The 52,381-nt window shown below is 38.4% G+C and overlaps 1 protein-coding gene across 1 annotated transcript; it reads right to left on the bottom strand.

Annotated features, from left to right (window-relative positions):
• Nucleotides 1–20,191: 20,191 nt before the first annotated feature.
• Nucleotides 20,192–31,964, bottom strand: ZFAND5 (zinc finger AN1-type containing 5). The gene is made up of 6 exons (XM_019736661.3): nt 30,788–31,964; nt 26,420–26,579; nt 25,884–25,995; nt 25,148–25,251; nt 22,570–22,695; nt 20,192–21,843 (listed from the first exon to the last, which is right to left on the bottom strand). Exons 2-6 carry the CDS (start codon nt 26,568–26,570, stop codon nt 21,695–21,697), a joined length of 642 nt encoding a protein of 213 aa, XP_019592220.1. The 5' UTR covers nt 26,571–26,579; nt 30,788–31,964; the 3' UTR covers nt 20,192–21,694.
• Between the last annotated feature and the right edge of the window lie 20,417 nt (nt 31,965–52,381).

Genomic DNA, 52,381 nt, shown 5'->3' with positions numbered 1-52,381 from the left:
AGGGAATCTGGATTCCATGGAATATACAGAGGGTGCCAAAAAAATGTATACAGGGGCAGCCAGATGGCTCAGTTGGTTAGAGCGTGAGCTCTGAACAACAGGGTTGCCGGTTCGATTCTCACATGGACCAGTGAGCTGCACCCTCCACAACTAGATTGAAGACAACAAGCTGCTGCTGAGCTTCCAGAGGGACGGCCAGATGGTTCAGTTGGTTAGAGCGTGAGCTCTCAACAAGGTTGCCAGTTCAATTCCTGCATGGGACGGTGGGCTGTGCCCCCTGCAACTAAGATTGGAAATGGCGACTGGACTTGGAGTTGAGTTGCACCCTCCACTACTAGATTGAAGGACAATGACTTGGAGCTGATGTGCCCTGAAAAAACACACTGTTCCCCAAAATTCCCAGTAAAATTTTTTAAAAAAGGATACACTTTTAAGAAAGGAAAAATCTCTATTAAAATTGTAATATTCAATATATACCGATAACAAAAGATGAATACAAGTCATGTTTGACTTCTGCAATTATAGGAGGTGCTCAAAGTGGTTACCATCAACGTCCAGACTTCTGATTATGGCAAACTATTGCTTGAGCAATGTTGACCGAAGTGTCCACTTGTATACATTTTTTGGCACCCCCGGTTTATATTTTCCATCATTACCATTATGCAAAGCCACATGAAGGAGAACCGGTGTCACTATTATTCAAAGCCAAATAAAAGCTCATTCTCCTCTATTTGGTCTTTTACAACTCTTCTCCCACCTCATCCCAGCCCCCAAATTCAAATGTGAGGGCTTTTACCTTAGTGCATTGTGATTTAGTCCAGACATCAACCCAGGTTAAGCGTTTTTCTGCGTTCAAAATTCCTTTCACTCTGAACTAACCACTCTGAGCTAACAATCTGCCTCTGTTCATACTTGGAAACATCTTAACTCTCATTCTCCTTAAATGATTGATGATAAACAACAAATGAAAAAACAAAAACAAAACAGCGTTTTGCCCCATGGATAATTTGTCTTTTGGCTTCTTTGTCATTTATTGATTAAGGCTGGAAGCTACTACTCTCTGCTTTGCTCCAACACCTAGTACAAGTACTCTCACTCATTAAATCACAACCCTCTTTGGCTGAACTTGTTCAAAGAATGAAGCAGATGCTTCATCTGGATATAAACCTGTGATTTCTTAGCCAGTGTAAGATTTTAAAAGTTTTTTAGTCACTTGTATAGTGCCTGTTTATCAATGTTAAAAAATTAATTTTAGTGTTGTATTTTATTTAGTCTTTTTCATCTGTAAAAATATCAACAAATTGCCCTAAAGGACAGCTTTTTTGGATTTGTTTACTGGATAAGCCTTAATAGCCCTGTTCTCTTATTTATTGCCAGGGCTCAAACACAGTCAAGTTATCATGAAATACAAGGAGCAAGACACTCACAGAAGCATAAATAAAACAAAACGAAGAGGGCATCCTCAACTTAGTATTTTCCAAGGTGGGTTAGCTTAAAAGGAAAGGCATGTTCTCTATCTTGAAGATCAGAAAGGAGAAGCTTTTTCTACTTGGTTGAATGCGAGGAAATATGAAGCTACCGATTTTACAAGAGAAAGGTCTCTTTCAAGCCTCTCTGAGGATTAACTTCATGACAAAATAAAAGATTATCCTCTGCCATCTGTCACTGAAACCCAGTCTCCATTCTATATCCAAGCCTCAGAGCAGAGAGAACACAAAGGAAATTGAGAGACATAAATGTACTAGGAGCTGTTTCACAACAAGTATATTTCTCATTTGTCTTCATCAGAAGGCTATCAAGATGGGAACATTTAATAGATCTCTCACTGACGGCTGATGGAAGATTCGTGATCAAGGGTTGGAGATATTTGGAAGAGGAATACATTCTGCTGTGGGGACTGATGAGAAAATGAGGAGGAGAGAGAACTCTAGGTCCTGAAATGGAGATTGATTAAACTAAAAGCCCAAGAAGCTGCTGTGGAGGGAGAACAATGGATTCCGCCTCTTTGTGGAGGGAGCATCTGCATCTATCCAGGGAAAGACAGGCGGTTCTGTTCAGAGAAATGTGTAGTAGGCAAGTAGTGTTCTTGAGCAAGCCAATTGTGAGAGGCTTCTCACGTGTTAGGGGCTCAGCGCTGTCTGAGGAGAGAGAACATTTGTCAGTGAAACAGTGTGAGGAAGTCACAGCCCTAACGAAGAAACAGCATATTCAATATAATGATTCCTGTGTTTCTGTTTCCCAGTTCACTTGGTGGGTATGTTTTTTTCTAGACTCGATGAATCCAGGCACTCCTACAGAATTGCAGTGGAGAAATGGGGACTAGGAAGATTTTTGCTTTTTCAGTTCATGGACTACTTATAAGGTCGATGAAGCTATCGATTCCACTCACATGCATTTACCACTCCCTCCCCTCCTCACAAGCCTCATTCAAAGTTTACGGATTCATTACAGAAACAAAGGTGCAGACATTGTCAGATCACATAGTTGAATTGGAACTGACTCATAGTTAAGCATGAAGCAAAATGAAAGACCCCTTGTTGGTGGCCAATGCAAGGAAGTATAAACAGCCTGTGGCCAGGAAAAAGGCCTTGTGGTGACGCAAGACCAGTAAATGCTCACACAAAAGGAGGAGAGGCTGGCTGGACTTTCTCCTCCACAAGGAGGGTGGACTCCATTATTCTTCCCCCACAGTGGCTTGTTGGGCTTTAGCTTACTCAGTCTCCATTTCAGGACCTAGAGTTCTTCTCCTCCTCATTTTCCCATCAGTCCCCACAGCAGAACACATTCTTTTTCCAAGTACCGTGGTACCTCGGTTTTCTAATGTAATCCGTTCCGGAAGACTGTTGGAGTTCTGAAATTTTCAAAAACAGAGGCATGGTTTCCCCATAGAAAGTGATGCAAAATGGACTAATCCATTCCAGACCTTTAAAATCAACCCTTAAAACAACAAATTTAGCATGAATTTTACTATCTAATGATACCCTATATCCATGAAATTTACGGCATTCGTAAACCGAAATGTTCATCAATGGAGATGTTCGAAAACCGAGGTACTACTGTATCTCCAACCTGTGATCACTCATCTTCCATCCGCTGTCAGTGAGAGATGAGTCTCTATCTATCTTCCTCCGAATTCTAACTCTGTGCTCCTATTTAAGAGGAAATGAGTCTCTGAAAAAGAGTCTTTCTTTCTCCTCTTCTGGAATCCCCAGATGTTACAGAAGGAAAGGACCTGAATACCATCTAAAGCAGACCATTCATTTTACAGGTGAGGAAAACTGAGGATCCCAGAAATAAAGAGACTTTTCTGTGGTCACAGAGCTGCTTCACAACAGACCCAGAAGCAGCCTGTGATTTTCCTGAGGCCCAGTTCACTTCTGACTGGGGACAAAGATTCTCTCCTTGACCAAACTGACTCAGGTTCCTCTAAACTCTTTTCTCAACTATGCCTTGACTTTTGGGCTTCCGTGTTCACCTCTGCATTTCCCAATTTCAGCAAGAAGTCCTGCTAAGTCAGTTTAGCCAGAAACCTGTACTCTTGATATCTGATTGCTCTCTGTACCTGATCAATCTGATCAATCCCTCGCCCTCCACCTTCCCCCAGATGAAGTCTGATCACCCTGGCCTAACTTCAGCAGGAATCTTGCTAAGTTGGTTTAGCCAGAATCCTCCCTTACCTCTAATGTCTCCTCTTAGTCATTTTCTATCCACTGACTCCCACCCTGCTTCTTGGCTATAAATTCCCACTTTTCCTTGTATTTCAAGTTAAGCCGATGGCAATGGTCCCTATACCTAACGTGATGGTTCTGAATAAAGTGTCCCTTAACATTCTTTAATAAGTGTCATGAATAATTTTCTCTTTGACACTTGTCTGGAGAGCCATTTATTTTCTAATCATCATGGAGGAAAAATAAAGATTCTTCACTCTGTTCATACAGTTACGGGGTGGCGGGGGGGGAGGAAGAGAACTAAAATCCTTAAATAAAAATGAAGAATTTTAGATTTCTAACAAAAATGTATCTTATTGACTGTGGGTTTCTTTTAAATAAAATCCTCTCTTATTTGTAGAGGATGGCCAGACATGGTACATAAACCTTCAGAGGGTTCACCCCTGCCCCCACTCCCATGATCCACATTATTCTCATCGCCACCCCCAGTTGCCCTCTGAAATTCCCAATTCTCTGGTAACATTACTTTTGAATGCTAGGGACATGCAAAATAATTTTTTTATATTTCTGTACACATTTAGCAAAAAATTAAAACCAAAATTATTAAAAACTCATCAATTTATTTAAATAGAAAAAAGACAAACCTGAATTATAAAATATTTTGAAAAATTAAGTTGACTTTATAGTAACAAATGAGTTTACTAGATTAAAAAAAAAAGATGATGAGGGGGCTGGATAAGAAGGAACTTTGTTTAGCATAGGTGTTATTTTGTATTTTTCCAAAGAAATTTGAAAAATTTGATTGCAGATGGAGCGGTCTTTGAAACCTTTGCTACATTGTCATGCTTAGCAATCACAAACCATTCTCACCTGCCCCAACTCCGGACGTAGACTAGGATGATTTACTGAGCCCTAAAGAAGTACTTTGTGGGCAGAATATGAAAATGAGGTTTTATTTTTATCAGCAATTTATTGAAGCATTTGAAAGTTAAAATATACATAAAATAATCATTTGCTAAATGCATCAACCCCTTGGGGGCTCTAATTAACAGTTGTGCTGCTCTAGATGCAGAAAGCTTTCAATTCGTTGTCACTTTCAAAATTCTTGTCTAAGTTGTCATCAAACTGAAGGTCTGACTCATTTTTAGCTTATTTCAGCAGGCTGTTCAGATCTGTCTCTTATAATTGTTTTTCTTACTCCTCTAGCCATTTTGGTTAAAATTCCTCTGTCTGCACAGCCCACCAAACCTCCTTCCCCAGTTGTTGCACCTGTCCCAACTCGATTTGCTAAGATGTCCAGTTGTAAACTCTCCTTCTGCATTCTGATCAGGCTAGTATAAAATGGCTGTTGCTCTCCATCAGGTGAGAGTGGGGCAGCTGAAGCCTTTCCCTTCTTTTAAGAATATTTTATGAATTGATGAGGTTTCTTCTAGATGATTTTTTTCTGTATATTGCTGAGTTTTTCATGAATAAAATATCTCATAACTGGTGGACAGTGCAGGATGCTTTGCTAACTTTATTCACTAGTTTCCGAAGCCTGGAATGCATTGTCACTATCTTTTCCTCTAACATAAACGTGTTCTACTATTTAACAACAGAGTGTGACACACAGGAGGCAATCATGTTTTTTGCTTTTGTTGTTGTTGTTGCTTATTTTTCTCTTTCTTTTAAGTAGTTAAAAAACCTTAGATATCAAATAATGAGTTTTCATTACAAGTAGTATGACGGCTGAAAAAAAATACGTATACTGATTTTTGAAGGAGATCGATTCCTGATCTAAAGAAAAGCAAATATGATAAACCAGGCACTGTGAAAAATGCTGGAAATATAAAGATGACTATGACACAGTCAGACTGTATTCCAGGGGCTTTCAATACACATAACTCTGTGTATTGAGATGATATAAACTTGCATGATCCATAGCTTGCATTAGCGAGCTAGGGCATGAGGCAGTAGCACAGTACAACTTCATTCATTATTCTCTTGACACTGTGGTATGGCCAGGTAGCCCGCCTCCATCTGACAACTATGCCACTGGAAAATGTGGTCCCAAAGTCATCCTAGCAGGGAAAGGGGAGGAAGGAGGCTCAAGCAGGATGTTTTTAAGGGCCAAACTTAGAAGTGGTTCTACCCACAGTTCATTGGTCAGACTCTGACACACGGCTAAGTGCCAGGAACATGGGGAAAAACTGACCTGTGTGCCAGGGACGAGTAAGTGGGTAGTGAGCATGCAGCATTTTTTGTTTGTTTGTTTGTTTGTTGTTGTTTTTTGCCACAGAGATCATTTTAGCCAGAGATCATTTCCCTCTGAATCTTTCAAAATACATATCAACATTGAAAATACATGCCAATATTTCTCACAACCACAAGGAAATAAATGTTTTTAGAATCGTCGTTTTTGAAAGATGATTATCTCTTTCAGAATCATTATTTCTGAAAGAGAGCTATTGATTTCTTTATTGAATCTGTCATGTCAAGGAAATGGTATTCCATCAACATAATTTTTATCTGTGGCAAGATGGTAAGTAAAGTCTCGTTAACTAATATTAATGTAAAAACATCTAGATCATAGTCAATATATTTGTTCTGTCTGAATCATATTATAATAGTTAAAGCAAGACTCCTTTGGTATATATTCCAGTCTTCATTATATCTTTTACTTGGTGGGTTGAATTGTGTCGCCCCAAGATACATTCAAGTCCTAATGCCTGGTACCTGTGAATGTGATCTTATTTGGAAACAGGGTCTTTGCAGATGTAATCAAGTCAAGATTAAGCCATACTGGATTAGGATGGGCTCTAAATCTAATGACTATTGTCTTTATGAGAGAAACGAGAGGGAAATTTGGATACAAAAACACACAGACACACAGGATGAAGGGCACGTGGAGTCAGAGGCAGAGATTAGATTGACACAGCTACAAACCAAGAGAAGTCATGGATTTCTGGTAATTACCAGAAACTAGGAGAGAGGCCTGGAATGGGCTGTTCCTCTCAGTGCTTCCAGAAGGAACCAATCCTGCTGACAGTTTGATTTTAGACATCTAGCCTTAAGAACTACAAGAGAATACATTTCTGTTGTTTTAAGGCCCTGACTTGGAGGTTAATTTGTTATGGAAGCCCTAGGAGATTTGTACACTTGATTTACAAAAGAAATCTGGTCTTTGAGAGGTACCATCTTTAGTCTCCTATTATGTACAAGGCATTATTAGTTGTTAGTGATACAAAGGTACAAGAAGCTTGCAAATTAGTGGAGGTGACAGTCATGTAAATAGATATATTTGAATTCAACTGTGGGAAAACATTTTTGTCCTTTAGAATCTCAAACTCAAAAACAGAACATATGCATAATGTCAAAAATTATGTTTTATATTGTGACTTCTTATTCTTCCTCTACTAGTGAAAATATCCAGTTCATTTCAACAAGTACCTAGGCTTAATAATGGTCTTTCAAGACATTAAGTACATTACTGATATTATACAACACTATAGTACAGGAAATGTTCCATTTGTTTTTTCCTGAAGTCTTAAAGAAAAGATCATTGATGTTTTAGTGTTTAAGATCTTTATATTTTATAATGTTGCTATATGCAAAAAAGTACAACGGTCCATAATTCTTGGAAATCATTTAAAAAATATTTTTATTAAAATATAGCTAACATACAATATTATATTAGTTTCATGTGTACACCATAGTTATTCAATATTTATATACCTAAAGAAGTGATCACCATGATAAGTCCAGCAACCATCTGAAACTGTACTATGCTATCACAATATTATTGACTGTATTCCCTATGCTGTATATTACATCCCATGACATATTTGTTTTATACTTGAAAATTTGAACCTCTTATTCCCTTCACCTCCTCACCCCCAATTTTTAAATTTTTCAATTACAGTTGACATTCAATATTATTTTATATTAATTTCAGCTGTACAGCATAGTGGTTAGACATTTAGATAATTTAAGAAGTGATTCCCCCTGTCTAGTCTAGTACCCACCTGGCACTATATGTAGTTATTACCATATCATTGACTATATTCCCTGTGCTTTACTTTACATCCCCATGATTATTTTGTAACTACTAATTTGTACTTCTTAATCCCTTCACCTTTTTCACCCTGCTCCCCAACCCCCTTCCATCTATCACCCTGATAAATCTAGTACCCATCTGACTCCATGCGTAGTTATTACAATATTATTGACTACATTCCTTATGCTATGCCCTACATTCCTATGACTACTTTGTAACAACCAACTTGTACTTCTTAATTCCTTACCCTTTTTCACCTATCTCCCCCCCCCCCATCCCTCGCATCTGGCAACCATCAAAATGTTCTCTGCATCTAGGAGTTTGTTTCTGTTTTATTTTGTTCTTTAGATTCCACATATAAATGAAATCACACTGCATCTGTCTTTCTCTGTCTGACATACTTTATTCATCACAACACCCTCCAGGTCCATCCAATCCACTACACATGGCAAGAACTCATTCCCTTCCATGGCTGAGCAATATTCCATTGTATATATGTACCACCTATTCTTTATCCATTTATCCATTGATGGACACTCAGGCTGCCTCCACATCTTGGCCATTGTAAACAATGCTGCAATGAGCATATGGATGCACATGTCCCCTCAAAGTAGCATTTTGGGTTTCTTCAGATAAATAAATACCCAGGAGTGGGACTACTGGGTCCTTCTTTGTCTCACTACAGCCTCTGTTTTAAAGTCTATTTTATCTGGTATATGTATTGCTATGCCAGCTTTTATTTTTTGTTTCCATTTCCATGAAATATATATTTCCATCCCTTTACTTTCAATCTGTGTGTGTCTTTTGGTGTGAAGTGAGTCTCTTGTAGGTAGCATATAAAAGGGTCTTGTTTTCTTATCCATTCAGCCACCCTATGTGTTGATTGGAGCTTTTAATCCGTTTACACTTAAAGTGATTGTTGATAGATATGTAGTTATTGCCATTTTATTATTCATAAATTTGATTTTTTCTTTTTCTTCTTCTAAAGAAGTCCCTCTAACATTCCTTGTAACACTGCTTTGGTGGTGATGAACTCCTTTAGCATTTTCTTGTCTGGGAATCTCTTTATCTCTCTTTCAATTTTAAATGACAGCTTTGCTGGTAGAGCGATCTTGGTTGTAGGTCCTTGCTTTTCATCACTTTGAATATTTCCTGCCAATCCCTTCTTGCCTGCCAAGTTTCTATTGAGAAATCAGCTGACAGTCTTATAGGATCTCCCTTGTAGGTAGCTAACTGCTTTTCTCTTGCTGCTTTTAAGATTCTCTCTTTGTCTTTAACCTTTGGCATTTTAATTATGATGTGTCTTGGTGTGGGCCTCTTTGGGTTCATCCTGTTTGGGACTCTGCACTTCCTGGGCTTGTATGTCCATTTCCTTTACCAGGTTAGGGAAGTTTTCCATGATTATTTCCTCAAATAGGTCTTCAAGTCACTGGTCTTTCTCTTCTCCTTCTGATACCCCTGTGATGCGAATGTTGGTATGTTTGATGTTGTTTCAGAGACCCCTTAAACTATTTTCTTTTTTTTTTTTTTGGATTTTTTTTTACCTGTTCAGTTTGGGTGTTTTCTGATACCTTATCTTCTAAATTGCTGACTCTATTCTCTGCTTCATCTAACCTACTGTTAATTCTTCCTAATGTATTCTTCATTTCAGTTATTATATTCTTTATTTCTCACTGGTTCTGTTTTATGCTTTATATCTCCATTTTTATGTATCCTATATTTTTGTTGAAGTTCCACCTGAGATCACTGAGCATCCTTATATCCAGTGTTTGAAACTCTGCATCTTATAGATTGCTTGTCTCCATTTTGTTTAATTCATTTTCTGGAGCTTTGTTCTGTTCACTTGGGACATGTTTGTCTCCCCATTTTGACTGCCTCCCTGTCCTTGTTTCTATTTCTTAGGTAGGGCTGTTATGCCTCCCAGTCTTAGTAGTGTCCTTATGTGGTAGGTGTCCTGTGGAGCCCAGTGGTGCAGTCGCCCTGGTCACCTGAGCTGGGTACTCCTTGTGTGGGTTGTGTGTGCCCTCCTGTTGTAGTTAAGTCTTGGTTGCTGTTTGCACATCAATAGGAGGGATTTACCTGTGGGCCTATTGGTTGTGAGGACTGGGCATGACTGCAGTGGATGAGTGTGCAGGGGCTGACCCTATGGAGCAGGATTCACTTTAGCAGGGCTCTGATGCCTGTTGTTTGCCCTTTGGGTGTGTCTTCCTTGGAGATGGCTGGGGAATGCTCCAGCTCCCTATGAAGCTGACCACTGGGCGTGCCAGCCCTGGGGCCTCATGGGAGGGTCCCTGCCACAGGCCAAGTTGAGTCACAGTCTGTGCCCTGCCCAGGTCCACCTTGCATGAACTGCAAAGAAATCTGCAGATGGCCACCACCATGCTGGGCTTGCAGGTGACTTGAGAGGCCAAGCTGCAAACCAAGGCTGGCAACAACATTTGCTGGGGTTAGGGCTGCTCAGCCAGAGATACAGGACATGTCAAAGCAAGATGCTGCTTGTTTGGGTTTTGTGAACCTTTGAGAGATTTTAGGAAAGTCTGAAACATTAGCCAAAATAGACCATTTGTATGGAAAAGCCACTGGAAGAGGCTTGGGTGTGCCCAAAAATTGGTTGGGGTGGGGTTCTCAGGGAATCATCAAGGTGGGGCAGATGAACAGTGTTAGCCAGGTTTATGGAGACTCAGATATGGTGGCCACTTGCATTTGCATGTCAGGAGCCAGAGGTCTCAACAAAGAAACAATGGATTCTGCCAGCACTTCTGTCTAGGAGAAAGCTTCCCCTCCAGCCCTTGCTCTGGAGCCACACAACTTAGTTCCTCCCTGTATGTCCCTGGAGCCTTTTTAGCTGCTGCTCCAGTGCTGGAGCTCAGAGTGAGTGAGTTTGTCAGTGAAGAATCCCTGTGTGGGCCCTTTAAGAGTAGTGCCTGGAACTGCAGTTGCTCTCATCTCACTCAGTCACAATCTCCACTGGTTTTCACAGCCAGAAGTTATGGGGACTTATCTCCCAGGCACTAGAACCTTGGGCTGGGAGCATGGTGTGAGGCTGGGACATCTTGCTCCTCTGAGAAAGGGGGACCTCCACAGTTGAGATATCCCTTCCAATATTTAATGGTCACACACGAGTGTAGGACCAGCCTGTTCCATGTCTCTGCCCCTCCTCCCAGGTTCAAGTTGGCTTCTTCTGTATGTCCTTAGTTGTAGGACTTTGGTTCAGCTAGACTTCAGATGATTCTCAATGATGGTTGTTCTGTAGTTTAGTTGTAACTAAATTTTGATGTGGTCATGAGAAGAGGCAAGCACAGCATTTACCTACTCCGCCATCTTGACCAGAAATGGAAATCATTTCATATCAGGAAAACAAGGGCAGTTGAAAAACAATTCTTCATGATGGATGTGGTTTTTCATGGCAAAAAAAAACACAAACTTTTTTTGTGTTTGACATGAAATGTCTAACTTGGAATACTAGCAATTAGAAGCCATTTCACGAGGAACATGAGTGTCAGCAAAGCGCTGTGTATGTGCTGGGAAATAATCATATAAATAATAGTACTGATAATCATCTCACTGCTTTTGGAATTATCGTTTTTGTTCCATCTGCTAAATGTGAGACCAGATTAGTGTAAGTTCATTACAGAAGAACAATTATATTATAACTGGGTCCTGACTCCATGATGGTATAACCCATGGGTTTGTAAGGTTTTCTTATCAACCCAACTTTGCAAAAGAAATAATTTACTGCTGGTTTAAAAATCTTAGGATTCTCATAATGGACTAAATAAAATGAACTTAATGCATCTCATTGGCTCAATTTTGGTAGTACAGGTAGAAAATGCCACAAATTTTTCATCTTCAAATATTTACGTACTGTGGTGCATTTCCCTAAGAGAGAAAAGGTAAAAATTTTAACAAGTTGGGCCTGGTTTGGCACATAAAGTCAATTCCATTCATGGGAGTGTGGGAAGACAGTTACAGATAACTTACAAGAGGTTATACTGAAGTTCATTTGTAGCCCACGTAACTCAGGTCACCATGGAGGTGCTATAAACCTAAATTATAAGATGACCCAGCCCACAGCAGCTACTCATGTCAAAAGGTACCAAAAGGACAAAACTGCATTGAGCCAATAGGTTACTATCTGCTGGCAGCTACATCAACTTCCCAATAGAGCATCCCCTCCTCCCCAAAGAAGGTCCCTAAAGTCATTCCACTTCTCATCTCAAAGAGAACTCTGTTGCCCTATCGTATATGGTCATTCACCCTACTCTGTCTGCACCTGCCACTATGTGGACTATTTCCCGAAGTCGGCTGCTCTCTGCAGGAGGGTCCTCATGGATCCTTCTAAACACTTTGCTGAGATATGCATTTCCCCTAGACCCCCTAACTCCACCCATCTTGGGCTATAGTTGATGACCTGTTCTTGCAACACAGGTAATCTGGCTTAGATAAGTATTAATCTGAGAGGCTTCACTACTAGAGTTCATCTCAATGCTTATAGCCCTTACCTTTCCACAGCAGGGAGATGAACCATCCTGCTTTATGCAATAATCAGTGAGAGCTGGACATTAATGTCTCCTCCACTCCTTTCCAGCTCAAGTCTTTCTTAACTCTACCAAGATGGCTTCAGTCCCAGATGGGGGGCAGAGTGAAGGTGAAATGGCAAAAAACGTGTGCAAATAGTTTTAAGCACCATCATCAACTCTGTGCCAAACACTGGGCTCACCTCTTTGGAGGTTCTTTCACTTAACTGGAACAAGAATCCTGTAAAGTTGTCTTGTTAGGCCCACTTCCCAGTTCAGGTAACAGAGGCGTTAAATATCTTGCTCCAAACAACATCTCTACTAAGAACTGAAGCAAAGACTTGAGCCCAGGTCTATCCAATTTCAAGGTCTCTGATCTTTTCTACTATATTCCTCTTTGAGACACAGTTTCTCAAGGATGCCCAGCTCTTCACCTAAGGTCACTTCTGCCTCACTCTCGCCTTTGGAGCCCTTCCTCTGTTCCTGGGAAGATCATGAAGCTCACTTCTCTGAATGACTCTGTCCCATCTCTCTTGGGACCAAAAAGCCATCCCAATAATTATGTATTCCTTAAAATACACTCATGTGGCCCTGGATTGCATTTAGAGAAATGAGGGCATGACCATGGTGTTAACCACATATTCACACCTACCTTCTGATTTTGTACTTACATTTAAATAAATGGGTGTCTCCTGTTCTGAAAACACTTTTGAACAAGATCCTGAAGTTATGCCAGGGAGCCCTGACAGTGGGTACGCTGTGAGCTGTTTAATTTCATCATCCTGGGTTCTTGCTCCCCTTTTCTAGGCAACTCACACAAGGAAGAGGGAAAATGACCCTTTATTTGCATTGCCTTTCCTTAACCCTTCTCTAGAGCTGGGCAAGTAAAACTACAGCTTTAAATAGCTTACTTTCCAGGCTGATAAATAAAAGGGTATCAATGTACAAGTAAAATGGGTGGAGTACCCAGGTAGAGAAGTTGTAGAAAAATGAGTAGCAAATGCCATCAAAGAATTTGAAAGTGAGATTGGTAGATAGGCTCCAAAACTTAAAGTAACAATATTTATTGTTGAGTTTCACTGAAATTCAAAGAACAAGGTGATTAAGAGATTACTTTTTGGGAATACTTTCTAGGTGAAATGTCTGAGCTACAGACTGAGGAACCATGGGATTAAAACTAAAATGGATTTTCTCCTATATCAGCATTTTGCAAAATACTCTTATGTAGTATTAGAAACCATGGATAAAAAATAAATACAAGAGTTCTAACAAGAGACCACATATACCAGCTCTTCTAAATGGGGATAATAGACACAGAAAGCTACACAGAAAGAGGCACTGGATTGTGCATGATCACCTTTTTATACTGTACGTAGTTTGTGGGAAAGGAGACATAAACATTGTTTTCCAAATCTGGTTAATAGAATCACTTAAGAGAGAGCTGTCAAAAATACAGATTCTCTGATATTGAGTCAGTAGAAATGAATTAAGACCAAGTATGTGTTGTCTGTTTTGTCTTAATTCTCCAGTTGATTTTGGTGATTCACGGGTTTGGGATTGACCCTACTGAAAGATTTAGGCTACCTTGCTCCTCTTAGGCATGATTTAGGCAAATCTCATCCATTTTCAGTGTCTGGATCAATGAATCAGGAGGGATTATAAGCATTTGAAGAGTTGCAAAGATTGATTCTAAGACATCCCTCCAGCAATAGCATGCTGGGATGCAGAAGAAAAAAAAGTGTACACCAAAGAGGGATCACTCAGTAATTTAAGCTGTTGTCCCGAATTGACTCAGAGTGAATGTCAACTTCTCTACCATTTAGCCTTGGAAATTACAGTATAGAGGTGGTTTAGTTTCTCTCCATCACACAGAATAGTACCCTGAGAATTCTGGCAGGGCTATGAGAGGACATCTGGACTTACAAGGTTTGAGACAACTACTATATAAAACTCTTGAAACACATTTCTTGGCTTGCAAGCACATGTACCACGCAAAGCACCCATGTCTTGGGACTCTTCGTCTGGGTTTGAGAGGAGGAGTAGAAGGTACTAGGGAAAAGCAAACTGAAATAGCAAGGCAAGATTACTGTTAGAAGGACAGGACTACGTCTGCGACCTATCGATTCATTTCCTCCTTCAGTCCATGGAGCCACTGCTGCTGCCTCTAACAAGAGGAGGAAGGTACTACTTTTCTTCTAATATTACCTCAGAGGCAGCAGCTGAATAACGCAGATTCGTATTCCTCGCTTATACAACAGCTAGCTCCCTCTTAAAATACTCAATATCTCCCCAGGAAGGCCGTTTAGATCTTGCCTCTTGAGTCATGGATTAATTTGAAAATGCTACCAAGAAACAGACACCAAATGTTGCATGCAATTTCAGGGACTCATAGATCCCAGCTTTAAGGACTAGGCTTGCAGAGAGAAACTAGTGATGGGATTTTGTTTCCATTCCAGCAAATGAATTTTAGTTGATTGCAAAATGACTGATTCCTACACTATACAGATCAGAATCTGGCCTCTTAAACATCTTGGAAGGTAGCCTTTTCCAGGGGTTATCAGCCACGTTAGTAACGTTAAAACACCTAACCTGTGTCAAGCACTCACAATGTGCTTGCAACTACTGTGCTACATGCAACATCATTTTAACCCTTGAAGTCTGCATAGGTGAAGGCACTCAGGTACTCAAGATTTTAAGTAACTTTTCCACAGTTTTTGAGTCACAAGCCCAAACTGACTTTGAAGCTAGTATCTAACTGCCATCTACTCCACTGCTTTCCCACTCTGGAATGAAAAATTTCCTTACTGCTTACATGTGACAAATTGTGTAAGGTGTATTGTTCCTGGGAGATGAGGCTGGCTTCAAGTAATGATACATATCTGATAATATCGACATTAATTCTGACCACCCAACCTTATACAACTCAAATTTCTGTTCTAGAATCAACGTGGCTAATTGACTAATTCAGGTCATTCTTACGCATTGTACTAGCTCATGATCTTGGAAACTGAAACCACATATGCTTTACTTATCCTGCTCACAGCATGCCTAGGCCCCAGGCAGCTGTGTCACATGCAAGTGTTTGCTTCTCTCAGTTCTCAGCGGAGGATGACAGCCTCTCAGATGCAAACCATGAGAATCCAATTGTAACTTTAAAAGGTCCATTTCCCGTGGTTTCTACTATGTATCATACACCTAGCTCATTTTAAAAATCACCCACTGATCCTGTTTTACTAATGCATGCCACTGAACATTTGAAATGCTATAATTCAATACTATCATGTTCAGTCCAAGTTGGGTCTTCTCTGTAATGGCTGTACATCATTGGGGAGATTTGTCACTAGTTAGCTGGGATAATTGTCTAGGGTCCTTAAAGATGCTTAAGAGTCTAGAAAATTCTTGGTCCCAATTTACCAAGTAAAAACTGCTACCCTTAATTCAGTTTAAAAGCCCGTTTCTTTTCATTGAAGATCCAAATAAGCATGCTTATTACTTGAATGCTAAAGGGTCATGTCTGAAGATGAATGCATGCTATTTTGATACCTACAGATTGCACTTTCTTCCAACAGGTATTCCTTTATTAAATCTCTAAAGTCTCATTATATTTGTCATCTGATGTAATGTAGCCATTGAAAAAACTGATTATTCTATCCCAGATATGCAAAACGATCTAATTTTCATACCAACCAAATAAGCCACAGAATAGGTAAAAATGCAACTTGTTTAAACATAGGTAATTTTAGCAGGCATTTTTAACAGAGATGATAAAAGCTAGAGGGTGGGGTTGCAGGTTAACCATTCATATTAAAGTATTATAATTTATACAGAATTACTTTTACAATAGCAATTAGTGCAAGACATTAGAAGCCAAATATGCTTAGTACGTGGGTGATATTTCTAAGCATATGGTGTATGTCTAGGGGAAAGGTTACTAAAGAAGCATTACCCTAGTAAGGTACTACTTTTCTTAGGGTGGACATAACATCAACACCAGAAATGTTTTCTTTGAAGAGATGCTTTAAAAATAGTGTATCAATTCTTGAGGTTCTATAAATGAGCAGATGTAGTGCCACACAACAGAAAATCGAATCATATTTGTCTGCTTGGTATTCTAATTTGCATGCTTGTGAATACATTTTTAGTGATGGGGGAGGGCATAAGCACATTACATAGCAAGGATCAGATACCATCTTTTAATTTGCAATGGATTATACACGCAGGATCAGAAAAATTTACTGACACTAGTATTTAAATTGAGCTCATATAGGATAGTTCATATGTATTTTTTTTCTGCCTGATTCTTGAGCTCTAAAGGTAGGTGTTTAAGGCTATTTTCTGAACAATTCCTGCACTCAGCAAACATTTAACAATGTGTTAAAAGATTTTCTGTTAACTTCTGAATAGAGCGATAGATTATTCTAATTCCTGAACAACCTTAGTTATGTTATCAATCATTTCAGATAGATATAATCTAAGGTTCTATGGTGATAGTTTCAATCAAAATTCAAACTCAACAAAATACAAAAATATATTTATCAACTAAAAAAACCTGTAACATCTGTCATCTTGCTGTTGACTTAGGTATCACATGTGAAATATGACTTAGCAACATCAGTACCTATACTAAAAAGGAAAGTAGTCCTTAGTTGCAGACAAAATGGAGTCCTATTTATGCCACAAAATGGTATTCCTTTTACTTCTAGGACTAGAACAGAAACACACTCTGGGAGAAAACACAAAACAGTGCCCTTTGCTTCTATATGAATTAAAAACCAGTGTCTGTGTGTGCAAATAGCTAAAGTATTAAATGGCACTTTTGTATTAGTTGTCTGTTTTTAAAGCAGATTGTACAAGAAACTACTTTTCATAAACTGCCTGCTGCTTCACCCACGGAAAACCTTCTATGTAGTTTAAGGCTACATAACCTAATTGCTAATCAACCAGCAACCACACCCATCATTCTTTCCAAACTGTAACCTAATATTTATGGACAAAAATCACTATTAACTTTGTAGTAAAACAATTACACAAACTAGAGTCAAATTTCAAACATTTACATGATGTGGAGAGATAAAATAACCTTTCCGAGTCATGGTGCTTACTTAAAATTTATGTGTTTTTGGAGCAGAGGTTATGGGACAGGATGGGAGAGGTTTTGCTTCTCAATGTGTACCAATAATTTTTTGAACCCTGTGAATATTACCACCAACTCAGAAATTTACAACAGTAATATGCTTAACATGTTGCTTTTACATTACTTAGACATTTGCTCATTTTCAGTTACTTGAGAAGAACTTCATTTAACAGACAGGTACAAAGAAAGTCTTACTGAAAATAATGATTCTAATCAATTTAAACTGAAAAATCTTGAGTTACAGATCTTTACCTTTTCACTGTACAACTTAATGTAACCAACCTCATTCATTCTCAAATAATTCTTTCCAAGTTTTGGAAATCATTACTCTAGGACATTAAAATTAATAGCTCAATAGAATGAAGAGACATCACAGACTGGGAGAAAATATCTGCAAAACAAATATGATAAAAGATTATTGTCCAAAGATATAGAAAGCACTCTTAAAATTCAAATAACAAATCCGATTAAAAAATGGGCCAGACTTTTCTAGACACTTCACCAAAGATACACAGATGGCAAATAGGAGTATGAAAAGATGGTCCACATTATGTCATCAGGGGAATATAAATTAACACAAGATACCATTGCACACGTTAGAATGTCCCAAATCCAGAACACTGACAACAAATGCTGGTGAAGATGAGGAGAAATAGGAACTCTCATACATAGCTGGTAGGAATTATTAGTGCAAAATGGTACAGCCATTTGGAAGTTTGGCAGTGTTACAAAACTAAACAGATTCTTACCACACAATCAAGCCATCACCCTTGGTATTTACCCTAAGAGCTGCACATTTATGTCCACACAAAACCTACACACTAATGTTTATAGCAATTTTATTCACAACTGCCGAATCTTGGAAGCAACCAAGATGTCCTTCAGTAGGTGAACAATTAAACTCTGGCACATCCAATGGACTCTCGAGCACTAAAAGAGAAATGAGCTATTAAACCATAAAGACATGGAAGAAACTTGAGAATAAGTACTAAGACTCCAGCCTTTAACAGCTACATATCGTGATTCCAACTATATGACATTGTGGAATAGACAAAATTATGGACAATAAAGAGCTGTGGTTGCCAGGAGTCAGGGTGAAGCTGTGGTGTAGGCAGAGCAGATTTTTAAGACAGTGAAAATACTGTATGGTACCTTACTGATGGATACATCACACATTTGTCCAAACCTATAGAATGTGTAACACCAACACTGAAATCTAAAAAGTGGACTTTGGCAGATGATTATGAGTCAATGTAGGTTCATCATTTTTAACGAAAGTACCCCCTTGTGAGGGATGTTGCTAGTAAGGGAGGCTCTATCTCTGTGGGGAGGGAGGGCATATGAGCAATCTGTCCTTTCCTCTCATTTTTGCTGTGAATCTAAAACTGCTCTAGTCTAATAAATTTAATAGGGAATACTTACCATGAGCCAGGCACTGTTACATCCTTTTACAGAAGCCTAGTTCCAGGGTGCATTACCCTCTTAACCACTATGCCACGCTGCTCAACAGTTCTTTCCTTTACAAGTTAATTCACACTGTGGGAAGCCCACCTCATGCTAAAACCTGAGGCTCATTTTACAGATTAAAGCCCATTGTAGAATAGATAAAAGGAGTAGCCCAAAGTCACACAGTGAATTCGTATCACTGTGTCCTGGCAAAACATTTTTGGAGGGTGTGCAAGGATATCTATAAGGACAAACATGGTATATTCTTAAAATGCTTAGTGTATTTCAATGCACATTCCAAAGTTAAAGCCCATTTTTAGTCTTGCCAGAGACACATTCAAGTTTGAATGCAAAAGTCTAGGTAGAATTGAATCTTCCTGCTTCCTTTCTCCCTAGTTGATGCTCCTGACAAATTAAATCCTTTCCAAATCTGTTCTCAATGTTTCGTATAGTAAGTGATTACAGAGATATTACAAGCCCATGTTCTCAAAGACATTTACAGACCAATGATCTCCAAGGGCCCATCATCTTCCCATCTGTCTTCTTTATCCCCCACACACCACTGATTTCAAAACCTTAAGATTTAAAATTTATCAAGCAAATGTTTTGACAGAAGCAGCACCTTGAGAAGGGAAGTAAGTCTTATTCTTGAATAAAAATTAAGTTTACTTTCTCAATACTATAATTATCAATTGTGAAGATATTCTTCAATTTCCTTCGTATTTCAGGAGATACTGTCCATATCTCATCATATGGACTTTTACACATACATATTTTCCCCATTTGAAGCAAAAGCAGCAATATCCAAAGACCTGGGACATATGACAGTGAACTAGTGTTAAGTATTTCCATTTCAAACTCTATCACTTGAGAAGCCATAGTTGTGTTCTTGGCTTCAGCTACCCTCTGGGCAAAGTCAGAACGTCACTGTTATTCCTTACTATTTATTCCACATGGCACCTGCCAAGACCAAGCCCGGGCACCCATCTCTACACAACACACAAAAAAACAAAACTATGCCTGTTTTTGTACACAAATTGTCATGCCTAAAGTATCATCTAGACAGCAAAGAAGAAAAAAGGCAGATAAGCCATAATTGTTCAAATTTCATTTCTTTCTCTTAAGTGCTAAGATTGTCTCGATCCTAAAAGTGTCTATTCATTTATTCAAAAACAAATTACCTAGTATGTACCTTACTTGAAGATGTTTCACGAAACTCACCTCATGGTTCTCACTTGAACACACTTCAGGGATGGCAATGGAAAAAAAAATTACAAAATAGCCATGCAGCCTACATATGCAACTAGAAAGTTTTCTTTGTATCCATTTTCTAATTATCCCCCTGTAGGATTTCTAACTATGGTTTAAAAACCCAATGAACAAGTGGAAGTTTCCCTCTGTACATGGCTTTTATTATTTACATAATACAATATAGCATCAATGCTGGATAGCATGATTATGTGCAATACATAAATATGAACTATCTGTACACATCTGCAGATCTAACTCCGAACTAAGGTACATAAAATTGAAAGCAAAACTGTGAATGCTTTAATAAAAGTAAAAACTAGGACTGAACACTGCAATAAATCAGAAGTAGTGCCTCGTGTACATACTTATTTACAGATGAAAACAGGCATTACCACAACACTAATCTAACTATACTCATTTATATATAAAAAACACAAGTTTCATACAGCACAGAAAACCTTCCATTATAACACAGAAGTGATATTACCAGACAAGCATCAGTGAAGTATACTGCCTCTTCTAGTTGTTATTGTACAATGCTGTAGATAATGCAGCCCATGCAATACACCCAAGAACACTAGAGTCCTACATCCAAGTACAATTAATGATAAAGCAGCCCTCTGCAAGTGGTGCTGGATACCACTAAGAAGTCTACTGCAGCCATGTTGATTATGATTTTCCATGCAGAAGGGTAGTTACATTAAGAACTGAAGTCTTTTAAAAAAAAAAAGCTTTAAACATTCTTTCTTCAACCAAAACATTCAAAAGATGCACATGAAAAATTAACTGTTCAGATACCTTTGCAACTTAAAATTCAGATGCATGTTATTCAATAGAGCCGCTGTATGTGAAAACCAAACGTAGAGTTTTAATTTCTTCTTGTAAACAAATTAATCCTAGTGCAGTTCTGTGCTACACAACATTTTTAGCAATGAGAGTAATGCAGACGTCTTCTGGTGCAGGCCAGCACAATAAGCTTCAATGGTAGCTCAAGACCCTGTTGCTTGATGGTTTTACTCTTATGATAACCAGTTGCGATGTTTACCTTTCATAGAATGTCTTATTTGACAGATTTTAGGAGAGCAATGAGCCAGGCTTACATATGGCACCAAATACTGGTTTCACGGAAAGGTCTGATCCTCTTTATAGCCTTCTTCCTGCTTCCAAAGAACATGTTGTGGAAATTAACAGGGTGAAGTTTAACTATGGTAGAAGTAGACTGCCAGTCCTTTTCTGGTGTACCATTTTTTAAAAAAATACAGGCACATAACACTAGCCAAAGATTATACCTTGATTACATTCCCAAAAGGCAGATATGCTGCAAACATGCAGAGATTTCATGTATTTTGTTTGGCACGTGGGAACTAAATTTTGTCCCATTTATCTGTATAACTCAATTTCCTGTGCAGATTTTCATCCAATTTTATTCAAGGGAGGGCATATACATTTTGTAGGGCTGTATCTATCCAATTCTGCCTGTAACAAACACCCAAACATCCTAAAATATCAATTATAAGACAGACAAGTATAAAGTAAAACTCTGGAGAACATCAAAGGAAAATGGCCATGCATCTGCTCTTTAATGTTTTCCTACGATATATTAAAATAAAAACAAAGTTTCAGTCTCTTCACAAGTAGTAATTTATATTCTCTGGATTTTTTCAGCCACAACAACTGGATTCTCTTTTCTGATTTTTGCTGCAGCTTCTGCTTTGTAATCATATGGACAGTTGTGCTTGTCAGAGTAACGGTGAAGTCCACAAAACAAATTTCCACATCGGCAGTCAAACCCTGCACACACGAGAGGAAGTAGAGTCACTTGGGAACTTGTAGTAGTTAAAACGGAAAAAAAAAAAAGCTTTAGTCACTATAGAAAAGGAACCAGACTTTCATGGCTCTTTGCAACATGAGATAAGAGTCTATCACTTTAAATTGTGAAAGAGCTTTTAAACATCCTCTGACATGTGAGAAATTCAAATAACTGTCCTTCCGTAAACTGCTGCAGATATAATACAGGGCAGAAACTCCAGGCTCTGGAATCAGACTGATCTAGAGTCAAATCCTACTCCTACCATGTTAACTGGGTAATGTTTCCTCAAGTGAAACCCAGGGAAACACAACCGTAAAGTTCTGAGATTTAAAGGAAACAAAAGGTATCTAGATTATTTTGTGCCTGGCTCAAAGTAGGTGCTTACTGTTCAGGTTCAGCTACCTTTTCCCCAGGAGAACAAAGGAAAGAATCAAAAGGGATGAATTTTTATCAGTCCAATAAAGGAAAGGAATTCACAAGGCCTGAAGTTAATAAAGGGTTTCATGTGATTAGGGAGACAAACGGAAATCAAATTCAGCTTCTTCCCCCTATCCCCCTTTCTAGTCCACACTAGAAATAGAAACTTTCTTTTCCTGAAAATCGGGCATGTTTTATGTTTAAGACCCACCAGCCCCTTAGGGAGTAACCAGGAGATCCTTGTTGAACCCTAGCCATAAAACATACATGTATAATGTGTTCTGAAATACCTGTAAGGCCAACTTTCTTTCTGCACATGAAACATCTGTTCTTCTTTGGTTTAGGTAACTCAGGAGCTTTTTCTTCACTTTGAGAAGTACTGGGCTGAGAAACTGAGGGACTGGGCTGAGTGACAACTGAAAAACAAGGGTAAAAATTAGAAATTTGTCAAAGTTTGCTGGCTGACAATTATCTAAGTAAAAAAAAATTTTTTTTTAAGAACAGTAAGAGTCTTTGTGAAAATGTTTAAGAAGCCTTTCTTAAAAACATGTACTTTAAATAGAATCTTATACTTTAATATCAGCACTTTCAAGTCTGAGAATTTCTTGCCAATTATTACCATTCGCTCCTCTAAGTTTTATAAAATGATCACTGTACTCAAATTCCTTTGAACTCATTCTTAACAGATTGTACTGAGAAACAAGATCCTAATTCTAAGTTTTTACAGAGATGTTCATATGCTCAGTTTTTCCATATTGCAAGTACCTAAATGTTAACGTCTTAATTAGGAGGGCTGTTCAAATTCATTACTACTCAGCAAATAAAGTTGCCAACTTATAAGGTACTTGACTATATAAAAAGAAATCATTTTCGTTTTACACTGACAGAAAAGACTGTTTAGATAAAACCGGCAGATTTTGACAAGTAAAACCCAAATCATTAATCACTAGTTTCAGATCCTAAAAAATTCACAATAATTATTTTGCCATTTTAAAAAGTACTTTATATTGTCTTACATAGAAAATCTAAAAGATTTTTTTAAACAGTGTCTTTTCAAAGATTAGCAAATATCTTTAGGACAATGTAAGTACTTGGGAAGTTTTGATTTTAAACTACTAAGGATTCTAAAGGCAAAACAAGAATTTTTAAAGCACAGCTTTCATTTACTTTGTGATACTTATCTAAAATGGGTATGGAATTCAGAGATATGATTTACATTAAAAAGTCTGTTTCACCTCCTTAGGACTTAAAAGTTTTAGTTCACACAAGACAGCAACAAAATTTATCACTATGAAGGTAAAATTACAGACTACTGGATTAAAACCTATGTTACTACTAGTTATTTAAAAACGAAACACCAAATTTAATTGTTTTTATAAAATTCAGCTATACCAGAAGCACTATAAACTGAGTTTTAATATTAATCCACATCCCAAGAACAGCAAACTAATGTATGCAATGCTAAAATTACTGCCTAAATAGGCCAGCAATATTCACATAAACCCAAACTTTAAAAGCAAGCCAATTTACTCTTAAAATTCTCCCCAAATTTATAACTCATTTGCATTAGTAATATATCCAGACTAACAGAATATTCCACCTATTACTTATGCTAAAAATCTACTATGACAACCTCAATATAATTTTTTCCTGATGGTATGAGGGTAAAGAATAATCTTTGGGAATAGCTGAGGAGCGGGGAGGGGTGACAGCCATTTCCTCGGCCACACCTGAAAACCCAACAGTGGTTCTTAAGAAGGGGTTAAGAAAAGAAAAACGATACAGAAAAGGCAAAGAAGCAGTGAACTACAGAATGCCTACTAAGAAATAATAAATGTGAGGACTAGCTACAGATCTAACCCAAAAGGTACTGTTCCAAGGTCAGAGTAACTTTGTGTAAAAAACAAAGAATAGAACAAAAGTCTCACATACATACATACTAATTTGGTCAGTTTTTTTCAGAAGGATGAACTCATTTCAAAATACCAAAAATGGATTCACCTGCCCAACTTAAAAATTTTCACCTAAACTTCACAAGTTAGGATTGATATAGTTCACCTATGCTTGGCTCTAAGATGTTAGCAAAAGCAAGCCTCCAAAGCAGATGACACTTATTTCCTCACAATAAAGTTTCATATTGTGTTCTATTCAGGAAATAATGAATTGATAAAAAATAAACGATATGCACCACAGAGTACATGGCTCCTTGTTGTAGGCCTAGCACAGGTCATTCAAACAAGTCCATTTTCTGGCACATTAGAGCACCTCTGGTTGCACTGCGTAAGTTAAGCAAAGATTCAAAGTCACTATCTAATGAAAACCAAAAATATCTTCCCATATTGAGTTTTAAGCTCCCACAAAATATGGGTTCCTACAGTTCAACTTGAAAGTTTATTTTAATGTTCAATATGTTCTGTTGCTTGAATATTTTCTGCAATATTGACAACATCAAGACTGAACAGTTACTGCTTTTGATTATAAAATGGTTCTTCATAGCTTTGAAATTTAATCTATAGAATTTCTAGGTTTGTGAACGATAGCTTCTCTAATGATTTAGACACGTTTAACATATGATGGTAAACCTTTTAAGTTCATTGAATTCTTAACACTTCCAGCCTCCAACTTATAAACTTTGTTGATTTGTAGGTGTGGCGTATTGGGGGGCTGGGGAGGGGAGAAAAGAAAGGAGAGAGTAAAGAGTGACTATTTTACACTCTTTAAAGATAGTGGTTCTTTCTTGGCCTGCATTTTATAGCTCTCTCTCTCTCTCTCTCTCTGGTCCTTCAATGGGAAGGAAAGAATCCCCCCACCAACCCTTTCTCATACTACCAAGTCCAGAACTGAACTAGTATGAAACAAAAAGCATACCTGGCTCTGACACCTCTGTTTTCGGGGTAGTTATTTTGTCCTCTCTTGAAATGCTCATTTCTGTCATTTGCTGAGTTACAGGCAAGGCAGCCACAGGCACATTTCTATTTGAGTTCAAGCAAACATTTTTAAAGATGTTAAGGGTACTTCTTTGTGAGATAAGTTGTCAGTTCAACTTTATATATTATTTCCAACATGATGAAATGGAGCTAAATAATCTAAAATTTTAAAAAGATATTGGATGCCCAGCACAAATGGTTGAGAATGAAGAAAGCAATGTAATAAATGGCTCATCAATTCAAGGCTGCATATCTGTATAGGTCACTTTTTTTATAGCCAACTAGGATTTTTAAGCTGTGCCTGTAATTTGTTTAAGGGCAAAAGGGGTCAGTTTTGCCAAAATGCCTGTGTGGCATTACAGTACAGTCTGTGGAGCCGCTCTCTTTACAATCCCTAAACCTCAATTATAAGTAAATAAAAGCACAGCATTCTCAACACAGCATCTTTGAGGGTGTTATGGAGCGCATTACGGTATGTATCTTTACTCAATGACCTACAAGATCACATATGAAGATACTGAAATCCCTGACTGTGCAACTCATACAAAACCAAGGGCATCTGATATATTAATATCCTTATTATATAGTAACATTCATAATTATAATTGTATAGATAGCACAGATATTTTTATTTCCTTCTTGTGTTATCATAAAAACCCTGAAATGCTCAATCTTACCTTGATTTTTCAGATGTGCTGCCAGCAGCACCTTCACAGTTGTTTAAACTAGCTTCTGCTCTTTGTACAGATGCAGAATCTGAGGTAGGACTGTTGGAACCACTAGTTGTCCCTATTTAAAAAAAGGATTTGTGAGAAACAAAGCAATACTACACTTAGTATCAAGACCAGTAAGTAACAAATACTTGCATTTAACTAGGTTAGTGATCTAAGCACTTGCACTGTGCTGCAGAATCCTATACTTAAGCGAGTATCCAAACAAAAATATGCATTAAAAAGTCATATCCAGTGAATATAAGTATGAAACAAAACCTCAAAAAGTAAAATGAAAAAGCTAAAAGATGTTTGTAGATAGTCATTCATTTCTGATGTAGTTATGCCAAGTACTTGGGCTGTTGCTTTAATTTCAAGCTTTTCTCAGGTCTTCTCTCCTTGGGCTTTCAGCATTGATTCTCTCAGTCTTAGCCCCCAATTCTTGGCTCTATGTTTTCTGTTCACCAGTTCTTCAAACCGGTTTTTCCTCGGAAACAACTTACCCATTGGGCTCATTCTGCCACTATTCTGCTGCCTCTGAAGATGTTCTTTATAGCAAACAGAACACATTCCATTTGTTCTAGGATTTCCATAAAAGCCACATCCTGTACTACACAGCATGGGCCCTGGGGTCTGGTTAGTCTCCTGAGCCATATTTTTCTGCTATAAAAAAAAACAAAAAACAAAATTTTAGAAACTAACATGCAACCAAAATAAAACCACTAAATTAGTATGATGGTCACCAGCATACCTTTGTTACTCTAAACACCAAGTCTGTTTCTAAACAAAGGCCCATTATGAATATTTCGTTGCCTTTATAAAACAAAGGCGATGAAAGGAATTGTGTTTTAGCTTGACAAAACATTCTTTAGGACAAAAAATTCTACCATTAAACACTAAAATGTATTATTGCACCTGTCACTATTGTTTTAATTTCTGAACAGGTCACTCTGCCTGATATCAGAATTATGTTTAAATAAATTTGGGCAATTGATATCTTTAAAGTCACTTTCTGCTCTCCTGCACATTAGTTACAAATATATTAAACGGAACTTGCAAATGGAAAAAAACCCTACAATAATCATAATTAGTGACTCTGGAGCTCTATTAGTGGTTCTTTTAACTGGATGTATATTTGATGTAGCTCTAAAACTTTCTTAAAACTAATACCCGAACATACTTGGGTCCCACTAGTAATTCAACAATTCTGTTATGGGGCAGAGCATCTGTGCTTTTAAAACGTTGCAACACCTTTATAGCCCACTGAAGAGAGAGGGCTGGTATAGATCATCTAGCCTTTCCTATTACCTTGGTACCAACAAGTGAAGCTCTTTAAGAATTCAGGGGTCAGCTGCTTAAGCTTTTATGTTCTACATTTGAGGGGTGAAATCTGGGTCTGAGAACTTTCAAGTCAGTGTCTAGAAACCTGTAAAGCAAAAATTATCAGCCATAGATTTCTCACCCAAAGGCTCTCTCTATTAAACTTTTAACAAGCGCTTCTCTTCCTCATACCAGAAAATGAAACCATTTTAAGCTCTATTTCAATACAAGAAAGCAAAGCAATATAAATCCACAACCTTTAGTAATGGTTAATATTTAATGCTAGGCTACCAGAAAGAACTTCATACAGCAAGAATACTCTTCCTTTTCCAGAGCCTTGTTAAAATTAGCACAAACATAGTAATAGGTTGCTAAATTTCTAAATTTTCCTCTGAGTTAAGAGAAAATACACATTTAAGAAAAATGTGAGGGTTTCCATGTCATCTTAAAATATGTATGAATGTACAAAAGCATATTTGAGAGTATTTTATCAAAATATCATTTGCTCTAACTTGTGGTCACTGTCATTTAAATGTACCTTAATTTTGATAATGGAGGTCAGTTACGATTTATTAAGTTGTTAACATTTCAAGTAAGTGCAGGAAAAGTACTTCAAGCTAGAGCTTGTCATCTTCTGGAATTTTATATAGCCTTTTCCAGCTACCACACATAGAATACACTCTTTAGTGAGTTATTAAAAACAATGTTGTAGCAAATATTAGCAATTTTTATTAATAAAATTATAAAAAGGATGGAAGAAGACTAATCAATTTTGACCTGGCCAGAATCCTGACAATTATTCCCCAGTTAAATGACAGTAATCTTTACTTTTGTTAGCAAAAAAGGCACCATTTTCAAGCTTGAACATATTTCAAGCTTATCGAGCTTGTATGGAGTGACCAAGATCCACAACCTTAAACAGTACTAATTTAGCTGACACTGTCTCTTTAAATAGTAAGTGGAATTTAGCTGACTCATTTTAGAGCAGAGTAGTGTAAACATTTCAAAATCACTTATAAAGTTTATTAATAAACACTTTCAGCTGGGTTTTTAAAAATTTGAGCATACGTGCAAAAAGTGCTTCAAATAATACATTATGTATTTATTTGCATACCCACAAAGCAAAGTATGTAAATCTTTACCCTGAACAAAAAGTTGGGCCATTCCCTGATTGAACCCTGCTTAAGAATTATGCTAGCTCACACTTTCTATACCAACTTCCAGTGTCATTTGACAGTAACTTTAAAAGCAAATGAGCCAACCAACATTATTAACATTAACCTAATTCTTAAAATCTTGTTTTATGTAAATTAAATGGGCGAGTTCTTTCTCTTCCAATGATTCACCCACTTCGACATGCACAGTACTCCTTCCTTCTTCAGAAAACACATCTACCTTCAAATCACTATCAACAGCCTTCAACTGAGACACCAGGCCTTTATTCTTTTACATCGCTACTCATCTTGCAGATTGCCTTGCACCCTAGAAAGCCAGCTTTTAAATGCCATTACATGTGCACAGCTTGCCTTAATATTTCTCAGAAGCTTAGATCACATGGGCCAGGGCTTCAGCCTGTCACAAGGCTGCAATGTGACAGGCTGAGCTGGATGGAGGCTCTCACATAAAGCCTAGTCAACAGGGGCCTCTGAAATCAGCTTCTATTTATATCCCAGAGCTTGCCAACTCCTACACAACCACAAGAACGAAGGATGCGGCCTTCATGCATTTAATATATGAAGAAAATAAGACAGAAAGATGCCATTAAAGCTGTTACAGTTTTTTCAAATGTAGGGAGGGTTAGAGAACAATCTCAAATTCAATCTAGAAGATGCAAGCTTCATTAATTACTCATAAAGGCAAAATGGTCAGGGCTGTTTATAAAAACCAAGCACAGTAGAGAGCATCAAGACAGGAAGAATCCTCATGTTTAGTGGCAATTTTTTTTTTTTTTGGGGGGGGGGTACGGGTGGGAGTTGCCCGTAGGTACTGTGGTTCTTTACTACTTGGCAGTATTTTGGAAACATGCAGTACCATTACTATTCAGCACTTTTAAAGTTGATAGAAACTTGAGCATTCAAGTGCCAGCTCTATCAGGTATAGGTGAAATGTTTATTTTTATAGTTTTGGTTTCCTAATTCATAGCTTAAAAAACAAAATGAAACAAAAAACAAAACCCTGGGCATGCACTGAAAAATTCTCCAGCCTCAAATATAATAAAAAAAGGCTTTTTACGCCTATGGGATTTAGTTATTCCAGGTGTACACAATGTTTAAAGATATTTAGAATGCCCACTCACCTGGAGTTGATACCCGAGTTCTAGCCTCTAATCTACCTCTAACTAAACGAGTGACCTTGGGTAAGTCCTTACTCTCCATATCTCAGTTCCCCCTGCCAAATGGAGATTAGTGTGATTTTTCAAAAGCTCCTTTCCAGGCTTAATAACAGGCCTGATGGAAAATAGGGAAAAACAAAACAACAAATCCCTCTTGGTGTACCTTTAAGAAAAAACTTAAAAGATAAAATTGCAATTATTTTTACTAATTCAAATTGTTCTGAAATCCTACTTTTTAGAAATGAGTAAAATGAAAATCATTTAGTTTTTTTTAAAGCCTGTAAATTACCTGAAAACCAGGTTTAGAAAGAGGGGCTCTGTAACCTATATACTAGTTTACACTAGTGTGTCCTTAGACCAGATTCTCAGGACGTATTCAATCAATAAAGATAACCCGGGCCTTTCCCCCAAACAGCTCCAAGGAATGAGCTGAAAGAGGGCAAAGAATTTCACGTTCATCAGCCTAAATGCACGAAACAAAGGGCAAGGTGTTCCATTTCTTTTATGAAAGAGATCTTGGGCAAGAAAAGCAGCGACATTGGGAAAACTAAAACATGACGACAGAGAAGCACCCCTCACCCACGTCCCAGGTAATTTTAGAACAAGTCCGGGTCCCACTGGTCCCCCAATCCTATTCTCGTGCCCCGCGCCAAGCACAGGCCTCACTCTGGAAAGCCCAACAGGGCCTTCTCCAAAAACCACTGAGTCATGCATAACAGCAGATCCGCAGGACAGGCCAGCCCCTCACTCTGCCGTCCCTGCGTCGACCCCCGGCCCTGAACGGCTTCCGGAGGAGGAGGTGGGAGAGCTGGGGGGTGCGGCAGGCGGGGGCCGGGGGTGCGGCCGCCGCCACCGCCTCTTTGTCTCTATGGGTTGAGCTGCCCACGCCGGGCACCGCCGCCGAGGGCGGGCGGGACCAACGCGAGGCAGACCCGGGGCCCGAAGCCCGGAGGCCGCACGAGGGGTATTGTTTCCCTGACTGTGCTTGAGCGAGTGAGCCGGGGCGCAGGGAGCCGGGCCTCGGGCCACGACGACAGGATGACGCCTCCGTCTTTGTGCTTCCTGAGCTGGCGGGCTGGCTCCCCTCCCCCGGACGCTGCCATCCGCGGCCCGCTCGGGCTTCGCCTAAGTTCCCTGCCGATCAGGTCCCCCCCCCCATTCCCACCCCCCGACCCAGCACGAGCAGTCAGGCACCCGCCCCCAGCTTCCCACCACTTACCGTGCGTGGGCTGGAGTGCAGAAGTCAGGCTTGCGCGCGACGCCGGCGCGGTGGGACCGAGCCGAGGCCTGGGGATGAGCTAGCCCGACGCCCTGGAGTCGCCGCCGCGGGCGGGAAGCAGGTAGGAGCCTCGGGCGAGGGTGGTGCTACCTCCGCCGCCGCGGGGTACTTCTTTGTTCCTGCAGCAGCACCAAGCGTGGCCTGGACACGCCGGAGCTCGGGAAGTGGGAGGAGGGAAGCGAGGGGGGGCAGAGGAGGAGGCGGAGGGAGGACCGGAGGCCGCGGAGGCTAACGCTGCTTGGGGCGCTTGCCGTCGTCGCCTCACGTCTCCGCCGGCGGCGGGTAAGGCCGAGTCCGAGGGCAAATGGGGCGCGCGCAGCGAGGGCTGGGCGCCGCGAGGACCCGCTGATGGCGCTCTCCGTCGCTTCTGCCACCGCTGATGAGGCTGCGTGGCTCCCAGGAACAAGCGAGCTCCTAATAGAAAAGCAGACAGGTCCGCGGTCCGCCGACTGACGCTTCCTCTCCGCTCGGCGCCTGGACAGTGAAGGAGGAGAGGGGGCGGGGTCTGTGCGTCAGCGAAAACCCCTACGGCGGCGGTGGGGAGCGCGGTGACGTCCCCTGCCCGACGCCCCGCCCCCGCCCCCAGTCACCAGGTCCGAGAGGCGGGGCGGAGTGTGACCGCGCTGCCATCTCACGGAGCCGAGTCACTGGCCCGGCTCCGGCCCTAGGGTGGAGCTGGAAAGAGCGAGTCTTGCGGAGGATGCGTTTCTATTTTTAACCTGATTGTGGGCCCTCGGCCTCCCTCCTTCCGATTTTCTCACTCATGCTCGCTTTTCGCCATCTGAGTTCTCACGCTTTGTCTGGAGCCCTTTCATCCTTACTCTTCTAACCACCCCGTTCCCACCTCTCAAGAATGACAAGGATTCGCCTCGAGTAGAAGAAAAAGAACTTCCTTATAGCTTCTGGGTGTTTTAGTCTGCTCATGAGGCCTCCCCCTTCCCCGCCCCCCACCCCACTCCCTTCCACCCCGTTTCGGTTCCAAAGTCTAGCCTGAGCATTGCCCTGAAGCCACCCGGAAGGAGCTGGGCAGGCGGCGCTCGCTCAAGGTCACGGGTGGTGATGCAGTCTGGAAACTCGGCTCTAGCTGCTAGTCCCTCGGCCCTGGCGTCGCTGTTCTGAACAAACTGTTTTTTTGGCCAGCCTGTAAAATCCCTAGAAATTGACTATTCCAGCAAAGCGTCGTAAACTGGGAAAGCACCAAATGTTCTACTCAAGAAATGGAGTTAAGGGACAAACAAGCTAGACCTGAGGCGGATATCAGAAAGGAGACGTTGCAGGAGGAAGTTCAACAGAGGGAAGGTATTACTATGTAGGCAGGCAATTCAGAAATGAAGCACAGGGCTCGACTAGTTTGTAATAGTTAACTCGAAACACTGAATCTTTTCAAAGCACCCCGCAAAAAACAACAACAACAAAAAAAAACACCCACTTCCAGCTGACCTCTCCACGTGATTTTAGTTTAACTCAAACGAACAAAATTACTAAGAAAGGAATTACGAAATTTTCTAGTAAACAATGGCCTAATGAATAAATGGAAATGATATTTAGGGCTTATATTAGCCACCATTAAGAATGGAGTGAGAGGTCCCTTCCGTGTTTCCCAAACTTGCTGATCAGAAAAATCACCTGTGATAATTTAAACGCTCCCTAGGCCTCTCCCTTGAAGATGGTTTTTGTATGGGGGTGGAGCTCAGGAACTTGTATTTTAAGTAATGCTTTATAATTTTGTGTATTTGAGAGACCCTGTCCTCATTCCCTGTGCTAAAATTTCCAAATCAAACAGTTCCCTGCCACAGTAAGCAGAATACTTAGAACATAACTGACCATTTAGGGTTATTGCTGTGGTCAATTAATGTATTAGAAATGGTAAGTAGTTTCATTTCTAGGTCCTAGGACCATTGGGATTTATTTCCTTAAATGAGTAGACAAATAGTAAAAACAAAGTAGCTACCTTTGCAGACCATTTTTGGTGCTAAGTATTTTCCATTTAGGGTCTCATTTAATCCTCATAGCAATTCACTGAGATAGGTACTATTATATCCATTTTTACAAATACGGGAATAACGACTAAGGAAGATAAATTACTTGCTTGAGGACTGAAGGACAGGAAAGCTATGGAAGTGATTCTTTCTGAGGACAAAAATAACTTGGAGATTTTCCCCCACAGAATTTTAAAAAGTTATACAAGATAATTCCTGAAGAAGCATAATTGAAAAAAAAAGAAAACAAAAACTAAGTAACAAGGCAAGCTGATTATTTAATAATGTACTGCATAAAATATGTTATGTAGCACCTTCTGATAATTTATCTTCTCTACCAACCATTTATAATTTCCTCAATGAGACGGTTACAACCAAGAATGTGGTTGGCAGTGAACCTGGTTTTAGAAAGATTCCAGTCCAGCAACTACCCTAATCATTCTCCAAGGATAGGCCCCAGACCAGCAACATCAGCATCACCTCGGCACCTGTTAGAAATACAAATTCTCAGTTCCCCACACCAGACATATGGAATCACAAACTCTGGAGGTTGGTCAAGCTATCCCTGTTTTAATAAGTCTTCCATGTGATTCTGATGCATGCTTATGTTTGAGAACCACTGACTTACCCTTACCATGCCATAAGGCAATCTCTCTCTCAGATGCTCACACCGTGTAAAGTGAAAAGGTTGGGGGCGGCCAGTTAGCTCAGCTGTTAAGAGCGCGGTGCTCTTAACAACAAGGTTGCAGGTCCAATCCCTGTATGGGCTACTATGAGCGGCACTCTCCACAACTAGATTGAAACAACTACTTGACTTGGAGCTGATGGGTCCTGGGAGAAAACACTTTAAAAAAAAGGTGAAAAGGTTAAAAAAAATTTTCTCATATTAATGGTTAACAGATTATGGGATAAGCTTCTATGGAGTTTTTTGTTTTTGTTTTTGTTTTGCTTTTTGGTGTTCTAAATTTTCAGTTGGACTCTAAAGACAAACTATAAAACACAAAATAATAATAGGATGCTTTTAATATAATATGCAAAAGGACTGTCATTCTATGATCATCTGAGAAGGTCGAAACCAACCTCTGTAAAAAAAAAATAACAGGGAAAGTGGGGTGTACTTAAATGTGGTGTTCTCAATTAATTGTTCAAAAACACTGTAGAATTTCATCATGTGGGTGAAAAAAGAGTTCTATGGAAAGTAAAACCACAGGGTGATCTGATCTTAAATTCCTAATGGGGCAGGTTATAGTGGGTAGTCACGTGCCAGGCATGTAACTTTTTAAATAAAAGGTTTATCTTTGCCTTAAAAAAGCTGTCCATTGTTTTTCTGCATCTAGGTTAACACACCTTTGAAATAAGGGTAACCACCCTCAAAAAAGCACGTAATCTTGTTAACTACTCTATTGTCCAATCCCCGTTTTGCTTTCCCCACCTTCATATAATCTTATGTTCCTTCCTAAATTCAAATGTGTAAAAGAAACTGCAAAAGTGTAATTTTCTGAAGCATTTGAAATCTTATATTCCAGATATTGTTGTCAGTTTGGCTCAAATAAAATCTTATAAAATTTTTTTACAGGTTTGGATGTTCTTAGATCGACAATTCCCTGGGACATACCAAGTAGTTGATATTGATCCATTCCTCAGTACTCCTTGAAAATAATAACTCATTATTATTATTATTATTATTATTTTCCATAAAAGTGTTTTGCACACTTAATTACATTCTAGGGACCCACTGAACTGGGTGTTAAAATATACATTGGTGGGAAAAATTGATCTTACCCTTATTCTCATGGATCTTACTGTCGTGTTGGGGAGAAAGACATTAATATTATTGTACAAATATATAATTGTGAACTGGTAAATATTTGCAAGAAAGGTACAGAATGCTATGGAAACATGTAACTAATGCTAATGGATACTGAAAACTCACCCAGGTCTGAGTTCCATGACCAGTCATCCCCAAGGCCAGTGGAACCAGGCTTGTTTCTTTAAAGCAGTGAACTGTAGTAAACTGGCATGTCTTTTGAGAAAGGTGGAACAGTTTATATTCTGTTTAAGAATTCAGGCAAAGTCATTACAGGTTCACTTACATTTTTCTTTGTAATCTAGGGATGGGCCAAAAAGGGGGCTAAGGGTTGGAGAAGAACAAATAGAGTTAAATTTCTTAGAAAGTAGAAACTGACATCCTTGAAAAATAGCAATAAAAGTTATTAGTCCACTGTAAAATATAAAAGACCTGGAGTTATTTTAACTTAGCATTTAACTTTCCATTATGGAGACAAGACTTGCTGCTATGGCATTATTGTAATCCCCTGTCATGGGTAACTTCATTTTCTCCAAGTGCTTGAGTAGATCTATGTGAAGCACAAAGTCTTTACTGGGGTTTAAAAAACTAGTGGGTGTCATGTGTTGTTCACATACTGCCCTTCCTCCGTTTCCTTCTTCAGTGTCTTCCCCCAGATCAAGGTAAAGAGACTCAACTGTATTTTTTTTTTTTTTTTTTTTTTAAGGAGGGCACAGCTATCAGTGGCCCAGGCGAGGATTGAACCCGCAACCGTGGTGTTATTAGCACCATGCTCTAACCAACTGAGCTAACCAGCCATCGCTCAACTGTATTTTTATTATTTTCAAAATGACTGACTGAAAGGATTACACTATTGTATTTAAAGCAAATCGTAATTAAAAAATTAAAAAATAACATACCATTATTTATTTTTTCTTTTTAATAATTAAATAATAATTAAACTATAAGGGAATCCAATAATAGGTTGTTTATAGTCCCAGATCAAAAAGTGGTTGGCTGAATTATTTTTCCCCAAAGAATTAATAAAGGAAGTAGCAATTTAATTACTGTGTAAACCTTATGGTAATTCTAAAGCCATACTTGTTTTCAATGAAAACAATTTGGTTAAAGAGTCTTCAAATAAAATGGCATGGATATTTCACCTGATTAGAGAAGACTTTCAGACAAAATCCAGATACTGTCAATATAGCCATAAGCAATTTTTAAGACTATTTAAATGAACAAAAACCTTTATTATTTTATGTAAATCAAATACTTATAAAGTGAAGGAAATTGGTGAATTAATATGTATATATGTTTTGCTGTCGATATTACCTTTTAAGACACAAGGTACTATGTGTTCAAGAACTTTAAGAAATCTTTGTGACTGAACAAACCAGGTGTAAATGTTAAGTATGTATTTTCTGAATCCCAGTGGTTAGCTCTGGGATTGACTCGAAAACACCACTTTGTAGTATATCATTATTTGGGTGCATGGTGGTGAGCAGGCCAGAAAGAATAAGGAACGAGGTCTGTGATTCGGCAAGAGCCCAGCAACTGAAGTCCAATGCTCTCTTGCGCGGATAGGAGGATGGATGGTCCAAACCAGTCTCCCCCAGTTTTCCCAATATCAGAGAAGAGGAGATAATTGCTTTGTTAGCTGCTGCAGGTGGAGACCTGGAGATCACCTGGTGCAGTGATCCTAATAGAGAGAGGTGCTGATACGCCAGGTGCATCTGGCTTCTCTTCTAGTATAGTTCCCTTCAAAAAGACTTCCCTTTCCCCACTCTTTTCTGGCTAAGAGGTTAAGAAGCAGCCTTCAAAAAGGAGAGGATGCAATAAAGGATTCCTGAAATGGGAGTTACATTCTACTAAACGACTCCTTCAGCCCTGGCAATTGTAAGACCCCATGATTTCTTTGAGTGCTTATCTGCATGAGTAAAGTTTTGCTTAATTAATGTTTTAAAAAGTTTCATTCTTTCGTTAATTACTTCACCTTATAGTTATGGTCGAGTTTTTAAAGAGAGTACAAAGCTAGAAATGCATAACAAATTTGCTTTAAAAACTAAAACCAACAGGAATGCAGAGACACAAGGGTTAAAGGAACTATGGAAGTTTCATGCAAATAATACTTAGTATTTATTTTGTGGTTTGTGCTTTTATATGCCTTATTTCTGATCTTTAAAATAGTTCTTTGAAGTAGTGATGGTTATGCTCTTTGACAGAAATAGAGCTGAAGTACAAGGAGGTAAATAATATACCTAAAATTATACAGCTGGTATTGAAGAGTGAAATCAAACCCAGGTCAGTCTGACTCTGAAACTTGAGTTCTTTCCAAAGTAGCAAGTGCCTTTCCTAAACTAGTTATAATTAGAAAATTTTGGACTTGGAATGAAACCTAGAGGATCTCCTGCAGCTCTCCACCCGGCACAGAAGTCTTCTAGACAACATCCCCATTCTGTGCTAATACCACTAATATGGTGAAAGGATGTGCTCATAAGTTAACCCATTCCTACTTCCCTAAAGTCGTGATTCAAGATTTCATCCAGATTATTACCATTATCTAGTTTGCAAAGACCTCAGAAAAATGTAACTTTAGTGTTGTCCCATTTAACTGTATTCCATGACTAGTAAGATGCCATTGATTAAAAATAGCTAACGAATTTTATTTTTTAAGAACTCATTGCTAAATCATGTTCAACAGTGTGTCTATTTGTTTTGACTTGTGCTTAGGTATAATTTGGTAGACTCTTTGCTATGGTCAACTCTCATTATCAGTTTGTGAATTATATGTCACACACCTTATCTGTAGTAATCTGGATACTTTGCAAATTTGTTGTTCTATTTTGGAGGAATGTTGGGAATGAGGGAGAAGGCAGTGAGAGAAAGACAATAACAAAATAATTTGGGGGTGGAATTCTTTTCTAGAGCTGTTTTATTATGCTATTTAAAAAATTATAAAATAATAATATATGAATATATTCTTTGTATAAATTTCACATAGCATTTAACTTCAACATAGAAGTGAGTCTCCTGTTCAAGTCATCCCAAACCCATTCTCCTCTTCCCAAACATAATCCTTAGGTACTTATGTGTCTATCCCTTCAAACCTTGTTTTTTGTTTTTGTTTTTCATTCATGTACTTATACATAATAGAGGCATCTTTGTGATTTGTTTGTTTACATACATGAAATTATGCTATGTGTATTCTGCAACAGTATGCCTTGGGGATCTTTCCATGTCAGTGCATAAAAAGCTACCTATTCATTTTAGCAAACTGCAGCGTATGGGAATAACATAGTTGTTAATCATTATCCTACTGGTGGATATTTGATAAAAATTGTTAAGAGCAGTTACTTACTCTGAAAATGCAGTCTACTCATATCAATTATTTTCATTTTAAAAACATTTCTTCATATGGGCTTTGACCACGCTCAAATGTCAGTTCTTGTGAGTAGAATTATTTTTTAAGACAGATAAATCTTACTGATTTAACTGACCATCATCTTTTCTTTCTTTCTTTCTTTCTTTCTTTCTTTCTTTCTTTCTTTCTTTCTTTCTTTCTTTCTTTCTTTCTTTCTTTCTTTCTCTTTCTTTCTTTCTTTCTTTCTTTCTTTCTTTCTTTCTTTCTTTCTTTCTTTTCTCTCTCTCCTTTCCTCCTTCCCTCCCCTCTTTCCTTCCCTTCTCCTTTTAACTTAGTAAAATTAAATTAATTGGGGTGACATTGGTTAATAACATATGTTTCAAGTGTACAATTCTATAATACATCATCTGTATATTGCATTGTGTGCTCATCACCCATAGTCTAGTCTCCCTCTGTCACCATATGTTTGACCCCCTTAACCCTCTTTTTATCTTTTGAAAAGATAATACCTATGTGCAAGGTTCGCTAGGAGAGAATCAACTACAGTGTGAAGTGCATCATTTCTCCCCCATCCATAAGCTAATGATTACAATAGGTAACATTTGTTAGATCCTGATTAAGTGCCAGGCTGTGTTGTAAACACTTTACACATGTTAATATTAACTTAATTCTCACAGAAGAATTAGGAAGGAGGCACAATTATTATCCCCATTTTGCTAGTGTGGAATTGTCAGAGGTTGTCTGGTACTGGACAGATGAGAAGACTTCCACATGTACCTCGAAGGCCTGGGCAGTGGGGCCTTACTCCGTATGTGGTGAGAGGGAGCAGGGCAGCTCCATGCAGACCCAGGGCCACAGCTCCCAGTCAAGAGCTGCTCCATGCTTCTGTGTCCTGGTAAACACCTCCATCCTGGGCGAGCCTAGATGATTGGTAACCCTAGTTCAAACAGTGTTTGTTTTGAGGAAGGGTGGGGAGAACATACCTGGAGAAGGTAGATGATAGTCCTGTCTCATGGTCGTTAAGGAGTTTGGTAGGACCTTCCTAGTGAACTTCTGGTAGTGAATATCTTTTCATAAACTCAGCTGTATAAATGATAAAGTCAAGGCTGCTAATTTCCCCTCTTCCCCTAGGGTTCCCCCTTATGATATAGGAAAAGATGAAAGGAAGAAAAGCCCTAGCACTTGGGTTGCATTCTAATATATCAGAACAAGAAAGAGGCTGAAGAGTGATCAAACCACACAAACTTCCTGACAGCAAAAGTTCTTTCTTTTTTTTTTCTTTTTTTTTTTTTGACTTTTAATGTCAGGCAATTTAAGTGCAATGTCCTGCCTTTACCCATAATAGGTCTACATAATATCCTACTATTCCTTGATTCAACGGCATCAACAGTCCAAGCTACTGAATTATCTATGTTGGGCTTTTCGTTTCTTTTTTTTTGGTGCGTGACCTGGAATTCACCTCATTACAACAAAGATGAAATGTCCCTTTAAGAAAATTTTAGAAAGCAAAGATTGCATTTTTGTTTCTTGAACTGTGTGACAATCTTGATATATTTAGTGTGGTAACTAGAACAACTTTTTTGTTGTTGTTGTTGACTCAGTCATAAATTGCAAAGGGGATCAGAAAACTGGGAGCCAGTCGTGTTTCTCGGCAGATGGTTGGTGCCAAGAGACGGAACAATGAGACCATGGCCATCCTTATTAAAAAAAAAAAAAAAATTACAAGACATAGGCCTATTTGGTAAGATTTTATAAAGCCTGCCATAAAAACTACCTCATTTGAAAATTGCTTCACCTAACAAAGTTATGCTAAAAATGCCTGCTCCCAGAAGTACAAATAAAAGAGTCAACCAATTCTCACCTCCTAATACCAGTTTAGCTCTGAAATTGTGTTTTAACACAGCACTAGGTGGCTGAGTGAATGACATCATCGACCAAAACAACACTTGACAGAAATGCTGTTAAGCTCAGGGCCACAGTGCGGGGCCACGGATTTTGCAACAATTTGTTTCTTTTCTGATTTTTTTTTTTTTAAAGTGATTTTTATGTTCCAGGGGATCTAATTTATTAACAGTGTTCATCCTTTACCAGTCATCATTTTCATTGGAACATGCTCTGCTATGTAATCTGTGCTATAAGAACATCAGAAACTGACTTTGGGGATGTAGCAAGAGATGTGGCCTTGAAAACGCTGGGGGCCCTTTGTCCCTAGTGCAAGCGTCACTAAGGAGGGAGACAGTGCTCTCCATAGAGACTGGATGTTTTGAACTCTAATCAGACAAATACATTACAAAAGTTGCTTCTCACTTTCTGATGGAAGAACTGAGAAATTAGATATACCCTTTAATGTGATCTTTTTACTAAAACAATGGACTTTCTGATTCTCTCCAACACATATTTACTGAACATCTACTCCATAACTCAAAGCTGGCTCCCACAGAGCAAAACTGAGGCTCATCTGGCCTATTTCCCAGAGGAGCTGATGTCTTCCTGACCTCATCTGCTGCTTCACTCTTCATGACTTTGTTCCTGCCACTGGCTTTCTTGCTTTTCCTCAGACATGCTGAGCTCTCGCTTGGTTCAATGCTTTTCCTGTTTCTTCCACCTGAACAACTCTTGTTCCAGTTATCTTACTTTATTAACTTCCTGATTAAAGATCCCCCCTTGTGAGGGAGGCCCTTCCTGACTCACCATGTAAAAGAATGCATGCGTGTGCGTACACACACACACACATCCTTTTACTATTCCTTTCTCCTATTTTACTTTTCTTTATATCCCTTTTCTTACCACAGTGAACATAAACACTTTTATTTGTTTATGTCTTTATTAAGTGACTTTCCCCACTATCATGTGAGTTCCATGAAAGCAGAAAATTAGTCTCTTTTGTTTACTGCTATTTTCCTGGTGCCCAGAACAATGCCTGGCCCCTCAGAACTTCAGTGAATAATTGTGGGAAGAGTGAATAAGTGAAGTGGTCAAGTTGACTGCTCTGTCGTCACACCCAGGAGTTGGTTTAACTGTGTGTTTATGTTCCTACATCATGAATCATGAACTTGATCATGAATCAAGTTCTAAGTTACCTCAGAAATCCTCAAGGTCAATAGTTTTATTACGTGTCCAACCAAAGACTCAGGGCATGGGAAAGGGTAAATGATAAGATCTCCATTTCTTCCCACCTCTTTTCCTCTTGTCTTCTGCAACTACAACAACTTTGCTTTCAGCGGTTTTGTATAGTGTACTTCCACAATACAAAGTAGGATTTCCTAAGTTAAATGCAACAAACAAACAAAACTAGAAAATAGGTAAAAGAAAACCACTTTTTGAGGGAACTAGGGTGAGGGATATTAATTCATTGTTTCATCATGTCTGTCAACATCCCTTAGGAACCCAGGAGAAGAGTCTGAACTAGGGGAGTGAGTCAGCCCTGGAGTCTTATGAAGACTCAACTTACTCCAAGACAGAACTGGAGGGGGCCATGAAAGAAAAATGGAATTTAATGTATTAACTATTTTAGAAAATAACCTTTCAAGGTAATACAATGTTAGACAATTTTCCTCTTAATCACTTTTTATTTCAGAGTTAGAGAAGTGGAATCAAATGCACGTTTTTGTTAACACACGCAAAATCTTTCCTGAAAAATCCTTAGTTTGAGAGATCAAATTTGCATCATTAGCAGAGAAGCTATTAAAAAAAACAACAGCACCTGAGAACTCAAACAATACAAAATTGTTTGGATTCTTACCAGTTGTCCACTGTTGACTGTTGAAATGAACAGCTGTGAACTCTTTGCTCACAGTTTTCACATGGCCCACATGTCCTTGGGGGAATCCTACAGTTGTCATTTAAACAAACACAGCTTTGTCATGTTGGAGAGGCGTCTGATTTCATACTGTTGGAGTGATGTGGTCCTGGGTCTGCACTAGGCAATTGGGGGCATTTAGTACAGCTCAGAACGCTTTAGGGACCAAGGTTCCCCCCATCCTTAGTCATGTCAGTGCCTGGCAGAGAGGAATGAATACATCAGTCACCTATCCGGCAACGCCATGGATCTAGCTCAGTGCTCAGTACCATGGGGGAATTTTAAAGAAATAAGAGATTATGCCCCTAAATCCTGTTCCTGCTGCTTTCATGTTAGCATCAATCTTTCTATTACAGAAGAGAAGAAGCCTGTTCATTTGTTTTTTATTACTTTGCTAAACACTGGTTCCTGAACTCCCCCTGTTTCAGCAGTTCCTGAATTCTTCAGGAGCTGCCCACTGCCTTCAGGATCTCCTCACTTGGGTGTATTTTGTACACACCTTCAACTCATCAGTCTTCCTATGACAGAAGTAGATTTGGAATTGGAAAGACCTGGACTCCAGGTTTGGGTTAAGCCTGATTCTACTCCCAAAGAGTACTAGCATCTCCATCATACAGTTCTGGCAGGAAGTAAATGAGATCATGTATATAAAAGCGATGTCTAAAGAGTAAAGATCCATACAAAACTAAAATATTATTGCTAGTAAGCCTTATTTTATTATATACCGCCACTCAAAAATAGAAACCTTCAAAGGCTACCTGTTGCCGACACAATAAAGTTCACATGCGTTTGCCTGTTATAAGAGGCCCTCGCCGTTATGGCCTCTGCCCCATAGCCTCTATGGAACCCATTCTTCAGATAACCCAAGGTTTTCATCATTCCCGGAACAAAGCCTCACTGTTCCATATCTGTAACCTTTGTCAACACCTTTCCCTTTTCTTGGAATGCCCTTGCATTTATCTTAGCCAACTCAGTTTTTAAGGCTCAACTCAAGTATTGTTTCTTATTAGTCTGTATCAGGCTTGTGTCACTTGTTATACCCAATATCGTATTGTGGACGTGTGGGTACATGCATGATCTCCTCTGAAATAGGAAGCTGAATGAGTGAAAGTACTAGTACTAATTAATGTTTTTTAATTCTTTGAAGTACTTTGAATATTATTGGCATTCAAAGCATATTTGCTGAAAGAGAGGATAAATGAATCATCCAGAATTAGGAACTTGTTCTATTTCTTTTTTAGATTCCATGATTATGTTTGTAGTCATCTGTTTATCTATTTGGTGGAACCCTTGGAAAATTCAAGGGATTTCCCCCCCACCTTATCTGGGAAAAGATGGTCACAGAGATATAAACTGTCCCCCCCACCCCACCCCCCAAGGATTCTGCGGAATTCTACATAAAACCTGTGGTATTCTACATAAAACCTGCTTTGGAGAATGTAGTCACTTGGAGAATATATTTTGTTTTCTATTTACTTTGCAGTGTATAAAGTTCTGTCGTGTCTGTTGTTTTCAGTCTCACAACAGTAGTGAGACATATATTATTATTATGCTCATAGATGAGAAACTTGTGACTCACAGAAGTTGAGTAACTCAAAATAATGGTGACAACAAAGGCAGAACCAGGCCTCAAACCCAGGTCTTCTGGTGCCAAAGCTAATATTCTGCTTTCTGTACCACAGCTGCCATCTGGACCCTCACAAGAGTATATACTTTATTTTTTGTGTTTCTCTTTAGAGAGGAACAACTTTGAACATGTATTTTTAAAATAACATCATTTAGGTTAATTTTTCTTTTTAATACATCATAACTTGATACTTTGTATGTGTAATATGACAAAGGAAGAAGTATCATTTAAGACTCTATAAGTATACATCTCCTAAAATGTTCTTGTCCCAAATTGTGTAACTTAGGCTCAGGGAATACTTTCATTGCTGAGTCTCATGCCACTGATGTGGTCACAGGAAACATATTGTAACAAAAATAAAGAGAGAAAAAGTAAATAAAAAGCCACCTGTCTTAAAAAAAAAAAACCCTTCAAATTCATAAAGGTAGCTTCTAGTTCAAGATGTCAACATGAGCACCCTGATTTATTCCTCTCTCACAAGACTAATTTAAAATGATATTAGGAGAATAAGAAAAGATATAGGCCACAAAAATGGAGAGAATTGTAGATGGTCATGAGCAGATGAGAAGAGGAAAAGGAGATGCTTAAAGAGGTTTATAAATGGAGCAGAGAGGAGGAAAAGGAGGAAACATCACTCTAGAATATGAGAGAATGGAACTGCAAGAATAGAAGTCACCAAGTTTCCCTGCAGAACCCTGGAGAAGCTTTGAATTCAGAATTGGAGCATCAGTCCAAGATGTCCAATAGCCAACTGTAGGAGTTCTAGAAAGACAAAACACTCATGATAGAGGAAAGGAAATTATTAAAGAAACAATCTATCCAGAGCTAAAAGGAGATCTTCAAATTCAAAAGGTCCATAAGATAAATGAAAAAAGGCCCATGTTTAGGCATATGGTGAAATCTCAGAACACTAAAGATTTAAAGTGAGAATTTACATGCATGTATGTTTACTTGAGGATGTACAACAGTAAAAAGAGGGTGAAAACTAAGAGAAAGAAGTGGAATTCATAGTAAAGAATTTAACCTTGCCCCACAAAAGGTCTGGCCTTTTTTTAAACTTCTGGGAGGTATTCTCTAAGCTCCTGGAATGTCATGCCTGATAGGAGTGACTTTGTTTGCATGAGGGCTTTGGACCAGCCAAACAGAAACAGTGTGATTCAGGGTGGGGCTTAGGGTCACACTTTCAGGGTCTGGAGACTAAAATTAGCCATGCAGGCAAACAATCATGCCTGCCTAATGGAGCCTCAATAAAAACTCTGAACACCAAAGCTCTGATGAGCTTCCCTGCTTGGCAGAAGTCTGTGCTTGTTGCCACATATCAATGCTGGAAAAGCAATGTGTCCACACTCTATGGAGAGAGGACAATGGAAGCCCTGAATTGAGTACTAACGTAGACTCTGCTCTATGTACTGCCTTCGTTGGCTGACTTTAATCTGTAGTCTTTCTCTACAATAAATCTTGACCATGACTATAATAGTTTTCATTGAGTTCTGTAAGTCCTTCTAAGTGAATTATCAAACCCGAGCCTGATTTAGAGAATCTCTCCAACTTGCTATTGATGTCACAAGTGAGCGTGACTTTGTGTGGGCTGTGTTTCCTCTAACCTTGCAGTTGGTCCACTGCTTCTCAGGGATACCAAACAGAACTCCTTTCAGGAAATAATGAATCGGCGTTGAAGGATGACAATTGTGCAGTGGGCCATGGGAGGAAATTGGTCCAAATGAGAAGAGAGATCATCAGGCTTTCAGAAAAATATTTTCAAGAAAAAAAAATGGAATCTATTTCAGATAATAGCTACTATTAGTGGGAAGTTGCAAGATATAAGGATATAGTGGGAAATGCCTATGAATCTTAACAAAGTAAAAAAGAATAACTAGAAACTCTAGGTAGATCAAAATACTGTAACTGAATGTCACAGTCCAAGTAGGAAAAAATTTAAAACATGATTATTTTTTAGCATTCGTAAAATGCAAGAGAGGAGTCTTTATTTAACCTTGGCACTAGGGTACTTCCCTTTGAGTGACACAAGGATTGTGACATCAGTAATTATTAGCACTTTCTGGCTTTGTGATGAATAAATAATGTGATGAATAGTCATAATAATGTAAAATGTGTTTATTCGTTATCAGCTTTTAAAATAAACCTATGCACAAAGCATGGAGGAGTTAATCATGATTAAGAACAACATAAACACTCTGCTTTCATGATGCAAAAATAAAGCTCTAGCTGACAGCTGTTGGGAGATGAAAGGTACCATGTTTCCCCGAAAATAAGACCTAACTGGAAAATAAGCCCCAGCATGATTTTTCAGGAGGACACCCCTGAACATAAGCCCTAATGCGTCTTTTGGAACAAAACTTAATATAAGACCTGGTCTTATTTTCTGGGAAACATGGTAGGTAGAGGAGAGAGTAGGAATGGTAAGAGTACAAACACCATCATTTTACAAAGTGAGGAGTGAAGAGGATCTGTTGAAAATTGATGAAAAAATTAAATAGTGGTGACAAAAATGACCCTGCAGAGCAGTGGATAAAATAATATTTTATCTGGAAGCAAGTAAACACACAAAAATGTCAATTCTAGGTAAATTGTAGACCCTTTAACTATGAAAGGCAAAACAGTAAGGCTTTAGAAGATAATATAGGAAAATAGATTCATAATCTCAATATGAGGAAATGATTTTTAAACATACTGAAATTAAGAAGTACCAACCTTAAAGGTAAGGACTAATAAATTTAATTATAGTAAAATTAAAAATAGTAAAATGGTAAAAAGGCAAGCCATAGATTTGGAGATTTTTGGAATATATACAATCAACAAAGTGCCTATATACAGAATATATGAAGAACTCATACAACCCAATAAGAAAATACAATTCAATAGAAAAATGGACAAGTAAAATATGTCACACGTTCCTGTACTGCCCCTTCAAAACAGGGTATAGCTAATTGTGGTCAATACACATATGATAAGGTACTCAATCTCATTAATCATCAGAGAAATGCAAATTAAAACTATAAAGAGATGCTGCTACGAACCCATCAGAATGGTGGGAATGGAAACTAGTTTAACCAATTTGGAAAGCAGTTTGCCTTATCTACTAAAATTTAAGATACCTTTCCTTATGACCTAGCAATTCCTCTCTTAGTTATATATACAATGGAAATACGTGCCTATGTGAACAAGGAGACAGATAAAATTTATAACAGCTTTATTCATAAGCCTAAACACAGGAACAACCTAAATGTTCATCGACAGAAGAATTAATTGAAAAATTGTGGTATAGTTCCACAATGGAATTCTATATAGCAATGAAAATAAACTACAATTGAATGTGCAAACTGCTACAATCTTAATGAACTTACAAACATAATATTGAGCTAGAAAAGGCTGATGCAAAAGAATATATACTGCATGATTCTGTTTACATAAAATTCAAGCCAGGCAAAATTGCAATGTTGGGTGATACATTCCTGGATGGCAAAACTATAAAGAAAAGCAAAGAAGTGAATACCACAAAAGTCAGGAGAGGAAAGGGAGTGAGTTATGAGTTAGAAAGACATGTAGGGTTGTAGGGGGCTTCCTGGGGGCTGGCACTGCTCTGTGTGATCTGGGTAGCCAGTGTATGAATGTGTGACATATTTTACACACGCACGTGCACACGCGCACACACACACACACACTTAAATAAAAAGAATGGTGTAAGGAAATTATAAAGATAAAGTTATCTTTAAACCTTTAGTCTCTCCTTTACTAGAGAAACTAAAAATAGAGCTATAACTGCTAAAAATTGAGAGGTGTAGCAGAATCATGTAATGAGCTAAATTCTCCTCTACAGTCACAGGCAGTTAGTAAGAAAATCACCAAATTGATAGACATGTTATTTAGAAATAAGAACTAAAACAAACTGTAAAAGTATTGTTTTCTGTTCTGTATTTTCCATTTTAAAACTATGTATACATATTAATTTTATAATTAAGAAAAACCATCACTTTATAGTAACGTTATTATATTTTTAAAAAATGTGTATTTTTGGGACACCCAGATTATAAATAAAAGTGTGGGCAGAATTAACTTAGTTTGAAGAATTTTAATTTTTAAGTATTTTGCATTGCCCTATAAATGTATTTAAAAATTTTTATGTATTGAATAAGATGTTAAAAATCTTTTCTCTGTGTAACTTTTCATATAATTTGTGAGAACTCTGAGAAGGATAGAAATAGAATCAAGGATTTTTTGTTTTAATAGCAAAATCTCATTTTGTACAGTTATTTAGAAGTGTGATAGTGAGAGCAGTTAAGTGTATTGTTATAAGTTGACCTTTTATCTTTCCTGACTTCACTGCATTTTAAAGGCATTTGTACTAATGAATAACAATGTGCAATGGCTTTCATCAACAGTCACTACCACCATCACCAGTCAAAACAAACAAATAAACAGAAGAACATCTCTACACCTCTACAAAAGCCCGGCATTATGGATGCTCCTAAACACTAACCGAAGAAAACGATTCCCCCATCACCTACCATTTCATGGGTTTTGCAGTGTATTTAGGTGGAAGCATAGCTCTTAGTATCAGACATTCTCATTATTTTATCCCAGGACTTTTTAACAGTGAGCACAGGACACTTATACATCATTTAAATTATCAGTGTAAGTGTGTTCTGAGTACACTGATGAACAGCACAAGAGAGAAGTTGCTTTTCAATTACTGTGTTTCTCCGAAAATATGACCTAGCCGAACAATCAGCTTCAATGCGTCTTTTGGAGCAAAAATTAATATAAGACCCAATCTTATATAAGACCTGGTATTTTATTATATTGTATTGTATTATATTATATTATACCCAGTCTTATATTAATTTTTGCTTCAAATGGCGCATGAGAACTGATTGTCCGGTGAGGTCTTATTTTCGTGGAAACATGGTACGGACGGTATCTATTTTTTAATGCTTTGTCTGCATTTTTTTCAATGATAGTTTTTTTTTTTTTTTAAAGGTAGATTTAGCCTGAAAAAGGTAGGCAAATTTTCTTTCCTACAGTGCTTTATTTATTTTTTTTAAAGACTTTAACAAAAAGCAGTATAAAATATTCTTTCACTATTAAAGGGAAAGAAATTTGAAAGTAAAGCTTCTATGTATTAAATTAACTTCGAAAAATATGATGGATTAAACTCAGATTCTTGGACATTTATGTTATTATAACATTTATGATGAAATAAGAAATTTTTATAAGGGGTAAAAAGTTCTTGTTCCCCACTCAGTCTTGTTCCAAAAAGTTCTTGTTCCAGTTCTTTTTGACTTTCTAGCTAACAGAGAAAAATAAATATCACTGATTGTTCTGAGGAATCTGTTGTCCCAAGGCAATTAAGAAACGACTCAATTAATTATTCTTATAAAACAAAGCAGTTTTCTTTCTATATTTTATTGTGTGCTTTCAATTCACTTTTTAGGGAAGCATGCTGAGACATCTGGATTTTTCTGCCTTTATAGATTTTGGAACTGTGTTTTGGTCTTGTTTCAATTGTAAACTATACATCTGATCATAATGTTTCAGTACTGTTCAGTATTGACAATGAAAAGAATAAGGACACCCACTGCACTCATTTAGGATGTGAATGGGAGCCACTCAAATGCCCACTCTCAGTTCTGGCAGGTCACCTTGCCTCGGGTTTTTTGTTGTGTTTCAGCTTGGTAGGCTCACCTCTGTCCTCGTTCCAACTTTCAATCCACATTTCCAAAGAATGATTATCTTGGTCCTCCTATGCTAAAAGCATGGATTAGGTCCTCTTTTCTCTAAGAAGGATGCATTTCAGGTATAGGATTTAGAAAATAACTAGTCGTAGGCATAAAAGTCAATCAGTCTGTTTTTAAAACAGCATTGACAAATAACCAGCTGCAGGTGCTAAATTCAACCTACAAGCGTGTGCTCTCCAACAGTTTGAGTCATCTGCTCTGTCTGTTTGGCACCCCTGTTTACAGCCCATCTTGAGCCTTCTCATGTCGCAATGCTCTTGGTAAATAACTTACCCTTTCTGACAGAGTGGATGCGTAAAGGACAACCCGATCTTGGTTGATAAAATGTGTATCTTATGTGTGGTAAAGGGATATTTTGGAAAGTTTTGAGCAGTTATTTAAAATGCTTCTGTGTGTGTACAGTCGCTTTATGTGATATGTAATGATTCATGTTCTAAGAGGGTATGTTTTTCTCTCTTAAAGAGCTGGCAACCAGCCTGCCCTTTCAGAACTGGGAAATTTCTTGAGCTAATTTGGACATGCAGACTATGTTTTTACACCACAAAGCTGTAACTCTTTGTCCAGACAGCACTGCCAATTATCTGTGATTATCCCTATTCAGTACAGACTTTTAAAAAATAACAAAAAAGCCAGATCTTTTTATTAGCCTGCTTTGCATATAAGCTTTTAGGGTAATCATATATTAATATCACTTCTAAAGCAGAAATGAGTTATTTAAAGGGATGACCTGATTATCTTGAAAAAAGACAATAATATAGCTGCAATCCGTTTTTTGAAAATATGGCCTTTGGTTTGAGTGCAGGCTGGAAGTCAGAACTTTGGATTAAATTCCAAACTCTAGGACAATAGGCTTTGTGCCAAATAATTTACTCTTTCTGTATCTTAGGTTTCCAATCTGTTAAACAGGACTCAAAACATTTACCTATCTCCTCACAGGAAAATAAAGGTTGGTAATTGATTTGCAGATACAGATCAGTGCAAATGCATTTGCTCTGTTCGAAGGGCTAAGCCATACACTGTTTTTCCATGTTCTCTGTCCTGCTGATACCCGTATACGTGTATGTACTCTCTTGCGGTCATCTCCTTTCTCACTGACAAGAAAAAGGCTGATCACTGTGATGAAAATCTAGAGAGAATTTTGTGCCATGTTAACAGCTCAGTTAACCAGGAAACAGGCAAAATTAAGACATATTTTGTGAAAATTCCATTTTGTATTTTCTGAAATATGAGAGGTAGAATTCTCTCAGAGGGCAGAAACGTGCACGGGTGAGGCTAGAATAACCTGTTAGAAGGAATCGCAAATAGAGAAAGTGGAGAGGTAGTAGCAACCTCTCTTTTGAGGGTCTTTCAAACAGATAAATAAAAACAAGCAAATAAAAAATGTGGCGCCTAAACAGCAGCGGGAGCATTGGTTTTGCCCCCTTTTCAGAGGTGCTTTCAAATGGACAGCATGCTGGTGTGTTATTTGGTCTGCCACTAATTAGTGTCGACCTTTGTGTTATTTGTTGAGAACTAAAAGTGAAGAAGAAACAAATTTTGCTTTCAAGGTCTTCTTAACTTCCAGGGAAGAGAAATACATATACATAATTACAATACTGTGTGATAAGTGCTAGATTACTAGCAAAAACACATACTGTGACTGCAAATTTTGCCTGGGGTAGTTGGGACTGAAGAAGTAATATCTGCCCTTGACCTTGAGGACTGAGTGGGAGTTAGGCTGGGTACGTCATCCTAGGCAGAGGGCAGAACATGAACAAAGGCCTGGAGAACTGGATGTTAGTGCTGTACATGGGGGATATTTTAGAGAGGAGAAACTAAGTATTTGAGAGTCAGGTTGGTAATCCTGCTAGGTGGCCATTCACTGGCTGTGTGATTTGGGGCATATTATTTGGCATCTCTGAGCCTGTTTCTGCATCCGTAATGTGGGGACATTATTATCTATCCTGCAGGGTTGTTGTGAGAATTAAATGAAACAATAAATGTCAAGGGCCTGCAACAGTGCAAGGACAGAGCTTGTTCAGTAAATGGTTACTGTTATTCCATCTGCTTGAATGGGCTGCAGCTCTGGACCTGCAAATTGCTTAGACTATCATGGTCTTCCCCGGGGAGGAGCTTCTCAACATAAATCATCTGTAAAATGGAAATAACACCTACTTGCAAGGTTGTTTTGTAGATTAAATATTAAACACAGGCCTAATAATAGTGCTAAAGGAAAAGTAGCTATTATCATTAAAATTATAATAACACTTCTCTTTCAAAGGCCACGATATATGTGTATTTTCTTTATGCTCATATTGTGTTTTCTATGTGTACAGAACTGCACCTTCAGCTAAACCAGAGGCAGAAAGTCCCCTTTAAAAGTATTATATTTTCCCAGAAAGTAATGTGCCATATTGATGAACATGTTTTCTGTGTGAGCTGGTATAAAGTCATCCAAACACGTTTGTTTTTCTATTTCTGTGTCCCTGTGCCAGGTACTGTACCAGGCACCCAGTAGATGCTTAAAGAAATACCTGCTACATGAATTTGTGGAGAACTCTCTAGCTGATTCTCTCAAACACATTTTTTTTAAGTAGAAGAAAACAACTTTAGATCCTAAAATTGCCTTTTGAAAACCAAGTTTCCAAACCCTTTGAACAGTTGAGTGTGTACAAATGCATACGGTATCAGCTTGTGGAGAAGATCATGCTGCTTCAAAATCTTTATTTGCCTGGAGGATGTATTGGTTCAACCTGTAATCATCATTGTAAATAGTTATTATAGCCACAATTATTATTATGACATTTCTAGTATCATTGTAGAGGTCAAACTAATGTATATCAGTAAACCAGGACTAGAGTATCTTATGTGTCTACTTCACGTTTTTGTTTTTTTCCTAGAACTTTATTTAGATACCAGAAATGGTAGAAAATCCAGAATTTTTTGTTTCCCAAGGACCCCGCCTTACCTTTTACTCTGCCCAATTGCATAATGCTTCTGAGAAGTCATATCTCCACTACTCTTTGACGTTTTAATTATGAGCATTAATAATAATGGAAATAGTTACACGCAGGCTGGCTGAAGCTTGTGAAAATGACACACTCTCTGACTTAAAAATGCTGGATTGCAAAGGTAAAAATCATCATGGATACACTTGAACTTCCGTATCACATAATGCAGCTACAACCTCAGAGTAGCAATTACCTCTTCCACCAGCTTCTAAGCAGAACTGGACCCACGTCAT

This window comes from Rhinolophus sinicus, chromosome 16 (assembly GCF_057876585.1).
Source record: "Rhinolophus sinicus isolate RSI-liver-muscle chromosome 16, RSI-T2T, whole genome shotgun sequence".
Classification (NCBI taxonomy): domain Eukaryota; kingdom Metazoa; phylum Chordata; class Mammalia; order Chiroptera; family Rhinolophidae; genus Rhinolophus; species Rhinolophus sinicus.
The sequence above is the reverse complement of the archived record's forward strand: the minus strand, read 5'-3'. Positions and strand labels throughout refer to the sequence as shown.

What these genes read in the sequence shown, in the direction of transcription:
- ZFAND5 (XM_019736661.3), bottom strand. Translation starts at nt 26,570, where the DNA reads ATGGCTCAGGAGACTAACCAGACCCCAGGGCCCATGCTGTGTAGTACA. An exon ending in TGGCAGAATGAGCCCAATGG is followed by an intron (nt 25,996 to 26,419) that starts GTAAGTTGTTTC and finishes TTTTTTAAATAG; the next exon opens with GGACAACTAGTGGTTCCAAC. An exon ending in AACAGAGGTGTCAGAGCCAG is followed by an intron (nt 22,696 to 25,147) that starts GTATGCTTTTTG and finishes CTTGTTTTTCAG; the next exon opens with TTGTCACTCAGCCCAGTCCC.